Genomic DNA, 72,089 nt, shown 5'->3' with positions numbered 1-72,089 from the left:
CTAGCATTAGGACTGCCCTCATATACTTTTTGACTGGCAGAGTCTGATCTGAAAGGGGTAACCAAGTCACATTTAGTATGGCCAGAATGGTAATAGGAAATCCTGTTTATTAGTGAGGTTGGATTTAATATTACTATTTTAGAGATGCGCTTTTAGAAAGTGAGCATTTCTCTGCACTTAAACCCATCTGTGCCTTACAGACAGTCTACAATCAACATCTGGTCTGTGCTGGTTGACCGCTCCCTTGTTCATTTCACCCAGACAACCACAAACACAGGATACTCAGTCGCATCTACATTCACCTGCATACTGAATGGGTCTTCCTGGGCTGGAAGGGTGGAGGGCCTGACACTTACATTTCAAAGGCCAGTGGCCTGCCCTCACACAATGGACTGATAACCCCCCACTGGGACCCTGGTTGACAGGACTGGGCTGAAAAGGGAACTTGTGCACTTCAAACCCACTCTTTGAAGTACTCCCCACTTCAAAGCCATTTTTGGGTATATAAACTGGGCCGCTGGTCCTACCAACTCAGACACTTCTGGACCTACACCTGCACCCTGTCAGAGGAGCTGTCCAAATGTCTCATCTGGACTGCTTTGCTGAGAAGGACTGCTGCAATGCTGTTGCCTTGCTGCCCTGCTGGCCTCTGTCTTTGCTGGAAGGACATTGCCTTCCCCCAAAAGTGCTCTCCAAGGGCTTGGATTGAGCTTGCCTCCTGTTTCTGAAGTCTCAGGGCCAACAAAGACTTTACCTCTTCAAGAAATTACTTGTGTGTCGCAAATCGACACAATGCCTGCAGAAATCAACGCAAAGCCTGCATTGCCACTGAGAAATCACCGCACACCCTACCAGAACGACACAGCCTGACTTCCTGACTGGAAATTTGATGCAGGGCCTAGCTTGCGACAGGAAATTTTGACACATCGCCTACCGATTGATGCAGTTTCTGTGCCTTCTTCCAGAGCATCAAGAATTTTCACGCATTGTCCCTGGGTGTCAAAATATCCCCACATCGCAGTGAGGAACCAGGAGTGCATGCCGAAAATTTAGGCAAACCCCTCGCAGTGTGGAAAGAAACAACGCATTGTCTGTGCCGTGTTGGAAAATCCAACTTAACACCTTATTTTCATAGGCATCTCCTCCTCTACGGTCTCTGTGCATCGTTATTTTTGACGCATACTAGGTAATGTGTGTAACAAAGAGACAACTCTTTATTTGTAAGGATTGAGACTCTTCTAAACCTTTTAAAAGTGATATTTCAACTTATGCTTATTAGATCTTTGTCGTTTTGACCTTATTTTATTCAAATAAATATTATCTATTTTTCTAAATCTGTGTGATTTTTTTTGTAGTGTTTTCACTGTGTTACTGTATGATTTATTGCACAAATACTTTACATATTGCCTTCTAAGTTAAGCCTGACTGTCCAGTGCTGAGCTACCAGAGGGTGGGCACAGGATCATTTGGATTGTGTTGTGACTTATCCTGACGAGGAGTCTGGTCCCTACTTGGACAAGGGTGTATATCTCTGCCAACTATTTCTAACATATAGCCTATTATATGTATACTGTAAAGGTTACTGAAATTAATAAGTCCAACATACATGCAAAATTGGAAATGTTTGGAGATAAGGGAACACTTCTACAATGTTACACCTGACTGAAGGAGGAGTAATTGTTTACACAAATCCCAGTCTAAGTTACAGTTACCTTAGGGCATGAGTTACAGTTACTTGAAATAACTATAACTGCTGATTTTCAATGGCTTTGTCTGAGTAAATTCAGAATCTAACTTGTTTTAAGTGAATTTTTATGTTTTAAAAAAATTCTATTTCCTAACTATAACGTTCCTGTAAGCCTTGTGCTGTAGTTATTTCTTCTTGAAGAAACACATGCGTCCAAGTGTAGGTAAAATTTTGTTTATTGGAGAAAGAGAAACTCCAACCACAGTAATCACACCAGCATCTTCAACTGTTTCTTCACAGATCTCTCTCCCTATTGAATCCTAAACATTCTACATAAAACTCACCCAATGAATGAGCTCACCATGGTAACTTATGAACAATGAAGTAAATAAATGCATAATAGCTTTAACAACTATATTCACATTACCACACTTTGTTTTTCAAAACAATTATTTATATACTTTCTACCTATTACTTCTCACTACAGCACATTGATATACTCACACTGGGTTCAGGGTACCTCTACCTTCGCCCCCTCATCTTCATTCCCATGCACATTTCAACCCCAGAGACTGTTCTCTAAACAAAATGCTGGTTGCAGTGGTCCCTGGGGCAGAAACTGGGGTGGCAATGAAGATGATGGGGTCAGGGTAGAGGTTCCCTGCCCCAGTATGAGTATAACAATGTGCAGCAGTGAGAAGTAATTAGTACAAAGTGTATAAATAATATTTTGTTTTATGTTTTCCGAAATCTGTGGATCCGTTCACTGGGCTCAGCATGGCCCCCAGTGTAAATCCACAGGTGGATCCGCGGACTTCACAAAACATGTCATGAGTGATGTAATATTTGACATTATAATCAGTCGTCTGAGGTTGCTGAAATGCTGTCCAAGTCTTTACAGGTCACCGTACTACTACACATGTACACAAGTGCATCCCAGGTGAGCTTGCCAGCTTGTTGGCTCAAGGGAACCTTTTAAACACAAGGTGGGAGGGAGCACACTGCCTCTCATCCCATCACAGTTCACTCCATTGCATTCTGGTAAATCCAGTATGCTTACTTCAAAGTTGCTCTAGTTTTTCACCAAAGTTAATGCAGGTAGTGATGATTATCGCTAGACACATTTTTCTGGGTTTAGCCCTTCGTTAGTAGAGAGCAGAGGTAGCAGCGAGAAGAGAAAAGTCATATGGGGTTGCTGGAATGCTGCCTGAGTCTTCCCAGGTCACCATACTACTCCACAGGCACACAGGTGCATCCTAGGTGAGCTCATCAGCTTGTTGGCGCAAGGGAGCATTTTAAACACAAGAGGGAAGGAGCTCACTGCCTCTAATCCAAGCACAGTTTACTCCATGGTATCCCAGTAAATGCAGCATGCTTACTTCAAAGTTGCTGTCGTTTTTCACAAACATTGGTGCAGGTAATCATGATGGGGGCTATGTGAAATTCTGCAGACAAGATACAAAAATCTGTGATAACTCTTCCTCACTCTGCAAATGGGCAGAGTTGTGCTCAGCGGCCTGTTCATGCTGTAAAGTGAGCGTGAACCGCACCACACAGTCACATGCACCCATTTTGTTTCACACGCTCTGTGCATGTTGCTGGGCCCATAGTTAAATCTACCATTAATCTCTGCAATCCTTCCCCTATCCCACTTACCCACCCCTGTTTTACTTTTACTATAATAGTGCATGTATTTGTGTTTGTGTATTTCATGTTTTTGTCTTTTTTTCTGTGACTTTATGTTCTTTTTTTTTTTGCCTTTACTTCCTCATTTTTTTCCTTTATATTCCTTCATTTTTCTTCGTTGTTTTTTTCCCCAAACCAGCGCCATGGCAGAGCATGGGCGGGGTGGCACCAATGCAGGTACTAACTGCACACCTAACAGTCGCAGGGGACACCAAGGGGTGCAGCCCTGCAACATTTTTTCGTAGGCGCGGTGGCCATACTATTTTTTTAATGTAGTGCCATCTACCCTCTATACTGACAGCAGGCAGCAGGCCGAGGAGTGGGTATGGCCTGCAGGGGATTAGGCTGCTGTGGAAGAAGGTGTGCTGGTGTGTGTGGAGGTTAACTGGAGTTCGGCACACCGGGCAGCAGTTGACGAACCGCTGGGCCAACATCCTTGACCGGGAGAAGGACCTGCTGGGTCTCCATGTTGTGGGGCTTGGTGAGGTGAGTAATTATGTTTTGGTTTTATCCTACAAAGCTAAATTGTTTTTTCAAATGGCATGCTCCTCACACTCTACTATTGCTGGCTGCAGCTGCTGTCCACTTTGCTCTGTTTCCTGAAACGATTGGGTCCTACTTTGCGTCACCATGATTGTAGTGGCTGCCTCCCTGACATAAATTAGATTGGGCTTAGGTTAGGTTGGAGGTGGTGCGTTGATGCAGGAGTGCTGCTCACGGGTTCCTCCCCGAAGCCAGTGCGGCAGGCACACATCTCCAGAAATAGGTTGTGGTTGGCACACCAGTGGTGCAAAGCTGCTTCTTCTCACTGGCCACTTTCTTGGCAGCACCTTTCTTTGGGGCCATCTTAAAGCTGTCAGATGGCAGTGGCATTGAACTGCACAAGTGGAGGCGATTAGACGACTGACATCACGTGTTGTGTGGTCAAGTGTTTTGGACACGCCTTTTGTTTGGCAGTTCTGTGGGTGATGTCTCCTCTTGTGCACACTAAAGCAAACAAGCAAGAAAAACATTTAGTTAAATGTGGCATTGTTGCAGTTTGAATTAGTACAGACAAAGACAATGTAATTTAATGTGGTTGGTTACATAAGTTATTATCCTAAATAATTAACAAAATATACAACCATTTAAAAGTCATATCACAATATCATAAAATAAAATTGCATTTCTTATCATAAGAATGACACAACATACAGATATAACTCTTTGCTTTATGTGCATCTATTCTAAAGGAAACACATGTGGCAGTCGGAGAGGTGCATAGGAAAATTCAATAATCTTTAAAAAATGAAGGCTAGTGGGCCCCTATGGCTGGCATAGGGGTACAGGGAGAAATGGAATAACCATTTAAAAATGAATGATGCTGGTGTATTTGCTGTGCACCTACTATGACAGGCAGGGGGGGTCAGTGGGGAAATGGAATAATACCTAAAACAATGAATGCTGTTGTGCAGCTGTACATCTATGGCAGTCAGGGGGGAGATGGATCATGGATGGAGGCAAAATGCAAAAAAAATAAAAAAGAAATAAAAAACAATACAAAAGTTAAATTACAAAGATTAAAAAATAAATTTTTAATTGAAATAAAAAAATAAAATTATAAAAAAGTAAAATAAAAATAAATAAAATAAAAAAATAAAAAACAAAAATTAATTGGCAATGTTCATACTACGGAAGTATGAGAGACCCGTTGGGAGGCAAGGAGATGCAGGTGAAAAATGAAAAGAAATGCATGTAATATAAAGCACTGTTCATCATACTCATATTCATAATATACATATAATACAATGATCCTCAAGCATATTATTAAAGTGATATCACATGCATGCCTATGGCAAAAGCGCACTGGCTGGCTGCTCAAAATGGCCGTTTGACACTTGGAGAAGATGATGGAGTAGTACCGTTCCTTTTTCTTGCTGGAGAACTGGGAGCCCTTGATTCTAAAAGAGAAAGTTCTTGCTCAACAGAAAGCTCCACCTCCTTTTCTGCTCCAACTTTGGAAGATCTGGCTGCAGCTGCTGTCCACTTTGGCCTGTTTCCTGAACCATTTGGATATAACTTTGTGAAAAGGACAAATCCAATTCAATATCACTGCTTGTTGGGGTCACCATGATTGTAGTGGCTGCCTCACTGACAGACATCGTCTTAGGCTTGGGTTGGGGTGGTGCTGTTGTTGATGCAGGAGTGCTCCCAGGTTCCTCCATAGAGGACGGAGTGGCAGCAGGCACTTGTCTCCCGAAAAAAGTTGCAGTTGGCACGCCACTGGCGGAAAGCTGCTTCTTCTCACTGGCCACTTTCTTGGGAGAAACTTTCTTTGGGACCATCTTAACTTGCTCTAGGTTGGCAGTAGCACTAAGATGCACAAGCGAAAGAGTTTGGTGGCTGTGCTCCAAAGTAACAGGAGGGCCTTCTGTTTGGTAGTACTGCAGGTGATGTGGGGCTTCTTCTCTTGTACACCTGAAAACAACCAAGAAAGAAAACATGTAGTTAATGAAACGGGGCATGCATTGTTGCAGCAGGCTGAAAATAGTACAGAGAAATTCACTCTTCGTGTGGTTGATTACTTATGTAAAATACCTTGTTGTTATTGTAAAGGCAAACCACACCACCACACCATAAAAAATGACATTGCAAACCAGGCAGCACAACGGGCAGATCTAGCACTTTACTTTATTTACATCTGTTTTAGGAGACACCTAGCGTAGTCAGAGAGAGGTGCATGGGTAGATGGAATAATCCTTTAAATAAAATAACCTATGGCAGCAAGGTGGTCCACAAGAAATGCTTTGGTGGATGGATGGAAGGAGGAATAGAATGGATCTGATGAACAGATCAAGGCAAAATGCAGAATTCAATAATAATAAAAATAAAAAATTATCAAAAATTGTTAAGATATATATTTAAACAAATTAAAAATAAAAGTAAACAAGCATTTGCAATGTAACGGGTCTCGCGTTTGCTCATGTTAGAGCTGATCGCGTTGTAAACTCCTAACCTGAAATTTCATCTATCGGCAGAAGTGCTTTTATGTACGTAACCTGAGAAAGTGCAATTAACTGTGTAAAGCGCTCGACTTCTGCCAAGCGAAATCGCGCTAGGAAAATATATAAAAAAAGTAGTCCATGAGACGGACAGAAAATAGCGAGCCTCGCATGTTTTCTGTACTTGGTCGATGCGCTCGAGGAGGGCTAGCCACCGGAAAAGGCATGACGTATGCATGCCTTCGACTAATGAAAGCAAGCAGATTTTAATAGGCAAGCCCACGAACCAATAAAAAACACTGATGTGACGTCGACAGGGCTCCGAGCCCTTTTCTAATACCTAAAGCATCTCACTGCGATACGCATGCGCGAGCGCATGCAACGCAGGCTCGACCCTAAAAAGTAAGAAAATAAAAAAATAAAAACTTAAATATAAAAATAAAAAAGATATTAAAAAATAAAATTAAAAAAAGGAAGAAAAATAATAAAAAATAAGACTAAAATATCAACATTAAAAGAAAAAAGTAAATTAAAAATAAATTAAAAATGCATAAAAATTACATTAAAATTAAAAATAAAAATGTAAAAAATAAACTAAAAAAATAAAAATAGAAACTTCAAAAACAAATGATCAATAACTAATGTTGTTTCTATGTAAGCCTATGTCATCTCAAAGACACACTGGATGCACAGTGTATGCACAGTGTATGCACAAAATGGCTGCCAGCCAGCCACATAGTCAAACAACAACAACAAGGAGCTTGGAGGAAGCATGGAGAACAAGGAAAACATGCAAGACTATGGGAAGGGACACGGGCTGCATGAACAAAATGGCTGCCAGCCAGCCACATGGTCAAACAACAACAACATGGAGCAAGGAGGCATGGCAAACAAAGATCACATGCATGCCTATGGCAAAGGACACTGGCTGGATGGACCAAATGGCTGTCAGCCAGCCACATAGTCAAGCTACAACAACGAGCAAAATGGAAACATGGAGAACAAAGAACACATGCAAGCTTATGGCAAGGGACACTGGCTGCATGGACAAAATAGCTGCCGGGAGGTCACATGGTCAAACAACAAGGAGCAAGGAGGCATAGCAAACAAAGAACACATGCAAGCCTATGGCAAAGGACACTAACTGGATGGACAAAATGGCTGCCAGCCAGCCACGTGGTCAAACTACACCCTCCTATGCCTTCAAATAGTATTACTCCACAGAATATAAACTTTTTGCAAAAAAAGCACACAATAGCCAACAATTTATATTTAAATTAATCCAATGCCATCCCTGCCCTAAACGAAGTTTTAAAAACATATACCACTGAATGGTCCTTTGGAAATCTAGGGCACATACTAAAAAAATTATTGCAAAGGAAACATGTAGAAAAGGTACTGAGCTGTGCAACACTTTTCCTTTACAAAAGTTGAAAAATAAATGAAATGCAAAATAAATAACAATTAGGCCAATACTTAAACTCCAGGCCACCCACCACCACTATACATTTTTAAATCAAATTAAAGTGCAAAGAAATGCTGGTTCATGCCCAAGCAAAGAAACAACACCACCCTCATTCAATATAGTTTTAGAAATTGTGTGATGATTTCATGAAAACAAAATCCTTAAATCGAAAAGTTGATCCAGGAGACAAAGAGAGTGATCCTTCCACCTCGCAATCCAAGTGAAAAGTGACCAGGGGATGGACAAAGCACTGGGAGGAGCCTGCTGGGCAGGAACAAGAAATTGGAGTCTCTGACACACTTCCTGTTTGAAAAAAAAGGCTTCTTAATCTGAAAAACAAATTGCAGGGTCCATTGGAGAAGAAAATCTAGTCAAAAAGCTCTTTTGACTAGATTTAGTGTCTCTGGAGTAGAAAATCTACTCCAGAAGTGAGTTTGTGTTTGCGAGCAGCTCATTTTGGCCGCTGGCGCGGCTGGAAGCAACACGAGAGAATGAGAGGTCTCATGCGTGCTCGCTAGCAGCCCAGGAGAATTGTCACAAATGCAAGAGAGCGCTAAAAACCAATCTCTTGAGCGCGAATTAGCTCCTCTCCGTTCCGGGGAAGGAATTTGGGAGCCCTTCACTACTTCACATAGTGCTGAGTACCCGAATTCCGCAAACTCTGCCGGCGGAGTGCAGTTCTATGCCCAGGCCTATTCAGAAGCACAAACATCCTGGACTGAGAAAGAAATGCCCACCCGAGGCTAATATTGAATTGAGCCCCTATGAAGTCTTTTGGGGGGTCATTCCGACCCCGGCGGTCAAGGACCGCCGGGGCCGGGGATGCGGGAGCACCGCCAACAGGCTGGCGGTGCCCCGCCAGGCATTCTGACCGCGGCGGTTTGGCCGCGGTCAGACAAGGAAAACCGGCGGTCTCCCGCCGGTTTTCCGCTGCCCTTGGAATCCCCCATGGCGGCGCAGCTTGGGGATTCTGACACCCCCTACCGCCATCCTGTTCCTGGCGGTTCGCCCGCCAGGAACAGGATGGCGGTAGGGGGTGCCGCGGGGCCCCTGGGGGCCAATGGCATGGGCACTGCAGGGGCCCCCGTAAGAGGGCCCCACTGTGTATTTCAGTGTCTGCAATGCAGACACTGAAATACGCGACGGGTGCAAACTGCACCCGTCGCACATACCCACTCCCCCGGCTCCATTCGGAGCCGGCTTCCTCGTGGGATGGGGTTTCCCGCTGGGCTGGCGGGCGGCCTCCTGGCGGTCACCCGCCAGCCCAGCGGGAAAGCCTGAATGGCCTCCGCGGTCTTTGCCAGGAACAGGATGGCGGTAGGGGGTGCCGCGGGGCCCCTGGGGGCCCCTGCAGTGCCCATGCCAATGGCATGGGCACTGCAGGGGCCCCCGTAAGAGGGCCCCACTGTGTATTTCAGTGTCTGCAATGCAGACACTGAAATACGCGACGGGTGCAAACTGCACCCGTCGCACATACCCACTCCCCCGGCTCCATTCGGAGCCGGCTTCCTCGTGGGATGGGGTTTCCCGCTGGGCTGGCGGGCGGCCTCCTGGCGGTCACCCGCCAGCCCAGCGGGAAAGCCTGAATGGCCTCCGCGGTCTTTCGACCGCGGAGCGGCCATATGGGGGTTCCCGGTAGCCGCCCGCCTCACTCAGAATCAGGCCCTTGGTCTGTTATAGATGTAGGTGAGACATCTCAAAATTGGTAATAAAACCAAACTGCATTTCCGTCACTTTTTTCACTGCCTCCTGAGCCTTAAGGAAAGAAGAAGACAATAACCATTCATAAAGGTATGAATTTCACTCATCTCCAATTGAAGACGTGCCTCCACTGGAGATGGTACCTTTGTGAAAACCCTGGGAGAGGTTGCGAAACCGAAAGGTAGAACTTGAAAAAGCAAATTTTGCCCTCCTCCACCGTGAAATTAAGGAACTTCTGACTTTCCTTGTGAATGAGCACATGGAAGTAGGCATCTTGTAAATTTAACCTGGACAGGAAATCGACTGCCTTCAGCAAGGGATTTATCATTTGCAACTAAACCCTCTGAAAAGTCTCCACTAGGACATATTTGTTGAAAGCCTTCATATTAAAGCATTAACAGAACTTACCTCCTGGTTTTAAAGCCAGAAATAGTGTAGAGTAAAATCATTTTCACCTTTCATGGAACGGCACCAGCATCACTGCTCCCTTGTTCAACACTGCTTAAACCCACTGGATTATGGACTGGTACTTCAACCTGTCATTCAGTGAATATGTGCAAAGAAAACAGTCTGTTGAAGGAGCAAGATAAAAGGGTACTCAATACCCTTCTTGTCCTTGACTGTCCTTGAACTTGAGTATCCCCTGGTCAGATTGTTGTAGCGAGCCCGGTGCCACAACAAAGGGCTCGGCCTCAAAAGGAGTGCTTGCCTTGGGCTTTCTGTTGCCAACAACTTTTTTTTTGTTCCCGAAAATTTTGAAGGGCTTAAGGATCATCTTTTCCTGAGCCGCCATTTGGTGCATATCATCCAGTTCCGGACCAAATACCTTGGTACTGTACAAGGCAACATCTGAATAAGAGTGCATTGTGCAGCATTCGGCTTCCAAGATTTCATCCATAGCAGGCGACGTCTCACCGCTGCTGCACCTGAAGTAGAGGCAGCTGCCCATAAACCATCAAAAGACAAGTCAGAAAGGAACTTTTGTAAGACGTGCCATTCTCACCAGCAGTGTTGTTGGATCTTTCCCTGTAAAGTGTCAAACAATTTCTGGAAGTATTTAAGGAGAACCTGGGTCGTATAAGCTACATTTGTGTTCACACTAATAGAGAAATTTGCAGCCGCAAAAATTCTTTTACGAGTAACTTCCACCTTTTTATCAACAATATCAGGCAAGGTGGAGTCTTCCGAGGCAAGTGAATAAGTGGAATTCACAGGTCCCAAAACCGAATAGACCCTAGGAACATTCAGGAAGTCCATTTCAAAGTTCTGTAGGGGAAACCCGGTGTTGAGGAAGTGAGCGAGGGAGGGCTTATCAAATTCCTTCCCCTTTTTTCAACTGCTTAATTACCTCATGGCTAGGCATATTCTCCACTTGGGTTGCACAAAACTTGGAATAGAATCCTTCCTCTAGTTGCTGCTGTTCAAAATCCAGGGACTTGAGGATATGGGTTTGAAGGTCTCACATTTGTGAGGGCTGTACATACCAGCCCTTCTGGTCTCCTTCATCATCTTCCTCCTGACCCACGCTGCCTCCCTAATCTGGCTCTGCAAATCTGCCCGGGAGATCTGCAGCAAGAAAGAATGAATGAATTTGGGCAGCATTACTGAAAATAAAATAAAATAAAATAAAATGATTGAAAACACCCTTCAATCGTGCACTTTTTAAACACTATGGCCCTCATTCTGACCCTGGCGGTCAGTGTTAAAGCGTCGGGCCAAAAATATGAATTCTGACCCTGGCGGGAACCGCCAACACAGGCCGCCGCTTTAACACTCCGACCGCCACGGCGGTACAAACAAACAGCGCGGCGGTCACCGCCAACAGGCAGGCGGCAGACAATGTACCGCCCACCCTATCACGACCCACCAATCCACCACCTTTTCCGGGGCGGGAGCCCCGCCGATAAAAACACGGCGGAAACAGACATCTCCAATGGAAAACGCTTACCTCGACACACTCCACGCGGAATCGGAACAGCATGGAACCCGAACTCCACATCCTCCCAGCCATTGCCATCCTGCTCTTCTTCCAGGATCACGAACCTCGCCGCAGACGACAACGGTGAGTACTGCACCTACGACACAGGGGAGGGGGGAGGAGGAAAGGTTACGGGCACACACATACGCCACACCCCCACCCTCACCCCCACCGAAATACCTACACACCTATGCAGATAAAAAAGTCAGAGTGACACCCCCAACCCCCCCCAAACAAAGACAAAAGCCAATGCATGTAAAAGTAGAACCATATTATTGCAACAATAAAGTATAGCGACCTTAGCAATATATGAAGAATGAATACACATCTAGAACTCTATCCATACAAGCAGCAAAAGTCCGGCCCAGTCAATCAAAGTCCAAAGGTCCGTGGGCCAATGTGCAGCAACACATGGGCAAAGCCCACACATGAGATCCAGTCCATTGGAGAGAACACTGCTGGGGCATCACTAAAATAAAAAGACAGGCACCTCAGGGGGAAGGGAAGGGGGGGCACCTCAGCCACATGAGTCCACGACGCCAGATCCACGAAGGGCCTCCATGCCCACTGTGCCATCCTGGGGAGTGCAAAGCCACAGTCTCACAAGTCTCTACAGTGGGTGGATTGCCCACTGTGCCATCCTGGGGAGTGCAAAGCCACAGTCTCACAAGTCTCTACAGTGGGTGGATTGCCCACTGTGCCATCCTGGGGAGTGCAAAGCCACAGTCTCACCAGTCTCTACAGTGGGTGGGTTGCCCACTGTGCCATCCTGGGGAGTGCAAAGCCACAGTCTCACAAGTCTCTACAGTGGGTGGATTGCCCACTGTGCCATCCTGGGGAGTGCAAAGCCACAGTCTCACAAGTCTCTACAGTGGGTGGGTTGCCCACTGTGCCATCCTGGGGAGTGCAAAGCCACAGTCTCACAAGTCTCTACAGTGGGTGGATTGCCCACTGTTACGTCCTGGGGAGTGCAAAGCCACAGTCTCACAAGTCTCTACAGTGGGTGGGTTGCCCACTGTGCCATCCTGGGGAGTGCAAAGCCACAGTCTCACAAGTCTCTACAGTGGGTGGATTGCCCACTGTTACATCCTGGGGAGTGCAAAGCCACAGTCCATCAGGTGGATTACAGAGACCACTGGGCATGGTGGGCAGAGTGCGTCGTGAAGGCCTGCCCGACACAGAACCGGGACTGCCAATGGGCCAGCGGTGCTTGACAGGAAGGGCCCAGCGGAGCGGTGCTTGAGATGAAGGGCCCAGCGGAGCGGTGCTTGAGATGAAGGGCCCAGCGGAGCGGTGCTTGACAGGAAGGGCCCAGCGGAGCGGTGCTTGACAGGAAGGGCCCAGCGGAGCGGTGCTTGAGATGAAGGGCCCAGCGGAGCGGTGCTTGACAGGAAGGGCCCAGCGGAGCGGTGCTTGAGATGAAGGGCCCAGCGGAGCGGTGCTTGACAGGAAGGGCCCAGCGGAGCGGTGCTTGAGATGAGGGGCCCAGCGGAGCGGTGCTTGAGATGAAGGGCCCAGCGGAGCGGTGCTTGACAGGAAGGGCCCAGCGGAGCGGTGCTTGACAGGAAGGACCCAGCGGAGCGGTGCTTGAGATGAAGGGCCCAGCGGAGCGGTGCTTGAGATGAAGGGCCCAGCGGAGCGGTGCTTGACAGGAAGGGCCCAGCGGAGCGGTGCTTGACAGGAAGGGCCCAGCAGAGCGGTGCTTGAGATGAAGGGCCCAGCGGAGCGGTGCTTGACAGGAAGGGCCCTGTTCAGCGGTTCTGCTCACGGCGGGGCCCTGTTCAGCGGTTCTGCTCACGGCGGGGCCCTGTTCAGCGGTGCTCCTCACGGCGGGGCCCTGTTCAGCGGTTCTGCTCACGGCGGGGCCCTGTTCAGCGGTTCTGCTCACGCCGGGGCCCTGTTCAGCGGTTCTGCTCGCGGCGGGGCTCTGTTCAGCGGTGCTCCTCACGGCGGGGCCCTGTTCAGCGGTTCTGCTCACGGCGGGGCCCTGTTCAGCGGTGCTCCTCACGGCGGGGCCTTGTTCAGCGGTGCCTGTCTTGTGTTTCCAGTGAACCACACCTGGCCAATATTTGCCGCTCACTCTGCATCGGACCTTTCCGTTGCGGGCCCTCCTGTGATGGAGTCCTGGGGCCCTGGCTCTCCTTCGATACCCCCGGAATGGGGCTGGTGGGGCCCTCATGGCCAGGTCGGCTGCTCCCTGCCCTTTGCTCCTTGCTGCCCTTGCCCTCCTTGGCAGATTGTCCGTGGCCCTTGGCTCCCTTACCCGATGTGGCAGGTGACGGTGCAAGGCTACCCTCCTTGGGGGCAGGCGTATCAGGCCTGTCACGCCTGCCCTTCAGTTTCTTGGTCCTCTTCCCAGGGGGGGGGGCTGGCTGTGCCTTTGCTGCTGGACGATGTCCCAGCCCAAGGAAAGGGCGGACTCCAAAAACCAGGCACGACGTTCTTTGGAGTTGCTGGGCTGGTGGTGGCTGAGGTGTTTGTGGAACTCTTACGGGATGGAGGGGGTGGGTCAGGTGAGGAAAAGAGGTCCACTTTGGAGAGGAAAATTTTCTTTGGAGCCATGGGAAGGGTGGCTGGAGTGGGTATGGGAGTGGAGGAAGAGGATGTGGTTGTAGGAGAGTCAAGTGTGCTGTCTTTGGGTGCAGGTGCTTGGTCAGGAGGCTGCCGTGAGGTGGATGGCTGTTGTTTGGGTGCCTGCCTGCGTTTGTGTGGTTGGGAAGCGGGGGTAACAGACACACTGGGAGAGGACACAGGGGACGTGTACATGGCAGTGGGGGTGGTGACTGCACGTGTGCGGACTAGTGTGGAGGGTGTGCTGGTGATGGGTGCAATGGCTGATGGTGGTGTGCTTGCAGGTGTGTGTGGAGACGTCACAGGGAGGGAGGAGGGAGATGAGGAGGTGGGGGACACAGAGGAGGTAGTGGCTGTTGGCATGTCTGCATCTGGATATTGCTTGGGTGAATGCTTGTGTGTCCTGTGGTGCTTATGTCTGGATGAGCTGCCCTTGGGTGTTGAGGTGTGTGCAGGCTGGTCTGTAGGTGTGGATGGGATAGGCAGAGGAATAGGGGAGTGGGACTGGGTGGAGGGAGTCAGAAGAGGGAGACTGGAGACAGGGACAATGGCTGCCGTCAGTGCTGAGGCCAGAGCGTTGAACGATCGTTGATGGGCAGCCTGACCCGAATGAAGGCCCTCCAGGTATGCATTGCTTTGATGCACCTCCCTCTCCACACCCTGGATGGCATTCAAAAGGGTAGACTGCCCAACAATGATGGTCCTCAGGAGGTCAATGACCTCCTCACTGAGGGCAGCAGGGGTGACTGGGGCAGGGCCTGAGGTGCCTGGGGCAAAGGAGATGGCCGGCTTCCTGGCCTTGCGGGCACGGGCCGAGGGCTGAGGGGCTGCTGGGAGGGCGGAGCTGGTGCGCTGGGTGGCGGCTGTACCTGTTTCTGCGGTGGGCACGGATGTTGCCGCCACCGCAAGGGAGCTCCCTTCCGAGGACGTGTCGGTGTCGCTGCCGTCTCCACGGGTCCCCGTGGTGGAGCCCCCCTCGCCCTCCGTCTCACTGGTCATGTCAGAGTCCGTTGCATGGCCCTCCGTGGCCATGTGAGATGCAGCTCCCTCTTGCGCCGATGCCACTTCTCCTCCGCCTGATGATGCTAATGCACACATTCACAGAAAAACAAAGAAAATGGGGGGGGGGGTGGAAAACATAAAGACAAGTTGAGTGCATGCATTGGGGACACCGTTGGCGGAGAGGACAGACAAAGAAGCCCCCTGCACTACGCTGCACACTTGGGGTACACTACTCATTCACTGGGACATGCCCTACAAGCCTATGGGCGACAACTGCCCACACAGTATACACTGGTCCATGAATCGCGTTACTAGGCACCCTACAGAGGTGGGGGGCGGGGGCACAGGACCATACTTCACGGACGGGCCTATCCTACAGAAATCACCTTGGCCTAGGGATACCCACAGCCCTCCTCCCCCACCCAGGCACCTCCACTGCGCGCAAAATAGCTGAATGTGCTGGTACTCACCCCCTTGTGTCTGCTGTGATGTCCTCAAGCGCCCATCTAAATCGGGGTAGGCCACCGCCAGGATCCGGGGCATCAGGGGGGTCAAGGTACGACTGGCACCCCTCCTAGGTTGGGAGGCCAGCAGAGCCTCCGCGGTCTTCCTGCTCCCGCGGCAGATGTCCTCCCACCTCTTGCGGCAGTGGGTGCCCCTTCTGGTGTGGACCCCCAGGGCCCGGACGTCCTTGGCGATGGCACGCCAAATGTCAATCTTCTGATGGGCGCTGACCTATGTGACATGTACAGGGGGGGAAGAGAAACATCATCACTTTTCTGCATGCTCGATGTGAGTGGCCCCCCCTCCCCAACCTTGCCATGTGGCACATGCTCTCATCTGTCGTGCCATGCATTCGTCATTCGCTGCCCTCCCCTCCATCGTACATCCTCCCCACTCAGGCCAGGCATTGGGCACTATGCATTGCCCCCCGTGTACTCACCTGTTGGTCTGGAGGCCCGTAGAGTAGCGCATACTGGGGGAGGACCCCGTCCACGAGCTTCTCCAACTCCTCGGAACTGAAGGCGGGGGCCCTTTCCCCAGTCGCAGCAGCCATTGTCACTTCCAGACCGAGGTCAGAGCAGCACTTGCAGTATAGGTCCTCTCCTGTGGATGCTCAGGTCTCGTGTGGTCAAGCAGAGAGAAAATGGCGGTTACGGCCGCAGCGGTGCGTGCCGCGACGGCTGGCGCTCACCGCCATTGGCTCCTGAAACCCATAGGGTTCAATGTTGTCCAATGCGGCTTTGGGCCGCGGACTGCGACCGCCTACCGCCACGGTGTGCCACGCTTGCGCAATTACCTCACTTCACATTGTCACACTTCACAGGTCAGGCAGCCGCCATTTCAAGGGCCCACATGGCTTCATTCCTACTGTGTCACACATGGCTAGGCCTTGCACCGACAATCATACTAGCCATTCAATCCAGAGAGATACGTGTACTGGGCATGCTGTGGGCACTTACCTGTGGGTTGCTTGACTCTGTGCTCCATGTTGTCCTTCCTAGGCATCGTCCGCTGGGACTTGCGAGGAGACGGAGGAATCTTCCCGTGTACAGACCGCTGGTGGACCTGTCGACAATGGAAGAAAGACACGTCATACTCACCTACAGACTCAACCGTGCCACTATACAGGAACTGTGTGCCCAGCTGGAGCCAGACCTGATGTCACCCATCCGCCAACCCACAGGGATTCCGCCTCTAGTGCAGGTGCTGTCAGTACTGCATTTTTTGGCAAGTGGATCATTTCAAACTACCGTGGCCATTTCATCTGGGATGTCTCAGCCTATGTTTTCAAAGGTGTTGTCCAGAGTGTTGTCTGCCCTGATGAAATACATGCGGAGCTCCATCATTTTCCCTGAGGTGGGTGACTTGCCTACAGTGAAGGGTGATTTCTATGCCCTTGGACACATTCCCAATATCATTAGTGCCATTGATGGGACCCATGTGGCTTTGGTTCCCCCAAAAGACAATGAGCAGGTGTACAGGAACCGTAAAAATTATCATTCGATGAATGTCCAGGTGGTCTGTTTTGCTGACCAGTACATCTCCCATTTAAATGCCAAGTTCCCAGGGTCAGTGCATGACGCGTACATCATGCGAAATAGCAGCATCCCTTATGTGATGGAACAGCTACAGAGACAGCGTGTGTGGTTAATTGGTGACTCTGGTTACCCAAACCTGCCTTGGCTATTGACCCCAGTGAGGAATCCCAGGACCAGGGCAGAGGAACGGTACAATGAGGCCCATGGGCGGACTAGGAGGGTGATTGAGCGGACCTTCGGCCTCCTGAAGGCCAGGTTTAGGTGCCTGCATATGACTGGTGGATCCCTAATGTACTCACCAAGGAAGGTGTGTCATATCATCGTGGCCTGCTGCATGCTTCACAACCTGGCTTTGCGACGCCAGATGCCTTTCCTGCAGGAGGATGGTCCAGATGGTGGTGTTGTGGCCGCTGTGGAGCCTGCGGAGAGTGAAGAGGAGGAAGACCAAGAGGACGACACAGACAACAGGGACAGAGTGATACTGCAGTATTTCCAGTGACACACAGGTAATAATCTACTCCAGCATTGTATTATATCTGTAACTGTAGTGCCTTTTACCGCCAGGGTCAGAATGACCCCCTATCTCTGTAATTCACACCACCCAGACTGCCTGCATTGCTGTCCTGCTTTATTTGTCCATTTGTTTTGTCCATTGTCTTTGGAAGATGCATACATTCCCTACGAGGAATGGCAGATCCGCCTGCTAGAAGTATTCTTGCAGTTGCCACTTGTCGATGCAGTGCCTCTCCTCTGAGAGATAAGAGCAGCTGCTTATGAGTTGTACAGCCAACATCAATGTTTTACCAGGAAGTAGAGAACTTTGTCTTGTTTTATTGCTTCAGCAGAGAACATACAGTACAGTACTGATACAAGGCCAAAGCACACAACTTTGCTTTACTCTTGCTGTAATCGTTTATTGGGGCATATATAATGCACATACACAGCTATATGTTGGCAAAAGGTGTTCAGGACAGATCCTGTTGAGGAAAACAATAGCAATTCTTCGAAACACTCGTTTAATAGTCATTCTTATAATCTTTTTATATCATCAACTCAGAGGAAACACCCATGTATTCACTATATCACAAAATAAATGCAGCATAATTGTTTCCGCCTGTGTACTTGTACTTGTATAATATTTATAAAGTGCGAACCGATCTACAGACCAACAGAGCTATCTTAAAGTGGTAGGTTGGCATAACAGAGCGAGACGGTTTGTTAAGCCTTGTTTTGCAGAACTCGTAGTTACAGGGGTACCTTTGAACTATTAAAGAAAGCTCAGGCTCTTTGGCAACCGGTGCTAATAATTCCAACCTGTACTAGAAAGTCAGCCTCCTCCAAGTAGTCTTGACTCTCGAGGTAGACATGGTAAATAATTCAAAGACCTGGTTTAGATCTTGGCAGAATGGGATCTCTGTCGCAATAGAGTTCCCTCCCTGATAAGTCTGTGGTCCAGCCACATGATATAAATGCGGGCACATCATGGTTTGATGACGGCAGAGACTACTCTGTCAGTTTAGGTTAAATTTTGGATGAACCGCTGATATAGTGATTTGAACCGTGAAAAGATAGGATCAAAGATGCAGTTTGTCTTTGGCTTAAAACACTTCAAGCTATATCGTGATGGATTCAGCTTGTTGGTTTTTGGCAGCACTCCCAGAGCCTACACATAAAGGATGGATGATGGGAATGAATGCTGAGCAAGGCTGGACCGACCGTTCCGGACATCGGGCGTTTCCCCAGGGGGCTGGAATGGGTAGGGGATCACTTTTGTTACTAGGGGCCAGTTTTGTAGCAGTGCAGCAGTTTTAAAAGCACTGAAGAGTTCCTTGTATATCCAACAGTTTTCAGGAAACATTAAAAGTGCCAAGATGACTCTGGTGGTTAATGCACCTGTGAAGAGATCAGAATCTATTGGCAGTTTTGAGTCATATAAGGTAATGCAGAGCCTTAGTATGCCTGCTGCAAAGAAAGGGGTACTATGCAGATTACAGAACAGTATTTTACATGCATCGCTGAGTGGGATCCTGCTTTTGTCACAGGGATCCTTTTGTTACTGTGCAGTTCATAAGTTACAATCATAACCTAGCACAATGAGCTATGAACTGCCATCAAAAAGCTGTATGCAAACTGCATGGTAGAGGTTAGAAAGTTACATGTTTCCCCAGTCTTTCATTATCCTAATTTTGCTTCAAAGGGTTTGTCCGGGTAGAAATAAGTTATTATTAGTTACGTCAACCCTAACCACTTTGTTATGGTCTGCATCCTGAGTTTACGCTGACCAAGCACTCTTAAAAAATGCCTACCAGTATGGATGACATGTTAATCCTGCACTTTGTAGTCCCCTTTGTTTTATGTAACATTTTCTATACACTGATTTACACATGCATGATTCATTGTTTCTCTATTGGTATGCAATGTAAAGTGCTGCAGCACCCTACGCTGGTATGAGAGGCACTATAAAACAAATAAAATACATGAGAGAGAGGGGCTAAGGAGAGATGAGAGTCACTGTTAGACAGTGATGGTGAGGGAATCGCTGAAGATCCCCAATAAAGATTGCTGTATCCTGGGGCACTGTAAGGTAAACATTTACTATGCTTTAAAAACGAATACAATTGAATATATAATGAAAAACATAGATTTTCCTAGTAACTTATGACAGAAAGTCTTAATTTTATTAAAGACACGGAGGCGAGTATTATGCTTCTTTAACTTGCTTTATCAGCAGCAGTCAAGAAAAACTACAATTCCCATGAGGCTAAGGGAGACAGAAGCCAATGGGAAGAAGAAACGTTTCGGGAGATGTACCAAAGGGGATAGAGAACATAGTATATTCACTACACTTGACTGCGACCAGCCCTCTTTCTTGGTGCGAGAAGGCTAGTCTGTGTGAGAGAACAAAGGAAATATAGCACAAACAATGGCAACTGCCAACAGTAGAGAACAAAGTTCTTGAAAAGAGTTCATCCAAGACTGGTAGAGAGGGGAAATCCAAGGCGCAGGAAGAGGATCATGTTGACAAAAGAATAGTCTATGTTTAGGACAAGTAAGTCCTTGTGGACATTGAAGGCAACGAGTGACATGACTGGTGCCCCGGAAAAACTCTTTGCTTGTTGAGGAGATCCTTTGGCCCTGATTTATACTTTTTTTGCGCCACATTTGCGTAATTTTTTGATGCAAAAGCGGTGTAAACACAAAAAACAATTGTGTTTTGTAAGTTTAATGCAAATGCGGCGCAAAGAAAGAATAAATCAGTGACTTTCTGTTTTGGATGTAAGAAGGTATTTGGTAAAATGGGCATCCAAACATTGGGAGATTTTTTTAATTGGCACTCCTTTGCCTGAGGCAATAAAATGTCCAGGGTGGGAATTAACACAAGAAGTAAATGTGCAGTAATTTTGTGCCACGTGAATCTGTATTCATGATCAGTTAATAGGCCTCTCTGCTTCCAATCAAAACATTTTGTTTAAGAGTAGAAACAAGGAGTCTAATGGGGTTTAGCTGGAATGATTACCTACATGTGAATACATTTCCTTGTTACAGTCACTATGATTCTTGAAAACTAGGTTACCCACCTTAGTATCTTCTTTGATGACCAAATAAGCATCCAATACCAGTTCCCGAACTACCTTCCTTTCAACGTAATGAAATGTTGTGTTGTGCTAGGCAATATAGTTCCAATGTTAAACAAGATAAAAATAATTAAAGGGACAAAGGTAGAGAGAGACAGGGATAAATGGCACAATGGTGCCCCCAAAAAAGTAATTACATTGAATAATCTTGGGAGTGGGAAACATATTATTTGTAAAAGTGAATGAAGGAGGGTGTTGGTAGATCCACCTCAAGAAAGCAAGAGTGACAGGAAGGAGGAATAGAAAGGAAGAAGGGAAGGAATCTTGAAGGGAAAATAATAATAAATATTATTGTTATTTTTACTATTATTATTAGTGTAACGGCTAACCCCCGGAGCAGCATTCTTTAAACAAGTGAGAAATAAATCCAATGACAAGACATTGGAAGTGAATGGATGGTGAAGGGAAAAAATTATCTACGCAAACATTGTACAAAAAACAACAGAAACACAATTTTCAAGAGTACGGGCCTCATTTAGAGTTTGGCGGATTGGTTACTCCGTCACAACTACGATGGATATCTGCTGTACTGCATGTGCATTATATCCAAAGGCATTTATAATATAGAAGGAAGGATATCGGTCATGGTTGAGACAGATAACTCCATCTGCTGAACTCTAATCAGGCCCTAATTCTTTAAAAAACAAAGCATGTAAAAAGCAATTTTGAAAAAAAAGATATTCTAGAAAAACCAAGTAACAAATGGCGTTCATTTTGAGAATTTCTATAAAACAGTTTCAGTGAAATGGTTTCTCAGAATTTGTATTCTATTAATTTGTTTTCTACAAAATCACATGCATCACTTTTCATACAGTACAAAGATGCAGCGAAAGGCTGCTTCAGGACAAATGACTGTAGTGTAAATATATGTGCGTAAACTTTCTATACTCTGAAATGGTCTATTGTGGAATGTTGTAGATGACATCAAGGAACAAGAGAGAAGAGGTGAAGAGGTGAAGACGTTGGCCAGTCCAAAATCAACAAGTTGCACTTCATGACAGAGATAGGCAGACTGCCACTATTGGACAAATTGTGAGGTGATTGAGTCCACTGTCTGGGAGGTGGCCACTAAGAAGAGTATAAATATAGGGTTTCTGTTCTTTCCCCAGCTATTGGCTGTTGAGAACACAAGGTAGAACCTTGAGCTAAAAGTCCATTGTGTGGTGCATCAGTACAGTGTCATACCCAGCATTCCTTAAAGGGCACGTTCTATGCACTCAAGACAAACCCACAAAAGATCACAAGCTGTGTCCTGCTCATCGCCATTTTGCAGCCACATGGGCATGTGTGCAGCTGCTGACAGGTCACCCCTTGGCACACTGATTGACACGAAGGCAAATGATGGACAACAAATGTGGCATAACAGTCTGCATCAGCAGTATTAACAGGTAGTGAAAGGAAATTATAAGTACTAACAGAGGTGAGTTTGTGAAGCTAATGTCGGACTGAATTACGAGATCGTTGGGTAAAATAGCTCCACTCAAGACTATTAAATCACAGAGAGCCAAGTAATTGGCTCCCTGCTACTTGGATGAGTGTAGAAATGCAAAATTCACTGTGAAGCCTTGGAATGACAATGGAGAAAGGACTATCATGCACCATCCAAAACCTGTTATCGCATGGCTATCAAAACATATCAGTTACTCCTAAGTTCTTCCAGAGCTGCCTTTTTTTATGCTCGTAGAACTTTGAGCTGCAAAACTTTGACCGTAGAAGGCTTCAAAATCCTTGAAAGTTTCCTTTCCCAGACAGCCAGTGCCAGTACTCTTAACCTCTCTCAGTCCCTTTGCACTGAATTGGCATAATTATTTTTTTGTTTTAACGCTCTTTATTGAGAAAATGCAATAACGATACAGAAAAGGAACACAGGGAATCTCCGTGCCAGAAAGTATGTCCAAAGCAAATACTCCACAATCCACAGCAAAACAATATCATGGACATGGAGTCACAGGGCAGGGGTAGTGGGTATCTGTCTTCAATGTGCCTCCTCACAGTGAAGAAGGGGACAAGATCAGGTAAGAACCCGGGAGGAGCCTGCCAGGCCTGGGGATACCAGTCGAAAGGAGTGGTCAGCTACACCAGGGTTCTGAAGAAGGGGGGAGGAAAGGAAGCAAGATAACAAGCCTTCTAGAGGGAGGATATAAAAGGGGAGGTTTGAGGGGAGGGAGATCAGCAAAACAAGGTGCAGCAAGGGGGAGGGAGATGGAGGAGGGAGGCCAAACAGGCATGGAATAGAAGGGGGTGTCAAGTTAGGTAGCCTGAAGAAAGGGCACCCAAGTGCCCAGGAAATTATAATGATATCCAGAACGTCTGGCAATAAGCCACTCTTAACTGGCCACGGATATAACTTGCGTAGCCAGTCTGCATGGGCTGGGCAGGTTGGCGTTTGTAGAGCATCAGAATACAGATGACGGAAGACTAGTGTGTTGCCAGGGTAGGGCATTCCCACAACAGATGAACAATGCCCCTTGTTGTGAAGTCACACCTCCAGCACACTGCAGATGGGAGGAGAGATGACATCTGGAGCCATAGAGGTGTCCAGTGCCAACAATGTAAAATCTTAGAATTAGCTAAATTTGAGACGGGCTTTCCTAAGATTTGTTATGATCCGCTAGCATGTCACCCCAATCTGTATCAGAGTATTAAAGTTGCAGTTTTTCCATTCACCAATCCCAAAGGGAATTGGACAATGGAGCAGAATAGAGATTGTCCACCAGAATGTGATACAACCCCGATAGAGCCCTGTAGCCGGGCGCTCCTGGCGAAGAGCGACCCGGATGACGTATCGGACAGGGCCGATACGTCATTTCCGCGTCTTCCCGTTGCCGGGGAGACGCGGCGAGAGCGAGGCAGGCAGGACGGCGTTACCACGGAAACTGAGTCAGTTTCCCGGGCGGGGAACAGAAAAGGGACAGACGCGCTGCAAGGAGAAGAAGGAGAGACGAACACGGAGACGGAGACCGGGAGGATAGAGGAACGCAAAGAACAGAGGGTCCGGAGGAAAGAAGAAGACGAGGAGGAGGGAGAGAGGAAAGAGGAGCAGCAGAGCCTGGAGAAAGGGGACCACCAGGAGGACCACTACAACGCCAGCCACGACCCTGGAGGGTCGTGGCTAAACAAGGTACGGTCCTTGTGGACAAAAAGAAGAGAAATAAGGGAAAAGGGGACTGGGGAGGGGTTATAGAGGAGGGTTGGGAAGGGAGGTAAAAAGAAGGGCACTACGCCTAAGACATCAGTGACACGTACTTTTTTTTATCACTAAAAAAATAGAGGTGTTCACGTCATTCCCTAAAACTCCTCACTGGCACCAATCCCCTCCTTTGTGTGTTTACCCATTTCCCCAGTCCAGAGATAACAGAGAGAGAAGAACCCCAATATTAAACCCAATACTTACCTTAGCGTTTTCCTTTCTGTTTTCGGTATCTCCCTGGATACATACGAGCCAACAAGGCAGAAGTGTCACCTGTAAAGACAAGAAGATCAACAAAAATCATAAATCTGGGAAAAGATACGAAAAGAAGAACAGAACGAAAGAGAAAGACAATCGCCCTTGGGTTTTGTTTAAGCACCTTTATTTCCCTGTATAATAACTATAAATAAACCACTTATCGCTAACGATACAACGCCTTAGTGGTATTCATACTGTTCGACCTGCCACAAGCCCCTTTGTAGGTGCTCCATTTCCACAAGTAGTCCATCAGGGACAAAGAGAGCAAGTCTAGGGCTGTAGGGGCCAAGACCTGGTGAAGGCAGCGCAACAAGCATTAGTAATTCTAGAAATGCTGTGTCATGAGGTTGTACTGGTCTTGGGCTTCAGCAAATGGTTTGTAGCTACCATTCTGTACCAGGGGAGAAACCTGGTGTAACCCCTTCGATACAAACTCTGGCCAGTAGGGTTCTGATCCCTCGATCAGGAGGGAGGCATTACACCAAAGGAGGGGCCTGTGTGTAGACTGTAGGGTGGACCTTCAGCAACCAGTCTGCCTTAGACCAAGGATGAAGTGTGATTGCCAAAACCGGATGGTAAGCAAGCATTCTGGGTTTGGCCTATGAGTGGATTAGGTACAATCCTCAGAAGTGGCCCAAAAGGGCGTATTCAAGGTGTCCCCAGTTGGGGGTGTCCAGGGTAGTGTGGAGGACATATCAGAGGGGGTCCAGTTGAGACCCCAGCCAATAGATGTTAGGCAAGCGGAGGCCACCATGGTCAGTGGAAGCATAGAGTTTGTCTAGTTTCATCTGTAGTTTCCGGCAACCTCACAAAAGGGTCTTCAGGGTTTTCACCATTGTGTTTATTAGGGGGGTCGGAATACAGAGTGAAAGCATGTAAAACATGTAGTTCAGCCAAGGCACCACATACATTTTCAGGACCTGGTAGCCCCCAGAGTGAGAGGCCTATATGTGATCAATGAGCTATATCGGCATGGATACTCATATGGAGAGGATTGATGTTATGGTCATTTGTGGAGTTCTGGCATGACCTCTACGCAGAGATAGCAAATGTATGTCCGTGACTGTTTGAAAGGCAGTGTATGTTGTGTTAGGGGTAGGGCTTCACTTTTTTTCCAGTTAATCTTATATGCTGAAATGGAAGAGAAATGTGATATCAAAGCCATGCGAACCTGCAAGGATGCAGTCGGATGAGAAAGAGTGACCAGGATGTCATCAGCATAGAGGTTCAGTTTGTGCTCCCCGTTGAGGAGAGTGATGCTGTAAATATCAGGGGTGGAGCGGATAGCTATCATCAGGGGTTCAAGGGCTAGGATGAAGAGGACAGGGGAAAGAGGGCAACCCTGTCTGGTGCCCCAATGGATTGCGAAGGGGAGGAGGTATGGCCATTACAAGTGAGAACAGCAGAGAGGCAGTCATACAGTCTCTGAAGGTGGGCTAGGAACACCAAGCCTAGGCCACAGTGCTACAGCACCCTGAAAAGGTATTCCCATTCAATCCTTTTTAAGGTCTTCTTGGCATCAAAAGACACTGGCAGTTTGTCATCCTTGTCCAATCAAACTGACCAAACAATGTGTGAGAAGAGACAGAGGAGGGATGATGAGATGCGCTGGTAGACAAACCCAACCTGATCTCTATGAACCAAGGAAGGGATCATCTTCAGTCTGTTAGCCAGCACTTTGGCAGATAGTTTCATGTCTACATTTAACAGGGAGATCAGCTGGTAGCTGGAATCCAGAGGCTCCTTGACTGGTTTGGGAAGGAGGGTAATAGGCCCATATTAGCCTCCAGGAGGAAGGATCAAGGTGGAGCCTCCTCCGAGGATACCTTGCATAACAGGGGGTTGCACTTCCTTATTGATTCCATAACTGTCAAGACTAAGGACCTTGCCATAGTGTAGGCCATCAATTGCCTCCAAGATTTCCTCAGTGGTGATGTCTACCTCAAGAGTCTGGCTCTGGTCTGCCTTAAGGTGAGGAAGGCCTCAATTTTATCCGGGGTGCAAACAGTGTCAGAGGAATACAGGATATCATAATAAGACTGGAATGACTCCAAGATATTGAGGGGATGAGTAAGAAGTCCCTCATCCTCCTGGCAAATGGCTGGTATGGTGCATTGTGCATCCTCTTGGCACAACTGTAAAGCCAGGAGATGGCCAGACTCATCTCTGTGGTCATAGTGTTTCTGTTTAATGCAAAACAATGTAGTTTTACCTTGAGAGGTATAAAGGAAGTTGTGGTCATATTTAGCCAGCAGCAGAGCCTGCAGTGTGGCTGGGGAAGGTGAACAGGATTACTGGGCCTAAAGGGAGGTCAGGGCATATTCCAGTTGAAGCAGTCTGTGTGAGGCTTTGCGTAGGTGGCATGCATGATATACCCTCATTTTATCTGCTTCCCCACCACCCTAAAGATTCCCACAGAAGTGATTGAGGTGATGAGGAAGTTATGGAGTAATGAGCGCAATCTCTCTTTGTCAGCAGGGGATTTATAGTACACTAGGTTTGGGTGCCAGTTTAAGTGGATGGCCGGATAGCATTTAGATAAGGGAACAGGTATATCTCAAGATTTTCTGAAATTTTGTGTAATGGGAGAGGCCATTTACATTTAGGGAAATCACTGTCAGGTGGTGAGGGGTTGACATAGGTCCCTCACGGAGTGTCAAACAATGGGTAGGAAAATAATAAGCTACGATCCTGTGAGGGGGTGGGGAACAAGGAGGGGAGGGTGGGAAGTTGACTATGGGGAAACTACGGGTGGGTGTGAGACAATCTGCTCTTGGGAAGCAGCAAAACTACTTTGGACGGGACAAGAGGGAAGCCAGGGGCTGGCCAGAATGTAACTATCAGGGCCTCCCTTATGTGTGTAGCATAGTGTATAAGATAGTAAAGGAGTAAAAATGAAAAAGGAAGGGTGCACGGAACCGCCATATTATCAGACTCATATGGACGTGTGCCCAAATGGGGAGAGTCAGGGATCAAAGATCAAAAGGTTACCAGCTGGGGTCACAGGAAACCGTGGAACTTGTTGGACTGGGCATGAAATGAAGGGGAGCTGACTGACCTGACCCGTTGAGACTCAAGAATATGCGGTCGCAGCTGGAGGAGGTGTCAGTTTCAGAGGAGATTGAGATTTGTCCCTAGGGGGAGCAACCTTGTGGGGTAGACGTGATTTCTGCCCTCCCAACTAATGATGTGTGACTTCCTCCAGACATTGATGTTCCCTGAAGGGAGACCTCAAATGACTTCCTTGATAAAGAGAGAGAGGGCCATAAGAGGGAGTCACTGAAGGGCCTTGGCCAATGACAGTTAGCTCAGTTGTTTCTAGATAGCCCTCCAGCTGACTGGAGTCACGAAAATCTGAGGTCTCATTATTGGGTGTAACTAATATGACTGCAAGGTCAAGGGGGCTGTACTGAATGCTGAGGTGGTGAAGACGAGGGCAAAGCTGATTGAAGGTTTGGCGGACAGCCTGTGTCTCCGGAGAGAAGTCCTCTTTGGACAGGAAGAGTTTCGGCCCATTGTGCTGAAAAGGACCAAGGGCCATGTTTCCTTGCCACTTTATCACTTGGCAGGCTTGTTGGTATTGCAGAGAGCATGCAGTGATCTACCTTGGACCATCATTTCACAGGCAAGGGTGTTGATGAATCCTATGGGCCCTCTGGAACTCAGAGGGAGGGCTGAAGGACAAGTCCATCACGGCAGGAAGGAGGCCAGGTAGCCCATGATGTCATAACCCTTGAGTTGCTCCAGCAGCCCAGAGATCCGAATGTTGTCCCCACAGGAGCAGCTTGTATAGCACCTAGGACAGACTCGGTTGGAGGTGTTTCTGCATTCTTCTCTGTCTTTGATTGCTTCCATGCCACAGCCTCTATGAAGAGCAGTTGCCTATAAGTCTTTGACATGGTGTGGGAGCAGGTGAAGGAAGCCCTGGCTGGTGAAGAGTCGCCCCTCACAGGGGACAGAGGGGAGCGGTCAAGGTCTGACCTCTGGGCCCCAGCAGGGCAATATTCAGAGGAATAAAACTTGAAGCAAAGCAGACCAGTTAAAGGAGGGAGGGTGGTGAGTCGAGGGACTTTAGTGTTAGCACAGGAAGAGTTCAGGTAAAAGAGACTGTTAGTCCCATTGCAAAAAGGAAGAACACCCAGCATGGAGAATGGAAAGCGTCTCGCCTGGCCTTTGCCTTAAACAGCACAAAAAAGTATCTCAGAGTCTTCAGGAGGCTGTGTGTCCTGTGATCCAGCTCACAATGAGAAGAAGATGCCGGTCGGGCCAATCCATCAGGAAGGCCTGAGAAGGAGTAGAGAGGTAGGGGTGAGGGCACCGAGCGGCCTGTTGTCATCTGAAGGAGGCCCCTCAAGCACAAAGGAAAAAGACCTGGGCCGCTGAGGTAGAGAGGTGCACCAGGAGTTGTGGGGAGCTGGACAGGCAGGGTGAGGCATGGCAAGGCAGGGTGAGGCATGGATCAATGGCAGTGTAGCCCCCCTCAGATTCCAGGCATAGGCTTCAAGGTGCTGGCAATGTGAGTCCAGGTCCAGCATGGTTAGGCCTTCCAACAGTCTGATGTCTGCAGTGTACATCAGTAGGTGGGGGCTTCCAGATGTGGAGGAACCAGGAGCTGGGACCCCAGACAGATAACAACCATGGTGTGCTCACCAGAGGCAGTGGGCGGGCCAAGAGGAGACTGTGTCGAGGGCCATATGCAGGTTGTGGGGTCTCTGCAGCGGCAGTGTAAATGCTATGGAGTGGGTGCTGCTCTGCAGGAGATGTTGTAGGTAGGGGCCCTGATGTGTAGAAGAATCTGACTATTTAGCCACTAAGATACCTTTAGCCTTTAGCTAAGGCCCCCGGTGAGCCGCATTGCAGTTACTGACTCCTGTCTTACAGCCCCAGCAGAGGCCCTGCCCCCATCCGGAGTGAAGTAGCAAGCCCCCAGTAATCTATAGTTTTCAGCTCCAGGCAGCATGGCACTCAGGACTGTGTGGTATCTCCCCCTGTAATAGTGATAGAATATATTCTTCTCTTGTGACATTAACATTTCATCAGTCTTGATAAAGTACCAGAACAGGACGAAACACGTGTCGGCAAAAACATTATATGGGCTGAAACTCACCTCGAGTGGTTGAGGACTCACAAAGATCGAAGACCAGGGCTCAACTGTGAAATGGACTCTCGGTCACAACATTGCATGGTCTGAAATTTACCTCAAATGGTTTAAGATTTACAAAGATTGAACTCTTGGGCTCAGTTATTAAGTGGATTTTCATAGTAATGGACATTAATCTTTTTGCAGTATCGAAAGAATATATATTTTGATATGGCTTTTTATGTGTCTTTATACAATCATGTATATGATGAGTCAGATACTGTATTCTCAATATATTTTTTATAATTTACTATTAAAGTTGTTAACGATTTAAAAAATGTTAACACCCATTTGGTTCTGTTTTCTAGTTATGCATGTCATTTTTTCTGTTTATATTTTGATCTAATTCCTCTTTCCAGATAATCCCATTGATTATTATATGAATGACTTATAGAGATTTTGAGTGCTCCACTATTATTTCTTATTTTGAATAGACAAAAGAAAGCACGTTGCCCTGCACCAACAGAAATTCCCACAGAGTGCTGCCATCTTGCCCGGGCACTTGGCTCTAACGTCAGCATCATTTTTGAAGGTTTGCTTATGGATAAAATCAAATCTGGTTACCCTGCAGACTCTTGCCCTCCTCAGTTTATGGCCTTAGCTAAAGACATCTTAGTGCCTGAACTGTTGGAAATCTGTAACAAATCCATGATAGCTGCAGTACTTCCATTAAGCTGGAAGCATGCATTTGTTGTACCTCTTCTGAAGAAGTCATCTGCAAACAAGGCTGTACTGTCAATATTTGGCAAATTTCACTCTTACTCTTCTCTAAAATTATTGAAAGTTGCCCAATTAACATCTTATTTGCAAACTAGCCTTTCTACTTGATTAAATGCAGTCTGTTTTTAGAACGTCTCACATTGCTGAGACAGTTCTCCTTGCAATTCTGGACCATGGTGGTTGTGAAGTTGTGGTTCTTCTGGACCACTTTGCAGCTTGTAACACTGTAACTCATTCTGTACTCAAGGGATGCCTCATGAACACTGGAGCTGCTGGCTGTGCCCTAAAGTGGATCAAATCCTTTTCACTGGATAGTCCCAGCAATGTTTCTAGGGCTCGCTTTAAATATGATTTTATGGCAAGACCGGAGGCTCCTATTATGCGTTTCTTTTCTTATTTTATTGAATAGCAGCAGTCAAGAAAAAACTACAGTTCCCATAAGGCAAAGTGAAAAGAGCCAATGGGAACAAAAACGTGTACACCATGTATGAACCAATAAGCATGCACATAGGGTATTATGACATCACTTGACTGCGAACAGCCCTCTTTTCTTGCTGCTCGCAGTCAAGTTAAGTACTTCAAACATTTCTCTACTTATTATTCTGTGTATTTTATTGTTAATGGCTTTTACTATGCTTCATTATTCTTAATTTGTCCCACAATATTGCGTGTTGCCTTCTTTCCCCCTGTTCAGCCGGCAGGTTGCCGCACGCTCTTCACAAGCGCTGTCCCTCGTGCTCGTTGGAATCCTTGTAATCTCGCCCTTTCATTTCGACAGAAGCTTCCCAATACTTATAGCAATCCTGGGCTCCCGGCATCAAGAAAGCATACAAATCAGCATGGTCTTTATGGCATAGCTGGTGTCTGGGAAACCACATTGATTCCTCTTCAGCAGATGTGATTTTTATTGCAAATTTCTTGGCTGCCGAAGCCAGCAAAGGCAAGGCTTTTCGTACCATCAATTTATATAGGTCCGCGATTTCTTCCAATCATACCTATGTGAATGGAAAGCCAGTGGGAGAACATCCACTTGTTTGTTGTCTTTTGAAGGGAGTAAAATTTTCCAATCCACCAATGCCAAGATACAGACAGTTATGGGATGTTAATATTGTTTTAAAGTTTCTTTTGTCACGGCCTGATAATAACATGCTTATTTTAAAAATGTTATCTGCTAACTTAACAATGCTTTTATGTCTTGTTTCTATCAAACAAATTTCCAATGTTAAAGCCTTAGATATTTCTAATCGTCAATTTACTCAAACTGGCGTTTTGTTTACAGTTTCTCATCGAACCAAGACCAATTTATCTTCTGTTTTCTATCCTTACTTTCCAGATCACCCCAAATTATGTGTTGCACAATGTTTAAAAGTTTACGAACAGAAAACTACAGATTTCAGAACATCCTCTTCTCCCAACTTCTAATTTCCTTTAGAAAACCTTTCAATCCGGTATCTGCAGCTACTTTAGCACGTTGGGTCAAATGGATTATGTCTCTGGCAGGCATTGATACTTCCATGTTTGGTGCTCATTCCTCTAGAGGAGCCATGGCTTCTAAAGCCTTTTGGGCAGGGTCTCGTTTGGAGGATATTCTTAAATCTGCAGATTGGTCTAATGATGATGTATTTAGAGTTTTTTATTGTAAACCTGTTGATGACGTCTCATTGAATGTAATTAACCTGCTTTGAACTCACATAATAGGAGCCTCCGGTCTTGCCATAAAATGTAGATTTTCCTAGTCTCTTGACGGAAAGTCTTAATTTTGTTAAAGACACAAAGGCGAGTATTATCTCTCCACTTTGGTGTAATACTTGTTTATCTTTCCCCTCCCTTGTTGTAGCCTCAACGCTGGCTATTCAACCATCATCATAAGACATCATCTTTGTCCTGGTGGTCCAGTCTCCAATCTTCGTTTTCTCCTACCAGAGTTCATCGATTTACAGATCCTCCTTTCTCCAATCATTCTCCATTTTCTGGAGTGTTGAACTTTTGTTCTGAATTGTTATCCTTTATCTTGGCTATTCTGATTATTTTTGCCATATTTCCTTTGTTTAATTCTGACTGACCTCTTGCAAGAAAAGAGGGCTGTTCTCAGTCAAGTGATGTCATAATACCCTATGTGCATGCTTATTGGTTTATACATGGTGTACACGTTTTTGTTCCCATTGGCTCTTTTCACTTTGCCTTATGGGGACTGTAGTTTTTTCTTGACTGCTGCTATTCAATAAAGTAAGAAAAGAAACGCATAATACTCGCCTCCGTGTCTTTAATAAAATTAAGATGTTCCGTCAAGAGACTAGGAAAATCTTCATTAATTCAGGTACTCTTGCAGTGTTACACAGGAATCTATGGTTAGGCCAATACTTTTTAATGTTTATATGGTGCCTCTGGGGGTACTGATTAGATCCTTCCCATTTTCATGCATGTCATATGCTGATGACAAGCAGCTCATCATTTTCATCTAGGACAAGGTGTGTAAAACCCATATTCCCTTTCCAGTGTGCATGAGACCACTAGAAAACTGGATGAATACCAACATCCTGAAGCTGATCACAGGTTAAACTGAGGTTCTGTTGTCTGGCTTTAAGGGGGTCATTCCGACCCTGGCGGTAGACTACCGCCAGGGCCGGGGACCGCGGATGCACCGCCTACAGGCTGGCGGTGCATCCATGGGCATTCTGACCGCGGCGGTACAGCCGCGGTCAGAAACGGGAAACCGGCGGTGTCCCGCCGGTTTCCCGCTGCCCTAGGGAATCCTCCATGGCGGCGCTGCCATGGGGATTCCGACCCCCTTACCGCCAGCCTGGTTCTGGCGGTTTTGGCCGCCAGAACCTGGCTGGCGGTAACAGGTGTCGTGGGGCCCCTGGGGGCCCCTGCAGTGCCCATGCCAATGGCATGGGCACTGCAGGGCCCCCCTAACAGGGCCCCACCAAGATTTTCAGTGTCTGCCAAGCAGACACTGAAAATCGCGACGGGTGCAACTGCACCCGTCGCACCCCTTCCACTCCGCCGGCTCCATTCGGAGCCGGCATCCTCATGGAAGGGGGTTTCCCGCTGGGCTGGCGGGCGGCCTTCTGGCGGTCGCCCGCCAGCCCAGCGGGAAACTCAGAATTACCGCGGCGGTCTTTTGACCGCGCAGCGGTATTCTGGCAGCGGAACTTTGGCGGGCGGCCTCCGCCGCCCACCAAAGTCAGAATGACCCCCTAAGTGTCCTTAATTGGGCTTGAAGTCGTGGCCTCTCAAACTGGGTCTTGTACCTTCTACCACACTCTGTGCTGCAAATCTGGGGGTACTATTTGATTCTGACCTCTCTATCACCCCACAAATCACAATGGTAGCAGCTGCAAGCTTTGCTTTACTTTGCCGTGTTGGAGATTACCTATCCTCATGCTTTTGCACATAAAACATTGTGCAGGCTTCTCTTGTCTGGATTACACCATCTCCCTCTATGAAGATCTTCCTTTTTACCTGTTCAACAGACACCAGACTGTTCAGAACGTGGTTAGTTCTCAATGTCTTTCATAGAACTTCTATTAGACATCTCCTGCTCACTCTCCATTGGTTGCTGTTAGAAATGGGGTTTTTGGTTGGCAATCAGGTTACCCTCTGTCCAAGCAAGAACCCTCACTCTAGTCAGGGTAAGTCACACACAATCCAAATTATCCTGTGCCCACCCTCTGGTAGGTTGGCACGAGCAGTCAGGCTTAGCTTAGGAGGCAATGTGTAAAGCATTTGTGAAATAAATCATACAATAACACAATATAGCACCACAAAAATACACCAGTGTTTAGAAAAATATATAATATTTATCTGGGTATTTGCAGGTCAAAACGATCAAAGATGCAATATGAATTTGTAAAGATATCACTAAAAAGTGATATGAAGTGTCTTAAGTCTTTAAAATGTAAAAAAAAGTCTCTTTCAAGCACAAAGTACCTGGTTTGGAGTGGAAAATCTCTGCAGAGGGCTGCAGAAGAGGAGATGCGTGGAAAAATGGTGTGTGCGTCGGTTACGCCCCTTCACACACACACTTGCGTCGTTATTCTTCACGCGGGGAGACGTGCGTCGTTCTACGGGAGGAAAAATGGTGCATGCGTCGGTTTCGCCCCTTCACACATGAACTTGCGTCGTTATTTTTCACTCGGGGAAGATGTGCGTCGTTTTCTGGCATGTGGACCGTCTCCTTCTGTGGATCGCGGGATTACCAGATGTCCCAGGGTCTGTGCGTGGATTCCTCTGCTTGTTATCCGGCTGCGCGTCGTTCCGGGGGGCTGTGCGTGGAATTTTCTTTCTCACGGCAGGCGTCGCGTTGATTTCCTCTCTGGAAGTCGGGCGGCGCTGTCCATGCAAGGCCGTGCGTCGAAGTTCCGGTTGCACCACAGGCGCGCGCCGAGCGGCGTCTTTCTGGATTGGCGTGCGGTGAATTTCTCACCGCGGAGCACGCTGTGCGTCGAAATTTTCTGCGCACAAGGAGTCCAGTTGAAAAAGAGAAGTCTTTTTGGTCCTGAGAATTCAGGGAACAGGAGGCAAGCTCTATCCAAGCCCTTGGAGAGCACTTTTGCAGCCATACAAGAGTTCAGCAAGGCAGCAGGCCAACATCAAGGCAGCAGTCCTTTGTAGAAAGCAGTCAGGTGAGTCTTTTGAACAGCCAGGCAGTTCTTCTTTGCAGTATGCAGGTTCTGGTTCAGGTTTCTTCTCCAGCAAGTGTCTGAGGTGATAGGGCAGAGGCCCTGTTTTATACTAAATTCCTTTGAAGTGGGGGTGACTTCAAAGAGTGGCTAAGAAGTGCACCAGGTCCCCTTTCCGTTCAATCCTGTCTGCCAGGGTCCCAGTATGGGGTGTGGCAGTCCTTTGTGTGAGGGCAGGCCCTCCACCCTCCCAGCCCAGGAAGACCCATTCAAAATGCAGATGTATGAAAGTGAGGCTGAGTACCCTGTGTTTGGGGTGTGTCTGAGTGAATGCACAAGGAGCTGTCAACAAAACCTAGCCAGACGTAGATTGTAAGGCACAGAAAGATTTAAGTGCAAAGAAATGCTCACTTTCTAAAAGTGGCATTTCTAGAATAGTAATTTTAAATCCGACTTCACCAGTCAGCAGGATTTTGTATTACCATTCTGGCCATACTAATTATGACTGTCCTGCTCCTTTCAGATCAGCAGCTGCCACTTCAACCATGTATGAGGGCAGCCCCAATGTTAGCCTATGAAAGGAGAAGGCCTCACAGAAGTGTAAAAACGAATTTAGGAGCTTTACACTACCAGGACATATAAACTACACAGGTACATGTCCTGCCTTTTACCCACACAGCACCCTGCTCTAGGGGTTGCCTAGGGCACACATTAGGGGTGACTTATATGTAGAAAAAGGGGAGTTTTAGGCTTGGCAAGTACTTTTAAATGCCAAGTTGAAGTGGCAGTGAAACTGCACACACAGGCCTTGCAATGGCAGGCTTGAGACAAGATTAAGGTGCTTCTGAAGTGGGTGGCACAACCAGTGCTGCAGGCCCACTAGTAGCATTTAATCTGCAGGCCCTAGGCTCATATAGTGCACTCTACTAGGGTCTTACAAGTAAATCAAATAGCCAATCATGGATAAACCAGTCAACAGTACAATTTACACAGAGAGCATATGCACTTTAGCATTGGTTAGCAGTGGTAAAGTGCAAAAAATAGGAGGAGGGAGGCAAAAAGTTTGGGGATGACCCTGACAAAAAGCCAGGTCCAACAGTTGCCCATTCAGCAGAGATTTTTTTTAAACTCTCTATCGGATGTACAAAGCTATCAAGAGAACCAGACCTATATATCCTGTCTGTGAATCTATGTGTCTTTATAACCCTTTGCCAGCTATCCGCTCCTCAGGGCTATTTTCTTGCAGATTTTAAAAGTACAGAGAAGTTGGACAGCAGTCTGCTCTTTCTCCTATTTCAGATTTATGCTATGACATTTCCTGTTTCTCTCTCTCTTAGGCTTGCATCAGATTACTTAGATTTTAGGAAGGGTCTGGAAACGTGGCTGTTCAACAAATATAACTGTCTGGGTCAATTCACATCAGTCACTGCCACAACACCTCTTTCTGGGGTAGCATTCATTCAACTGAGATTTTCCAGTACTGGCAAATTGCTTTCACAGGCATTTTCTCTGTTGGATTATTACTTTCATCCAAGCCAAGCTTATTTGTTCGGAATCATCTATTGTCTATTAATCGATATTTCACACACCCAGGACCCCATTTACGAGGAAATGACGAAGCATGGCGCTGCAAGCCAGCTTGCATAGTCATGCTGCGTCATTTTAAAAGTGCAGGGATGCATCATATTTACAGAAGTACAACTCATCCCTGTACTTTCCTCAGCACTGGCGCACAAGCCGCAAACTACTGCCTAGTGCTAACACAGGCACACTTGCACCATGGTGCAAGGGTACCTTCTTTGCAGGGATGATTGTTTATGTGCAGTAAGGGACTCCTTTCGGCACATTAACAATCATTAATGGGGGTTTCCTCTTTCTATGTGTGCTGCATGATGCAGCACACATAGAAAGAGGAAGAAATGGGAAGATAAAATGTTATTTCTCCCCATTGTGCCATTTTAACACCACCCTTGAGGTGGTCTAGGATTCTGTCACATTCCCAAGCTTACAGATCTGGAAAGCATCAGATTCCATTTAATTCCATGGGTGTTGCGTGGGAACACTCACAGCAACATCCAAGGAGTGCCCCTTTTACACAGAGTTATGCGTGAAAGGGGGCCATATTTACAAGGCCACAAAAAGCCACACAAGGTACACAGCGCCACTGGAGCATCCCAAAATATTATGCTCTGGTGGTGCAGTGTGCCGGTACACACAGGGATGTTTGTATAAGTGGTGAAGAAGGGACTAGGGGAATCTTCATTTCATACCATAACTTTAGTACTAGTCCACTTCTTAGTCCTGGCTCATGCATCCATTATCATCAGGTCCCCCAAATGAGTTTACATGTGTTCTAAGTGATCATTCATTACATTGGCTGCAGTGGAAGGAATACTTTTTAATTTATATTGAAACAATAGACTACACTGTAAGTCTTACCCCAGAAAGAAACAAAAATTGTACACCATTCTATAGGTCCATAGTGCTTAAGTATTTATAAACAATTACCTAAAGAGGATGGAGTTGAGGATGGGTATGCTTTCAATGATACTATTGTACACCAAGATGCATATTTGTCTCCCTAAGTATGTATATGAATGTAAAAGAGAAAACTGAATATGTTAGACAGAAAAGACTTAAAAACAAACCCATATGCTTTATGAAAACAAGTGAGTGTGAATGGAATAAATGTTTCGAAAAATAATAGTCCCTAAAGTCAGAGAGTTGAACATTTCACTTGACAGGTGTAGCGGCAAAACTATTGAAATGTTGGGATACAAGAATCTCTTCTTCAGATCTAAAAGCAGGAAATCTATTGCCAAGTTACACACTGCAAAGAAATTACCCTCAGTTTTAGGTTGGTTAGAACATAGAAGTGCATGGGTTTGTGGGACTATTGGAATGCTAAAAGGTGGCAGGCATATGATTAGTTTTTTGTTTTTTAAAAAGCAATAAAATAAAATCATAAGATCAGGAAAGTATCACTTTTATGTAGGGGAGCGGTCTCAAAGGAATTACCATGATTGGTAGATGCAGGAGTGACAGAACCAAGCGAATCATCTGAGTGACTGACCCATTTGGCTGTGGTGTGTCATGCCAATAGCAAAATCAGGCTTTGTCTAGATTTTTGAGACTTGACTAACATCACTTTAATTGCCCACTTTTCTCTTCCTAGAATAAAGGAAATGCTGGCAATGGTCAAGGGCATAAAGACATTCAGCACAATTGATTTATCAGCTGCTTACCGTCAAATTCTATTACATGAAGATAGTAAACAAGATATTGCTTTTATTAGTCAGGATGACTCATTCCAGTCCAAAAAGGATGCCATTCATCTTAGCTTCGGCAACTGAAATCTTTTAACATTTAAAGACTTATTTTTTCTTTTTTAGCGAAAAAAAAGAAATTCATGACAATATTTTAGTCACAGGTGGAAGCAAAGATGATCATGATCATATGATAGAGAAGGTGCTGTGCATTTTAAATGATCATGGATTGACAGTTGCATATTCTTAAATGCAGATTATCACAAGAGGAAGTCACATGTTTGTGACACAAGATTCAATTGTTAAGTGGTATCAGAGATGCAACATGTCCATGATACCGCCATATAAGAACTCATTTGCAGAACTGAAAAAAATAGGGAAGACTTATAAGCTGCCATGTTTTAATTATGCCTGGCCATAGTTCTATAAGTTGGGCATGCATGATGTCTGGAACAGTCATGAGTCTATTTCTAAGGGATAGAAGGATGTACTGACAACAAGATATTGGATTCATATTCATGAAAGGTTGCTCTAAGAGCTATCTTTTGGTAGCCTATTAGAGTGATTTCTGGATGTTAAAAGTGTATTACACCTCAAACAGTTCATTGACCAGATTGAGCTTCCTGAAGCGAGAACACTATTCTTGAAAATCAGCTATAGAGTTCTTCCAGTCAAGTCCGTTTGTAGCAAGTGGAATACATTTGCAGGAATTTCAAGCATTGTCAATCTTGTAAATCTTTTCCAGAAACAGTTGCTCATTTAATGCTCTTCTGGCCTGCAGACTGCTACATCAGGAAGACATGATTAATCCCGATATGTAAGAATTTGGTCATAAGGCCGCATGAAGTAGCATTCAAAATCTTAACATTGGACGTAGTGAATTGATTATTGCCATGATACGGTCTGCGGCGGTCTACCGGCGTGGCGCTGCTGTTAGCAGCAGTGCCACCTTACCGCCATCCGCCACCATGGCCGCAGCTGGAATTCCGCCATCCTTCTGGCCGAATTCCAGCTACGGTCATAATTTGGTGTATGGCTGGTAGCCACGGCAACAGTCTTTTGGCAGCAGTTGCCACGGCGGTAGGTGGTATATACCACTAATGTTGTAAAGAGGGCCTAAGTGTTGCACTGCATGGGTAGTGGCACTTTGTAAACATGGCACTGTGATTATTTTCCAAGTTGGCCCACAATAGTATCTACAAAAATGAGGCTAATGTGGTGGAAAGAGGTTCTAGGGCTTTGTAAATTTGGTCCCCTGCTTCAAATGTAGAGAACAGTGCACACATTTGGCATGGGTGAACTGTCAGACAAAATTTCAAATTACAATCATCATGTACCTAAGCCACAACCCATGATCGGTAAGTGCACCACCACAGACCAATGCAACCATACATCCAAACAGGAACACACACAATGGCAGATGTAAGTCTAATACACCACTCCACTCAAAACTAAAATGGGCTATGGCACTTAGCAATTAACTAATGTGCATGACTGACACATGTTCTCACATTTCTTCGCAGTTGACCAAGGTTACGGCATCCAGCCATGGGTCATGACACCTTTTGGTAATCCTACAATGGATGCAGAGCAGGCCTACAAGGAAGCCCACATAAGGACCAGAACTGTTGTGGAGCGGACATTTGGCTTCCCTAAATCAAGGTTCAGGTTTCTACATCTTACAGGAGGAGGACAGTTATATGCACCTCCCCATGTCTTCAAAATTATCCCTATGTGTGTCATGTTGAACAATATTTGTCTACACACACCTGCCCCTTGGGATGACCAAGTAGATGTCCCCAAGGAGGAGGATGACAACAATGGTGTTCAGTTGAAGGAGGGGGAACAACAAAACGCTGCTGCTGAAGTACGCAGAAGAGAACTAATTGTGAAAAACTTTTTCACATAGAACTGTACTCCAAGAATCACCATTTAAATAATTTACTAAAATCACATAAATTCAGAATGTACATGGCATACTCTTTTACACCATTACATACCAATTGTAACTTGCCCATATCTCAGAAAGCATGACTACACCACAACAGTTGTAAACAACTTTGGGACATAGCCCCCAATTTAAGAGGGCCTGCTGCATCCTTGTGCAACATTAGTGTTAAATATCTTACGCTAATGTGGCACAACTAGGCAAATATCTAAGCAGCAGAAACTCATAGTGGCGCAAGTCTGCATTGTGCCACTTTGTAACAGCTTGTGACACAAAGGGCCTGATTCAGACCCTGGCGGCCGGTGACCGCCAGGGTCACCGGCCACGGGAGCACCGCCGACAGACCGGCGGTGCTCCAAAGGGCATTCTGACCGCGGCGGTTCTGCCGCGGCCAGAAAGGGTAAACCGGCGGTCTCCCGCCGGTTTACCGCTGCCCTTGGAATCCCCCATGGCGGCGCAGCTTGCTGCGCCGCCATGGGGGATTCTGACACCCCCTACCGCCATCCTGTTCCTGGCGGTTCGCCCGCCAGGAACAGGATGGCGGTAGGGGGTGCCGCGGGGCCCCTGGGGGCCCCTGCCGTGCCCATGCCAATGGCATGGGCACGGCAGGGGCCCCCGTAAGAGGGCCCCACTGTGTATTTCAGTGTCTGCCTAGCAGACACTGAAATACGCGACGGGTGCAAACTGCACCCGTCGCACATGCCCACTCCGCCGGCTCCATTCGGAGCCGGCTTCCTCGTGGGGAGGGGTTTCCCGCTGGGCTGGCGGGCAGCCTTCTGGCGGTCGCCCGCCAGCCCAGCGGGAAAGCCAGAATGGCCTCCGCGGTCTTTCGACCGCGGAGCGGCCATATGGCGGTTCCCTCCAGGCGGGCGGCGACCGCCGCCCGCCGGGGTCAAAATGACCCCCAAAGTGCCTGCAACAGGCATTAAGTACGCAAGAGGGGATTACAGCTGGTAGTGGAGAGTCAAAATGGTGCAGAGGAATCCAACAAAAACAACTGTGCCACATATTTCTGCTACTTTTGACACCTGCTCAGAGCAGCTGTTTAAAAGGGGTACACCATTGGTACCAATGGGACCCTGAGTACTGTTCATGGTAATGGCCTAAATCGTATATCGGACCCTCAACAGTACATCATTTGCATCAAATACCTCATACGCTACTGCCCCCTACCCTGTCCCATGGTGTGGAGTCTGTGAAATACGGTGCACACATGGTTGTGGTAGGGGGATGCTAAGAGGGGAAAGAAAAGTGGCCCTGCATTAACTTCTGCACCACTTTATTTTAGTCTTCCACATAGTCAGCAACAATAAACATCTCCTAAATAATTCACTACCATGTGAATGTGTTGGTGGAATGTAGGCATTGCCTGTAGCTAATACATTTTATATTGTCACACACATATCACATAAGTGTGTTGGCTTGACATATACGTGAAGACTGCTGCACAGATGTATGGGCTAGGTCGGAAAAGGCTAGGAAGTACCTAAACTGCGGGTTTGTGTCTGCTAAGTAATCTAACTAAGTCTGAATGACAATATCACACATGAGTACTGAGAATATACTTCTCAGTGCCACTTACCTGTATTAGCAAGTAATACACACAAACATCTCGGTGTATCATACCCAATCAACTCAAAATGTGCATGTAAGCCAAACAATGTACTAACAAGTCACTGACCCTTGCCAAATTGTATGTGTGAAGAATAACATAGAAAGCTTGATTATGCCATTCCCTTTACTCATAGCTCAATCAATCAATCAATCAATCAATTTGTAAAGCGCGCTACATACCCGTGAGGGTTTCAAGGCGCTGGGGGGGGAGGGTGCTGCTACTGCTCGAAGAGCAAAGTCTTGAGGAGTTTTCTGAAGGGAAGAAGGTCCTGGGTCTGTCGTAGATCCGACGGGAGGGTGTTCCAGGTCTTGGCGGCGAGGTACGAGAATGATCTGCCGCTGGAAGATTTGCGCCGGATGCGGGGGATTGAGGCGAGGGTGAGGTTTGCAGATCGGAGTTGCCGGGTGGGGGTGTAGAAGCTGAGTCTGTTGTTCAGGTATGTTGGTCCGGTGTTGTGGAGTGCCTTGGTGTGTGGGTGAGGAGCTTGAAGGTGATCCTCTTGTTGACGTGGAGCCAGTGAAGGTCTCTTAGGTGGGGGGTGATGTGGCAGTGGTGAGGGATGTTGAGGATGAGTCGGGCAGAGGCGTTTTGGATGCGTTGGAGGCGTTGTAGGAGTTTGGATGAGATACCGGTGTAGAGGGCGTTGCCGTAGTCGAGTCTGCTGCTGACTAGGGCCTGGGTTACTGTCTTTCTTGTTTCTGTTGGGATCCATTTGTAAACTCTGCGGAGCATGCGGAGGGTGTTGTAGCAGGAGGAGGAGATGGCGCTGACCTGCTTTGACATGGAGAGTGAGGAGTCGAGGGTGAAGCCGAGGTTTCATGCGCTGTCAGTGGGTGTCGGTGGGGGACCCAGTGTGGTCGGCCACCATGAGTTGTCCCAGGTGGAGGGGGTGCGCCCAAGGATGAGGACCTCTGTTTTGTCTGAGTTCAGTTTTAGCCGGCTGTCTCTCATCCAGTCGGCGATGGCTTTTAGTCCCTCGTGGAGGTTGGTTTTGGCGGTGTGCAGGTCATTGGTGAGGGAGAGGATGAGTTGTGTGTCGTCGGCGTAGGAGATGATGTTGAGGTTGTGCTGACGGGCCACTTGTGCGAGGGGGGCCATGTAGATGTTGAACAGCGTCGGGCTGAGGGATGAGCCCTGGGGTACACCGCAGATGATGTTGAAGGCTTTGGATTGGTACGGGGGAGGCGGACTCCTTGGGTTCTGCCGGCGAGGAAGGATGCGGTCCATTCGAGGGCCTGGTCCTGGATTCATGCTGCGTGGAGGCGGGATTTTAGGGTGTGGTGACAGACGGTGTCAAAGGCGGCAGATAGGTCTAGGAGGATGAGGGCTGCGTGATGGGGCACTGCATAGGGGCCCCTGCAATGCCCATGCCCCGGGGCACCCCCTCCTCCAGCCTTTACCTGGTGGGTTTCCCGCCAGGGAAAGGCTGGAGGATTAGGGATCATTGTCCAAGGGCCAGCACTGCTGCCCTGTCGGATAATGATTCCGACCACCGCCAGGCTGCCTGACGGAGCAGCGGCTAGCAGCGCCGCCATGGGGATTCCGACCCCCTTCCCGCCAGCCTGTTCCTGGCGGTAAAACCCCTGGGGGCCCCTGCACTGCCCATGCCACTGGGCAGTGCAGGGGCCCCCTAACAGGGCCCCACCATGATTTTCACTGTCTGCTATGCAGACAGTGAAAATCGCGACAGTCGCACCCCTGCAACTCCGCCGGCTCCATTTGGAGCCAGCTTCCTCGTTGCAGGGGCTTTCCCGCTGGGCCGGCGGGCGATCTTCTGGAGATCGCACGCCGGCCCAGCGGGAAAGTCAAAATGACCCCTGCGGTCATTTGACCGCGGTGCGGTCTTTGGGCGGTTTCCGCCCAGCGGGCGGCGCCCGCCGCCCGCCGGACTCGGAATGAGCCCCATAATGCCTAGCCCGGGGAATCGTCCTGTTCACCCAAACTGATATTGGGACCCATGGGGAGAAAAGATGGGCTTGCGGGATCGTAAATGTGGCACTGGATATGCACCCAATGCATCTTGTGAGTGGGCTGGAAGCAGGCTGTGATGGTCCTAAATTGGAAATTGTGACCAAGATTGAGACAGAGGATATGAGACACCAACCTGCTAAAGACATCCCAGTAAGGGGCTGGGTGGGGGCCAGAAAGCAGTAGCAATGCATTCTAGTTAGCAGTATGTTTGGTTGGGGCAACAGGCACAGTTGTGTAGATGGGCAGTTTAGAATCTGCAGCGCAGTGTAGCAGGGAGGGGGGAGTCATGATTGTAGTAGTTAATGTTCAGGCAAGATACATACCGCCAGTAGCATAGCTTAGTCACACACAGGATATTTCACTCTCATAGTCTGAACCTCAACCAGCTTAGGACTGGCACCCACTCTGTGAAGCCTTTAACCATACAGTGAGATGTCCAAAGTTAGTATGTCAACCCTAAGGATAGTATCCTGGAATGTCTGGGGAAATAAAAAGGCTACTAATGTGCGCCATGCCACCTCCTCAAGAGGAGTAGTAATGTTTGTGAAGGGAACATTGCCCCTGGTCATTTAGCAAATATGGCCCGATCTGCTTGATCCCTATGTGGTGCTCTCTGGGACCTGGGAGGGAGGACATCTAAAACATACCTTCAGAAGATATAACAACATGACTTCATGACTCTGTACTACCAGCCCTGATCACTCTGCTACACAGTGTTCCAGATGGGGAAGTGATCATGTGAGGGGACCTAAATGCAACGCCGAGTGACAGCATTCACCGACATCCCCCCAGGACTCTCGACTCAGTCAGACAACCCTTAGCAGACTTCCTCACTGCCCAGGGACTGGCAGATGTATGGTGTACCCTTAAAACAGCAAGCCAGCAATTCATCCTTTTATTTGGGGGTGCATGATAGTGTCTCCTGAATTGATCAGTTTCTCATGTCGACTCCTCAGTTGGAAAAGTCAGTGAGGCCACTAACTTCACCAGGGATATTTCAGATGATTCTCCCCTGTGGCTGGTGTATGATCGGGCCAAGAGACCAATCACTATCTGCATCATATTGAGCCCTTGGTACCTTAGAGAGACAAAAATTAGAAAATGAATGTTAGCCACAAAAGACCATTATTTTCAGGGAAACTGCACATCAATCGAGTCTCCACTTTCGTTGTGGGTGGCCTTTGAGGGGGTGGTTCTCACCAAGGTGGTGCAAGGGAAGCAACTAAAAAGGGAGGAGTTGAAGGCTCTTGAATGTGAGAATTTGTCCCTTGAGGCCAGCTTACCTGATAAGGAGGGATCAGAGGGAGTCCACATCCTAGCCCTAAAGCCAAATTAATACTGAGACATGGCCCAGGCAGGTGCCAATATGCACCATAGAGCAACATAGCACAGCATCAATGTAATGCGGGACACAACACGACACATATTGGCCTGGATGGACAGGTTTGAGGCAGTGGATAGATGGATTCATGGGTACAGAAGGAGTCAGGGGAACTTGCTAGTAGTGGACAAACCATAGCCCAAATGTTTGCCCACTACTGTGGGAAAATCGATTTTGCAAGGTATTCTGCCACAAACATCAAAGAAGGTGAGATCCTGTGTGACATCCCAAACCCAAGCCTCACCACAGAGGATAGGGAAGCCTTAGAGGAAATTGTAAGAGCCATCAGGGATGTGAGGCCCATCAAAGCATCAGGCACTGTGCATCTTGGTGCTGATGATCCATCATGAAGATGGCAGATGACCACCCAACGCCCCCTCAAGCCGCTCAGTAGGCTACGTTGACCCCTGACACAGTCAGTGGCCTGCTGATTGTGCACAGTGAACTGAATGGAGGTGACCACAGTCAACTGGTGTTCATACATGCAACAATAGCCCTGTATGCCCATTCAAATTGCAAAAGGAGCACTAATGACTAGGGTGCCATCACTGCATGAGAGCACACCTGCCGCACAGTTTGTATTCAGTTTCATCAATCTGTCAATAACATCTATGTTTGAGTAATTGAAATGTGAAAATGTATGTTAACACAACCTACCTAAATGTATCCACACATGTCCCAGCTAGGTGGACCAGGCTTGCTACTTGTTGTTGAATAAAATGTGTACGTGTCACATGATAACTTACAACTTATCATGACCAGTAGAAATGTCCCCCCATTGTGAAACATGTTTTAAACAAATATGAGTACACAGCTTAGGAACATGGCCTACATACAAGATAGATAGAATAGAGATTTGGTATGTGTCCAATCCATAAACACACCACTGTATCATGCAGCACTTTTCAGACACAATACATATCTTTTCACACAATACAGAAACACACACAAGTCCACCAGCCCAAAGGTCAGTGATAAACTGGTGGTACCAAAACCCACACCGTTACGCCAACATAAATACACCCACAGTATCAGGACCATTGGCGATACACACCGCCGCGCTCAAAATACACACACACTAACAAAACTCCACCACATTGGACAATTCAAACTACACACACCTGACACACATACACACACCACACCCACAACACTATAAAACACACACCCACAATACCCACAACCCTTTACGACCTAAACATTTTGGCAAGTGAGAGAAGCCCGGAGCACCCACTCAATCAGAGCCACAAAACATCATCACCCATACACCACCCAAGCACCTCACACCACACACCCCAACACAGCACCCCACACACCCGCACACATATCACTCACACCACATCCATGGCACCCCAAAGACACCCAAGGTTTTCAGAGGAGGAGCTAAGGGTCATGGTGGAGGAAATCATCAGGGTGGAGCCACAGCTATTCGGATCACAGGTGCAGCAGACGTCCATTGCTAGGAAGATGGCGCTATTGTGGATAATCGTGGACGGGGTCAACGCTGTGGGACAGCACCCCAGAACAAGGGATGACAACAGGAAGAGGTGGAACGACATACGGGGGAAGGTGCGTTCCGTGGAAGCAAGACACGAGGTAGCAGTACAGAGGACTGGCGGTGGACCCCCACCTCCTCCCCCACAACTAACAACATGAGAGGAGCAAGTCTTGGCAATCATGCATCCTGAGGGCCTCGCAGGAGTAGCAGGAAGACTGGACTCTGGTAAGTCAAATATTTACTACTACATCCCCCACCCTACCTACATGCCAACATAAACAACACCCCCTACCCTCACCCCATCACTCCACCACCTCACATATACCCCACTATCACAACCCACCCGTCCCAATACCAAGCCCTGCATGCAACACCAATGCATGGACACTCATCACTGACCTGTATGGACACCCATCACCACAGCATCCACACTAGTGACAATCACTTAGCCAAACCAAGCACAACTCACAAAAGCCAAAGCTGCCTTGGGAATAACAACCATAGTGGGGAACATACCCATGCACAAGATGGCACACGCCGAAAAAATAACACTGAATTTGCATGCCCACAGGACCACTACTCAACGTCACCGGAGAGGAGTTGCCAGCAACATCCAGTCCCCCCCCAGAAGAGGCCTATAGTGATGACAGCAGCTCTGCACGCCTGGATCATGATGACCAACCTGGCCAATCAGGGACCTCTGGACAATCAGTTACCCTGCCACAGTCTCATACCACCACAGAGCCTCCCCCCTCAGGAAACACCAGCACAGCACCCACCCAGTGGGCCCATGCCACTGTCCCCAGGACACGTCATTCAGCAGTGTGTCGACCACTACAGGGACCCCAGGCTACCCCACAAACCCAGGATGATCAGGGACCTGGGGTCAGTGGCAGTGGGCACATGGTTCAGGGGATGGAGGCACAGGACAACAGGGAAGCTGAGAGGACTGCTGTGCGACAGTGGGAGGGCAGGCCCAGGGAACCCACTCTCCACAAGGCACTCACAAACATCCTGGGAGCATACCACCATTCCCAGGAGACCATGGGTCAGATACTGGCCAAGTTGCAGGAGACCCAGCAGCTGCAGGAGGGACAGTACCTAGGGATTAGGGAGGACCTCAAACTTATCTACACCACCCTGGTCACCACTGCAGGGGTGCTGGGTGACATGGCCAACACCATGAGGGAGGTAGTGGCACAACAACAGCCCCCTGACACTAACCACACCAAAGAACAGCCATCCACCCCTGCTGGGAAGGAGGCCCCGCCACTGGAACAACAGGCCACCAGCACCCCATCCCCTGCAGAAGGAGAACCACCCCGCAAATGGTCCCTGGATCCAGGCAGAAGCCAGAGAACATTGCCAAGACCCCCACCAGGAAATAAGACTCTTCTGATTGTCACCCTTCTGTCCCACTCCGTCACCCTGTCCACCTTGAACTGCCATTGCTCCACTTCCTATGCCCCCTTGGACAATGCACCTGTGATACCAAGAGACTGGACTCTGCCCTTGACTTTGCTCCACACTCACCCCAGCCCATTGCACATCCCACTCTACTTATGAGCACTTAAATAAACACCCTTGGAACAAATACAAATCTTAAGTCTGTCAAATGATTCAAAAAAGTATTAGTACAACATTATCAAAGCATAGCAAGTCATATGTACAGTTACATTTTCATTGGAATGACCTTTAGTGGGCAGCAGTAAGCACACCAGGAGCCAGAGTGGGCCACAGAGATCTAAAAATAGAGATGTCAAAGGGTACAGTAAGTGGCCATAGACATAGGGAAATGAGGCTGCCAAGTACAATGTCCAACAGAAAAATGACAAGTAAAGTGAAGTTACAGTGTCTTACCTGTGTGTCACTGGAAGTACTGCTGTATTATATCACTTCTGTTGTCTACATCTTTTTCCTCTGCCTCCTCTTCCTCACTGTCCACAGGCTCCACCGCTGCCACAAGACCATCTCCAAGCTCATCCCCCTGCAGAAAAGGCACTTGGCATCCCAAAGCCAGGTTGTGCAACATGCAACATGCAACGATGATCTGGCACACCTTCTTGGGTGAGTAGTACAGGGATCCACCAGTCAGATGGAGGCACCTGAACCTGCCCTTCAGGAGGCCGAAGGTTCTTTCAATTATCTGCCTTGTTTGCCCATGTGCCTCATTGTAACATTCCTCTGCCCTTGTCCAGGCATTCCTCACTGGGGTCAGTAGCCAGGATAGGTTGGGGTAACCAGAGTCACCTGCAAATATCAAGGGACAACTGTTAGACACACACTAACCCTTAGGGAAAACCCCATTCTTAGACACCTACTTATACTGGGTGGGGACCTTGGGCTCACCTATTAGCCACACCCGGGGCCTCTGTAATTGGCCCATCACATATATGATGCTGCTATTCCTCAAGATAAAGGTGTCATGCACAGACCCAGGATACTTGGCATTTACATGGGAGATGTACTGGTCCGCCAAGCACACCATCTAAACATTCATAGAGTGATAGCTTTTTCTATTCCTGAAAACTTGATCATTTCTCCGGGGGGGGGGGGACAAATGCCACCAATGGCACCAATGATGTTGGGGATATGTCCCATGGCATAAAAGTCTGCTTTCACTGTGGCCAAATCCCCCACCTGGGGGAATACGATGTAGCTGTGCATGTGTTTCAGCAGGGCTGACAACACTTTGGTCAACACGTTGGAGAACATTGGCTGAGACATCCCTGATGACATGGCCACTGTAGTTTGGAAGGAACCACTTGCCAGGAAATGGAGCACTGACAGGACCTGAACTAGGGGGGGGATACCTGTGGGTTGGCCAATAGCTGACATCAGGTCTGGCTCCAATTCTTGGATTGTGGCCCGATCAAGTCTTTATGTTGTGAGTATGTGTCTGTCCTCCATTGTCGCAAGGTCCACCAGGGTTCTGTACACCGGAGGATGTCGCCATCTCATATTCAGCCTCAGCGGTTGAAGCCTATGGAAGAAAACGTGATCAGAGGGTCATATTCAGACATCAATTGCACTAATGATGCATTTTTTCCTTTACAGAAACATTATGTGAACCCGAAAATCAGTTGCTGTGCCAATGTCTGCTGTGACGCAGTTAGATGCCATGCCTTGTGCCCCCCTGAAATGGCAGCTGCCTGACCTGTGAGGAGGGACAAGTGCAAATGAGGTAATTCCGCTGACGTTGTGTGCCGCTGCAGTAGGCGGTCAAAGACCGCCGCGCAACTTCGCATTAGTTATCATAAGGCCCTATGGATTCCAGGAACCAATGGCGATGTTCGCCGGCGGTCACAGTATGCACCACCACGGACGTGACTGACGTTTTCTATCTGTTCACTCACTTGCTACCTGACCTTCAACAGGAGAGGACCTACACTGCAAGTGCTGCTGTGACCTGTGTCTGGAAGCGACAATGTCTCATGTGTCTGGGGAAAGGGCCCCTGCCTTTACTGAGGAGGAGTTGGAGAAACTGGTGGATGGGGTCCTACCCCAGTACACGTTACTCTATGGTCCTCCAGAATAAGAGGTAAGTACACTGTGAGCATGATGTGTGGGCCATGAATGTATGGATTGCTGTGTGTGTAAGCCACATGTAGGGGGGCAGAAGCATCCTGGCCAGAGTGCTGCATGTAAGGTGGTCAGTGTATGTGCGTCAGGGGATGGGAGGGATCTGGTGGCCATAAGTGTGATGGTCCGGACGGATGGCTAATTCCCTTTTCTCCTGTCTTTTCCATGCAGGTCAGCGCCAACCAGAAAAAGGATATTTAGCGTGCCATCGCCAAGGAGTTGCGGACCCTGGGGGTCTTTGACAGGCGGAGCACCCACTGCCGCAAACGGTGGGAGGATCTGCGCTGCTGGGCAAAGAAGATGGCAGAGGCCAAGCTGAGGCTGGCCTCCCAACGAGGAAGGGGTGCCCGCCGCACCATGACACCACTGATGTTCCGCATCCTGGCGCTGGCCTATCCGGAGTTGAATGGGCGCTTGAAGGCATCACAGCAGCTACAAGGGGGTGAGTACAGATTCTGAATCCTGACTTTCTTTATGCATGTTTGGGTTACCTGGGTGGGGGATGTGGGCTGTGGGTGCCCCTAGGCCAGGGCGAAGATGGCAGGGTAGGTCCCTTGTTGGGCAGGCTCTGAAGCACTCCTACCCCAAAGGTGTTAATGGGCATCTACTACTGGGCAGGGTCCTGTGGGTTTCAGGTGTGCAACTTATGGCGGTAGGCATTGAACCCTATGGGCTGGTGACTATCTTAGTAACTGATGTGCATGGCCTAGTGCATAGGACTGCTCCCTGTGTGTTGTGTACGCCAACGGTGGTGGTGTTGCTGGCATTGACCAAGTGTGTCCTCTGTCTCTCCCCCCCTTTTTCTTTTGTCACCCTGTCCTTGTGTGCATTAGCATCATCTGGCGGAGGAGCAGAGGCACCGGTGATGGAGGGAGTTGCATCCCACATGGGCCTGGAGGCCGAATCCACCGGAGCACCACATTAGGAACAGGAGGGGACACCACAAACAGTGACTCCTCCTCTGATGGAAGCTCCCTGGTGGTGGCAGACTCCTCTGTGTCCAACCCAATGACAGGTACATCCACCACCCCCCCTAACAGCACCACCCTCCAAGCAGCCCCTCAGCGTGTTTCCCGTGCCCGCTCACCCAGGAGGATGGGCATCTCCTTCACCCCAGGCACTTCATACCCTGCCCCAGTCAGCCCTGTTGCCCTCAGTGAGGACTCTATTGACCTCCTGCGATCCATCTCTGTTGGGCAGTCAACCATTCTGAATGCCATCCAGGGTGTCGAGAGGCATTTGCAACAAACAAATGCATACCTGGAGGGCATTCTCTCTGCGTGGCGGCCCAACAGAGAGCATTTCAGGATCTGGCCTCCTCCCTGATGGCAGCCCTTGTCCCTGTCTCTAGTCTCCCCCCTCCATCTTCCTCTACCCAGTCCCAATCCCCTTAACCCCAGCCTATCCCAAGCACATCTTCAGACCAGCATTCACCCAAATCAACACGCAAAGTGGCTCAGGCAAACACAAGCACCACACTTCATCTCACAGGCACTCACACAAGTACCATCCCCATGCAGACACACCAAGATCCACTGCCTCCACTGTGTCCCCCTCCTCCTTGTCATCCACCTCCCTCCCAGTAGCGTCTCCACACACACCTGTATGCACTACATCCTCATCCACTACCTCCATCACCAGCACGACCCTCACAATACACTCCTCACTGACAGTCACCACCCCCACATCCATGCACACGTCCTGTGTCCTCTCCCAGTGTGTCTGTGACCCCTCCTCCCAAAGCATACAAACGCAAGCACCCACCCACCCAACAGCCATTCACCTCACAACAGCACCCAGCCCATGCACCTGCATCCAAACACAGAAGACAGACCTCCTACAACCACTCCCTCTTCCTCTACTCCCAAACTCTCTCCCGCTTCCCGCCCCTGTGTCTCTAAGAAGATTTAGCTGGAAAACACTGACCTCTTCCCTATCCCTTTCCCCCCCTGTCCTTCCCCTCCAGTCAGGGTGTCCAGAACCCAGCCCAGCACCTTAGCCACCAAGTCGATGTCCGGTGTGGTTCCTGCAGCTAACAGAAGCTCAAAGCACCCGTCAGCCCATCCAGTGTACTACCAACACCTGCCAAGGGCAAAACCATTCCGCCACCTGCCCAGGTGAAGAGGGGGACAGCATGCAGCAAGGGGTAGGAGCACCAACCACCCAGCAAGGCCACCTCAAGGACTCCAGCTGCCAGACCCAAGGTGACACCACCATCTGCCAAGCTGAGGAAGGGGCAGAAAACACCAGGCAAGGCACTTCAGCCGTCAGAGATTGCAGGTGAAATCCTGGTGGCTCCCAGCACAACCGCCAGCACCACCATCAGCACCGCAGCCAGCAGCGCCAGCTGCCCCGCCACTAGCACCGCCACCTGCACCGCCACAAGCACCACTACTGTCAGCAGCAGCCCCAGTGGTCAGCCATCCGAGGCTGCTGGAGAAGGACTGGGGCCTCCACCTACCACTGGCAGCACCGGCACCTGCACCACGGCCAGCATCGCCACCTGCACCGCAGCTAGCCCCGCCGCAGGCACCGCCACAAGCACCACCACCTGCACCACTGACATTAGCACCACTACCACCAGCAGCAGCCCTAGTGGGCAGCCATCTGAGGCTGCAGGAGAAGGGCTGGAGCCTTCCACCACCACTGGAAGCGCCCCCACCAGCACCAGCACTACCACCAGTTTGCAGCCTTAGCCACCGCAGGATGGAGTCTAGCCCTGCCTCCATGGACTATCATGCAACCTGGTCCCTGCAAATATCGTGCCTCAGACACCCAGGTGAGGGACTGTGAACTGCCATACCCCAAGTGTTGCATCACTGGGCACAAGGCCCCCTCCAGAACCAGTGGGGAAAGGCATCCACTCACCCTATCCTTGGCAGGATGAAGCACACTGGGCACAAAGCCCCCTCCAGAACCAGTGGAGATATGCATCTACTCATCCAATCCTTGGCAGGATAAAGCACACTGGGCACCAAGCCCCCTCCAGAACCAGTGGAGATATGCATCCACACACCCAATCCTTGGCAGGATGAAGCACACTGGGCACAAAGCCCCCTCCAGAACCAGTGGAGAAAGGCACCAACTAGAGAGACTGTGGCGTTGCATTCCCCAGGACCAAGCAGTGGGCAAAGCACCCACCTGAGAGACTTGAGAGACCGTGGCTTTGCACTCCCCAGGACCAAGCAGTGGGCAAACCACCCACTTGAGAGACTTGTGAGACTGTGGCTTTGCACTCACCAGGAGCAAGCAGTGGGCAACCCACCCACTTGAGAGACTTGAGAGACTGTGGCTTTGCACTCGTCAGGACCAGGCAGTTTGCAAAGCACCCACTTTAGAGACTTGAGAGACTGTGGCTTTGCACTCCCCAGTACCAAGCAGTGGGCATGGAGCCCCCTCGAGGAGCAGTGGTGTTATTCCATCTTCCGGCTGAGGTGCCCCCCTTCCCCATCCCCCCCCAGATGTCCATGATTTTTGGCCCAGTGGCCCACGGACATTTTGAATGGACAATGTACTGCCTTGTGTACATATTGTATATTTTTTAAAATACTTTTTTTCTATTTACTACGTATATCTACCTATTTCTAAAAAAATCACTGATTTAACTCTATTCCTTTTGTCCTTGCATTCTTCCAGGGTTTTACGTGGTGTAAATGTAATGTTAATGCATGTGTTTGTGTGTATGGTGTTGTGGGTGATGGTGGGGGTGTTCCGTGTTGCGCGTTGCATGTGTGTGTCACTCTCTTTTTCCTCCCTCCCTCCTGGTGTACTAGGTGCAGTACTCACCGTGGTCGTCCCCGCCGCCTTTCGTATTTCTGGTAGATGAGGAGGTAGACCAGCATGGGCAGGACCTGCAGCTCGGGCTCCATGGCGTCCTGGTTCTTCGTTTGTGTCAAGTGGTGAGTGGTTTCCCTTCCAAGTCCTGTTTCCGCTGTGGTTTGGATGGCATAGGTACCGCCCCAGAAAAGCTGGCGGATAGGCGGGTTGTGATGTGGTAGGCGGTACATTGTCTTCCGCCTGTCTGTTGGCGGTTACCGTCGCAGTGTTTGTTGCTACCACCATGGCTGTTGGAGTGTTAAAGTGGCTGTCTGTGTTGGCGGTTTCCGCCGTGGTCGTGATCCTATTTTTTTTACCGCTGCTTGAACACCAACTGCCAGGGTTGTAATGAGGGCCAAAGCCTGCTCCTTACAACACAGCAGAGTGTGCACATGTGTGCACTCACACTTAAATGGCTTACAGGATCATATCCTGGCCTTAGTCAACAGCATCCTTTGCTAAAAATTTGTTAAGGGTATGATATGCCTGAATATGTATTGCACATGGTCCTTCCCATCTTATGTTGTGTATACTAACGTACAGTCGGAATTCTGACATGACAATGTGGTAGACCCACAACATGAGGAGCATCCCACATGTACACCCAGCACACATGTGCAAACATGTATGTGGCTAAGAGTCTTCATACACAGGCACATTTGCAAACAGTATCAGTCCTCACATGCATCACACACACACATACACACGGTAACATATTCCTATGTTACCAGTACACAATTAAATGCACATGCACACATGTAGCCATACCATACAAACTACATAGATGCATATCCCCTGTAACAAGGAATGTGAATGTGGGTGCACTGTCAGCCTTTCCACCAAAATCCACATATGGCCGTTATGCGTCCAAAATTTTGACGCATTTGGTACATCTCCATACAGTGCATATCACTAAAATGATGCCTGGCACCATGCATGTCTGAACTGTCTTCCTGTCTCAGCCTTCCTTCAAAATTTCTCGTATGCCCGGTATGCGTAAAATGTTTTGACACATACCATTGTCCTACAAACATCGCAAATTCCAAAAATGATGCCTGGCCTCTGCACGTCAATTGAAAGTTGACAGGCCTTGTCAGCCTTCATCGAAAGAATTCCATGCATGGCCGTCATGCGTCAAAAAAAAAACCACATATCAGAAAATGTGACGCATATACCCGTGAAATGATGCAACAGGACTTCCTTGCTGCACACATGGTAAAGTGAATTTACTTTCACTTTTACTTTACAGTCTATTCTGTCTGTGGTTGAGAGAGGTGGTGTAGAGCTGGTGCTGTTTGAGGAGTGGTGGTTGCTGTGAGTTTTGTGCTGTGTCCTATTGCGGTTCAGTCTATTTTGTTGTATTTGTACGTTTTGTGTAGTGTTATTGTCCTGTCATTGTATTTGTACTGTCATGTGTTAGTCTTGGGGTAGTGTAGTTTATTGGGGTATTTGGGGTTAGGTGGGCTTATTCTATACTTTTGTGGGGGTCATTGTTTGCTGTGGAGGGAGAAAGCAGGATGTCTGTCAAGGGAAGGGCAGAGCGCATAAGTCCAGATGAACTGAGGGGGGGGGGAGTTCATTTGGTTAATGTGTCATTACCTCCCCAATATGTTGAAAATGGATGGCTGTGTAATCATGGGCTTCCCTACAGAGGCCAGGAAGCTGCTCCAGGGGAAGGTGCTGTTCCAGCTGTGCAAGAGCTTCAAGATGGAGCGCACAGACCACCAAATCAAGCACTGGTGGGCAGACCTCATTGCCAGAGAAGGAGTTTACCTGGATCACCTGTTTTTTTGGGTGGGCGGGCCATTTGGGAAGTAAACCTGTAACATCGCACCATTCTCCTTTGCATGTGCATGACAGTAGGGCATAAGGATTACTTTAGCATGTCAAGAGAAAGGTGAGGACATCAAGGTGCAGATTTAAGAAAAGTGATGCTGCACCCTGTGCAGCACCACTTTTGTTGCACCCCTTAGCACTCCCCTACTGCCACCATGTGTGCACTGTATCTAAGATACGGAGCACCATGACACAGGTTAGTGCGCAATAGCGTCATAATTTTGTATGCTATTGTTGTATTGTTCAGGGTTATTCCCATCACTTTGCCAAAAACCCTGACCATCAAAATATAATGGTGTGCCCCCTTTCTAACACATGCTCTGAGCAGGCATTAAAATGTTCAGTGCAAGATGAAGCAAAATGTTTCTTTAGGTTTCAATGTGCCATTTCTTCAACCCCCTAACGGACAAACGCCCATTTTGCAAACATAATGTTGGGCGCAGACATAATGTAGCGGAAAGGGTGACAAACTTTTGAGCCTATGGGCAACATTATGCCTAAGCCATGCATGATGTATGCAAGGGGGGCATTCCCCTGTTAGGGGGGCAAAAATGAAAGGCACAAAGAAAACATAGAGAAATCTTTGTGTAAATCATTCTGGCATTTTCTTCGCCTGCTCAGACCATGCATCAAAAGGGGGCACACCATTAATTATGATGGGCCCCTATGTACTGTTCAGGGTTGGAGCAATATCTTGGCATTAACCCTGCACTGTACATCAGTAGCTTCAAAAATTAAAACACCATAGCCCCCTACCATGCGCCATGGTGCGCCTTATCTTAGATACTGCGCACACATGGTGGTGGTAGGGGGCTGCTAACGGGTGCAAGAAAAGTGGAGCTACACTGGGTGCAGCAACACTTTCTTATTATCTGCCCCTATACTTTGCACAATTAACAGTGTCCTGTCCCCCAGTAAGTGTGATGTATGATTCAGAGACATGTATGTATGGGTGAGTCACATTGTTATATATGTTTTTGGGTGCTACCTTTGTCTTGCTGAGTAACATGTTGTTAATACCAGTGACTCATTGCTAACACTAAGTTGACAAGGTCACTCAGCTAAACAAGTGCAATGTGCAACAGATGTCCATGCTAATCTTTGCTCACAAATCATGAAGCTATGTTTTTCTGTCATATCTTGCAGGTGGACCTCCACGCTACACCATAGGCAAGGTTTCCACTTTCAAAGACCCTGATGCAACCAATGTCACCTTGTAAGTCACATGTGTACATACAGTGTTGTGCCTGATAGGGTTTGATGTGTATTAAGCCATGTACAAATGGCATGTGTGTCGATTTAGACACCATCGTCTATCATTGGGTATCAACACAATGTCTGATGGTATGCTGAACATGTGGAATACATTGAACGTTGCACAGGTGCCAACATGTGCCAACATGGATTAGATGGTCTTAGGAAATGTTTTGTATGGCCACAAAGATACTGATGTCTGTCACAATATGGGTCAGATGAGCTGGCTTTCTGCAATGCATGGATGTTACAAACATATGTTTTCACAGCACCCGTTCCTGCACTGTTTAGTCAGGACATGGTACAATATATGAACCAGGGTAGAAAAGGGTGAAAAGGGCCTTTTGGAAGGAGACGCTTGCAGCACCTGTGCTTCACTGCTCTTCAATAATGAATTTAAGCACCAGACGTGCAAGGAGTTCTTGTGAGAAGGACAACAGTCAGTTGAGTACACATTGAAATTTGCGCTCTTCTTCAGATGGATCTGGGACAAGTCCATGAATTGTAGCAATTAAGATGTGTGCAGATGAAACAACAGGTTTAGCCATCATAATAGTTGTGAGCAAGCATGACCATATCACTTGTGCATGAAATGTGCATGGTGAGTGTGTACCTGATAGCTAGGAGGTGTATCAAATTTGTGCACAGATAGGGGCAGATGCATGTAAATAGGTGCTGCATCCAGTTCTGCACCACTTCTCTTGCGGTCCTTAGGTCCCTCCATCCACCACTATGTGTGTGTCGTATATGATGTACGGCTCACCATGGCGCTGGGTATGTGCAAATTGTGGTTAACATCTTGATGAAAATGATGTACTATTCATTGTTAGTACAAGAGAATCTAATGCTAACCCTGGACTGTACATTGGAGCCCATTTTGACCAATGGTGTGCCCCTTTTTAATTCCAGTTCTGAGCTGGCATTAAAAGTAGGAAAAACTAAATAAGTCAGCTGAATCTCTTAGATTGCAGTGTGCTATTTTGGCACTCACCCTACCGGATTAAGGCCAACCTTGCATACATCATGCCTGGCACAAGTCTAATTTAGGGCAAGGTGGTGACAAAATGGCCCAATAGAGGGTGACAAAGCAGCACAATACAGGTATTGCACCACTTTGTGAATATTCTGCTGACCATTTGGCCTTGTTGTGTCTCATTAGTGTCACATTGCTTACAATGCTAATGTGGTGCAAGGGAGGCCCTAGACCCTCTCACATCTTGGCCCTAGTGTGCAACTTTGGAGAGCCATTATCCTGTGACATGTACAAAATACTGTAGGTGCTTGCTAGACAGATATATATGGACTTGGGTCTTGCCCTTGTTATTGGCTTACTGGTTGATAACGTGCGTCATCAGAAAATGCTGTTTACAATGCATACTTTTTCTTCCTCTACCCAGCACAGTTACTGATGACATGGTCTCCTCATGTTTTAGCTGCCAGAATGACTCCAGCCCAGAAACAGATATTCACAAAATGCGTAAAACGTTTCCAGCATATTTGCAAGGTCCTGGTTGGTTACAGGAAGATGGCAAGGAGGTACTGCATGGAAAAGTTGTAGAGGTCATGCAAGGCCTTTCCTAATGGTTGACCAGCTCAACAGCCTGCAGCAACCTCAACTAAAGGAGTGTCCTCAGTATCCAGAGTCTGTGGTGCTTCATCAGGTCCGGCACCCTCAACATCTGCAGTACATTTGACAGCACCAACACCACAACAGCCACCACCACCTGCCACTGGGTCCAGCTTTGAGGAGGTAATGAGTAAAGACCTGGCCGAGGTCAATGTAAGGTTGGCCAGACTTGAGGCAGACAATGCCAGAAATTTCAAAATACTAAAATATATCTAGTTTTGGGGCTGAGATTTAAGCATGTACACAAAAAATAAGAATACCAAAACACATTTTTTTTAAATTACAAAAAAAGATACATTTGTTTAGAACATAGGATTTGTTAGTATGTGTGTAGCTTTGGTTCATGTTGTCCTACACATCTATTGTCTGATAAGGAGGGTGGGGGACAATGTTTATTGAGTGGCGTTATGTGTATACGTTAAGTTTAGAATAGGATAGAAAGCTTTAGGGTTAAGTTAAGATAAATTATTACAGATTAGCATAGTAGAGGTTAGGGAGTAGGTTAGATTTTTTAATAGGTTGTGTTTTTAGTTACCAATAATCCCAGTTACTTTTTGACAATTAGGTGTCCATAATGATTGACTGTCTGGGTGTTCTCATGTCTGCACCTGACAAGTTGGGGAAATGCCTTAGGGTATGCATTCAGTGGTGATTTACATGTATGACTATGTGTATCCCAATGACCAAGGAGCAGTCTGATTGGCCGCTCTATGACATCAGCTACACAAGATCAAGGCCGGCTTTAGGGCGGTGAGAGTGGTGTGGCCACACCGGGTGCTGGCCGGGATTCTGGGGTGCTGACCTCAGGGGGGCGCTGTGTTTAGCAATAACTTACAAAACTTGCAATTTAAAAGCACCTGCTGAAAGGTTCCTTGTGCATCCAGCCTTCAGGAAGCAATTCAAATGTCAAGATACCTCTTGTGATTAATGTTCCTGCTAGGGAGAGAGATGGGAGTTTTGTCTAGCGGCAGCTTTGACTCGCCATAAAGTAGCATACAGGGTTAATATGCCTGCTGCAAAGAACAGAACAATATTTTATGGGGATAGCTGAGTGGGTTAGCAAAGCCAGCCTTTACAAGTGCTTTAAAACAAATGAATGTATGTGAAAGGGTGCTATGGAGAAATGAGGGGCACATTTTCCGGGTGGTAGTGAGGGAATCTGAGAAATTGGTAATGGGGTGGAGAGTGTCAAAAAAGACTAAAGCTGGCCCAGTTTATGACAGTTTTCAGCGCAGTTCCTGACACTCAGACTGTGTATGGATACAATATCTTTGACAGGTAATGATGCAACATAAATTGTCATTGCTAAAGTCTGTCACAATCATTTTAGAAAAGCTTTGCACATTATAATCCACCTTATTTGGGGCATGGATACTGGCACACTGACTGCTGCATGTCACATTCTTAAATTTACTTTTCAGTTCCTCACAGATTTGTACTATTGGATATTCGTCAGGGAAATTTCCTGGCACTTGAGTCCTTAACCATTCATGCCATATGTCAACTTGCATGGATATATGTTCAATACATGATTGGGAGGCTCAGTATGTTTTCTGTGGTCTATTGTTAGACATGGCATCCTTGGCGTAGTCTCCCCTGTTTTTTTTTTGCCTCTGCTTCCTATGTTTTGATTGTGTGTTGAACTTTGTTTTTGCTGGTTTTGGTACTCTGGGCACTTTACCACTGCTGACCAGTGCTAAAGTGCAAGTGCTCCCTGTGTAAATTGTAAGTGTAATTGGCTTTTCCATGATTGGCATATTTGATTTACTAGTAAGTCCCTGGTAAAGTGCACAACAGATGCCCAGGGCCTGTAAATCAAATGCTACTAGTGGGCCTGCAACACTGGATGTGCCATCCACATGAATAGCCCTGTAAACATTGCTCAGACCTGCCACTGCATTGTCCGTGTGTGCAGCTTTAAACTGCCAATTCGACCTGGCAAGTGTACCCACTTGCCAAACCAAAACCTTCCCTCTTTATACATGAAAGGCACCCCTAAGTAGCCCTAGGTAGTCCCATGGGCAGGGTGCAGTGTATGTTAAAGGTGGGGCATATACTGATGTGTTTTACATGTCCTAACAGTGAAAAACTGCCAAATTCGGTTTTCACTGTTGTAAGTCCTATCTCTGTCATAGGTTAACATGGGGGCTGCCTTTAAATATCTTTTAAGAGCAATTTACCTTTGAGAGCAGATAGAGAATTGGAGTTTGGGATCTCTGAACTCACAATTTAAAAATACGCCTTTTGGTAAAGTTGGTTTTTAAATTGTTTGTTTGAAAATGCCACTTTTACAAAGTGGGCGTGTTCTTGCTTAAACCATTATGTGAGTCTGCCTGCTTGTTTATTCCCTGTCTGGGTCAGGCTGGCAGTTGGGCTGTGAATCTCCACCAGACAGTGAACCAAAGGGAGCTGGGGTGTAGCCTGCATATCCCAATGGGCCATCTGGGCTAGAGTGGAGGGAGGAGTGGTCACTTACACCTGAAAGGGCTGTGCCTGCCCTCACACAATGCAGTCTCCAACCCCCTTGTGTGAGTGTTTAGCCAGGCCAGGGCAAGGCAAGATCTTGTGAACAGAAGAGACTTTCCTTTGAAGTTTTCCTACTTCAAAGGCAGAAAGGGGTATAAGTAGTGGACCCAAAACCCCAGATTTTTAGATTACTTATGGGCTCCTTTGGCTGTAATTGTACTTTGCTGGGTTGGTGTGTAGTTGCTGCTTCTGCCTGAAAGAGGACAAAAACTGGGCTATGTGGTGTATTCCTGCTTGTGAAGTGTCTTCAAGGGTTTGGATAGAGCTTGCCCTCTGTAGTGAGGGCCATCAAATACCTCCTCTACCAGCATCTAGACTTTCTGCTGAGACTCCTAACCTGCCAAGAAGTGCCTAATCCAGTCCCTGGGCCCTGGAAAGGAGAAGCTGGTGAAAAACCAAGAAGAGCCAAGTGCACCGACTTCAGACGACCCCGGACTGACCCTGCTACCAAATCCATGAAGCCACCTGCAACAAAAGCTGTGGTCCACGCTGGAGTACGATGACCCCGCAAGGACCCCGCAGGCCAAACGCTGCCACAGTCTCACCGAAGTCCACGACTCCTTGAGCCCCAAAGTGCCATGTAACCGAAGTCCGTGACACCTGACTTCGCTGTACCATGAAGTGACTTCTGGATATCGACCCTGCCGGAAGTGTGCGGATCCAACGCTTTACACTGGCGCCATCTCACCTCCACAGCTCCACAGCAAGGACCTGATGACTCAAACCGATGCCTCTGCTCTGCAGCAGTGGAACCGACGCCGTACTGGATGCAGCGACGCCTTGATCCCCAACTCCGTGCACCAGCTTGTTTCTTCATTTACACAAGGTACTGTACCTGGGGTTTCATGTGACTCTGTGACCGGTGCCATTACCGTTGGATCGTTGGGAACGACTCCATCATGACGTCGTGATATCACCAATGCGAAGCACTGGTGTTTCTAAGCACTATATTGAAGTTTAATCTTTAAAAATGCATACCTGTGCTTGTGTATTTTTGATTTTTGTCGTTTTTGTCTTGTTTCACTTCAATAAATATTGGCTATTTTTCTAAACTGGTGTTGAGTCCTTTTGTGGTGTTTTCACTGTATTACTGTGTTTGATGGTACAAATACTTTACACATTGCATTTGGGATAAGCCTGACTGCTTGTGCCAAGCTACCAAGGAGATGAGCAGGGGATATCCAAGTGTGTATCTCCATTGCCCTGACTAGAGTGAGGGTCCCTGCTTGGACAGAGTGCAAACTGACTGCCAACCAGAAACCAAATTTCTAACATCTACAATGCTATCGGTCACATTATCATGTTTGAGTCATAGTGTATGCCTCTGTGTCTGACAGGAAGCCACACATGTAATTTGGTTTTGTTCTCATTGACATTGCTTCACACAATGGAGACATTTATATGAGTCGAGTAAACACTGAACAAAGTGCATGAAACATGTGATTATGGGGCCAGATGTATCAAGCGAATTTGAATTCGCAAACGGTGCGAATGGCCATTTGCAAATGCAAAAATGCCTTTCATTATGTATGAAAGGCATTTGCTATGCAATTTTAAGGAATCGCTAAAATAGCGATTCCTCAAAATTGCAAGGCCATTTAGAGAATCGCAAATTGCGATTCTCTAAATAAGAAATCGCAAATAAGGAATCCTTATTTGCGTTTTCTTTAGCACATGTATCAAGCTTTTTCTTAATGCGAATTGGGCATTAAGGAATCGCAATAACCACCAAGTAAAACTTGGTGGTAACCATGTGCACATTTTAAAAATGCATTAAAAATGCATTTTAAAATTGACATGTAATGCACACATGCCCCATTGGCATGTGTGCGCCTTACATGTTGTCAAATATTTTTGGGGGTGCAGCAGAGTGGGCCTTAGGCCCCCAGCACTGTGGGGTTTTGCATTTCCTAAATTGCAAATTTCAGTTCGGGATTCGTAATTTGGGAAATGCAAAAAAATTCGCAGTTATAGGCCTACAGGCCCATAGGTGTTCATGGGGTCAGAATCGCTATTTGCGATTCGGTAATAGCATTTGCGATTTTTAAGAAATCGCTATTACTGAATCGCAAATATGATACATACAATTTTGCGAATCAGAAATAGCGATTTCTTAAAAATCGCTATTAGAGATTCGCAAAGTGGTTTCTTCATACATCTGGCCCAAGGTGATTTCTTTACATTTGAAAGTTTAGTTTCCAATGCAGTACAATGTCCAGTTCACTGACCCCATGAGAAATCCTGAGCCATTTGATATACATTCAGAGTCCAAGGATGAGGGACATGTCATGAGACATGTGTAGGAGAAATGTGCATTAGTGAGGAGGTGTCCAAATTGACAATAGGTAGGAATAGAGACAATGACAGTCCATAGAAGATAAGTCAACAGTGGTTGAGTGAAAAGGGCACATTGCCAGCTGTCTCAACACTGGCATGATCTTAAGCACAGAGTGAAGGAGATCTTGTCCATGTGGCACAGACTGTGCTACCGGGTGGTTTTACATGTGAATGTTGTTCCTTCCAAATCTTCATCCTCTGATGTGTGTGGTGCCTCCTGTGCCATGGGTGGTATTGAAGCTGAGGGGGCATACACACATCAGGGGATAGAGATGTGGACTCCACACTGCAGCTACAACACTGTGGTAGACAGACATGTTTTCCCTGAGGGGGGTCACTTCCCACTCTATGGACTCCAGGGCATTTTGTATAGCCCCCAGCCTGATATCCCTGATATCAATAATGCTGCTGCCACTTTGGGAGGGCAATTTTTCAAGCCTCTGCCTCACGACGGCCAGGGACTGCTGGAGTCCACGTAGCGGGAAGTGGGTGCCTCTGATGACAGCTGAGGTGTCCTTATTTGGACTGAGGCACCTCTGTACTCCCTCTAGGCTGCCTGCTGTGGTCTCCATCCTGACCTTCACCTGCTGTGCCAGCTCCCATTGGGCTCCTACCACTGTCCTCTGAAAGGTGATGTCTGGGTTCTCAGAGTCCAGGGCTGTGGCAGGGCTCGTTGGTGCAGTGTGTTGGTAGTTGGGTACCTAATGTGGAGCCCTAGCAACACTGTGGCCCTCATTATGACATTGTCGGTAAGTGCCGCTTACCGCCATGCTGACTGCTGCCAACATACTGCAACCGCAGTGGTATACTGCTACCCATATTATGACACACACATAGAAATCCGCCACTATACAGACACACACAAAAGTCAGCCACACCAAAAGTCAGTGATAAAATGGCAGTACCAAAACCCACACCATTACGCCAACAGAAGTGCGCCCACAGCATTATGACCCACGAATCACCGAAGCGGACATTCAACCGCGGTAAACCATTGGCAGTACATACAGCTGTACTCAAAATACACACACACATACAAAACAACACTACATTGGTCAATACAAACTACACACACCTGACACACATACACACACCACGCCCACATGCCCACACCACTATAAAACTCACACCCACATTACCCACAACCCTTTACCACTACAAACAATTTACAACAGAGAGAGAGAGACACACCAGGAGCACCCACAGAACGGGAGCCACAGAATACCATCACTCATACACCATCCACACACCTCACAGCACACACCCCAACACATCACCCAACACACCCTCACACACACCACACATACTACACCCATGGCACCACAAAGACACCCCAGGTTCTCTGAGGAGGAGCTAAGGATCATGGTGGAGGAAATCATCCGGGTAGAGCCACAACTACTTGGACCACAGATGCAGCAGACATCCATCACAAGGAAGATGGAGCTATGGCGGAGAGTCGTGGACAGGGTCAGCCCCGTGGGACAGCACCCAAGAATCAGGGATGACATCAGGAAGAGGTGGAACGACCTACGGGGAAGGTGCATTTCGTGGTAGCAAGACACCAGATAGCGGTACAGAGGACTGGCAGTGGACCCCTCCCCCACAACTAACAACATGGGAGGAGCAAGTTTTGGCAATAATGCATCCTGAGGGCCTGGCAGGAGTAGCAGGAGGACTGGAATCTGGTAGGACAAATCTTAACTACTTGCACCCCCCTACCTGCATGCCATCACATACCACCACCCCTACCCTCACCCCCATCACCCCACCACCTCACATACACCCCACCATCACAACCCACCCATCCCAGTACCCAGCACTGCATGCACCACCAATGCATGGACATCATTGACAGCCCTGCATGGACACCCATCACCACAGCATGCACAATAGTGACAATCACTTAGCCAACCAAATTACAACTCAAATTACAACTCACAAGCCAAAGCTGCCTTGGTAATAACAACCATAGAGGGAAACATACCCATGCACAAGATGTCACACGCAGTAACAATAACACTGCATTTACATCCTCACAGGACCCCCACAGAACGTCACCAGAGAGGAGGTGCCAGCAACATCCAGTCCCCCCACCCAAAGAGGCCCACAGTGATGACAGCAACTCTGCACGCCTGGATATGGATGACCAACCTGGCCCATCTGGGACCTCTGGATAGTAGGTTACCCAGGCCAGTCCCATCCCACCACAGAGCCTCCCCACTCAGGAAACACCAGCACAGCACCCACCCAGTGGGCCCATACCCCTGTCCCCAGGACACATCAATTAGCAGTGTGTCCACCACTACAGGGACCCAAGGCAACCCCACAAACACAGGACGATCAGGGACTTGGGGTCAGTGGCAGTGGGAACACGGTTCAGGGGACAGAGGCACAGGACAATAGGGAAGATGGGAGGACTGCTGTGTGACAGGGGGAGGACACACCCAGGGAACCAACTCTCCATCAGGCACTCAGCACCATCCTGGGAGCATACCACCATTCCCAGGAGACCATGGGCCAGATACTGTACCTGGGGATCAGGGAGGACCGAAAGGACATCCACACCACCCTGGTAACCATTGCAGGGGTGCTGGCAGACAAGGCCAACACCATGAGGTAGGCAGTGGCACACCAACGGGCCCCTGACACTAGCCACACCAATGAACAGCTTTCCACCTTCGCTGATGATAGTGGACAGGAGGCCACCCCACAGGAACAACAGGCCACCAACACCCTAAACCCTGCAGAAGGAGAACCACCCTGCAAACGGTCCCTGCGATCCAGGCAGAAGCAAGAGAACATTGCTAAGACCCCGCCATGAAATAAGACTCCCCTGATTGTCACCCTTGTGTTCCACTCTGTCACCCTGTCCACCTTGAACTAACATTGCTCACCTTCCTATGCCCCCTTGGACAATGCACCTGGGATACCAATAGACTGGACCCTATCCTGGGCTTTCCTCCACCATCGCCCAAGCCCATTGCACATCGCCACAAGTATGGAGTATGTCAAATGCTTTAAGATGTAGTTGTTTAACAATCAGTAGACATTGCAAATAGACTTTACAGTGTTGTATACATAGTTATGACCTGTAATGTGCTGCAGTCAGTACACCTGGAGCCACAGGAGGGCACACAAATCTGCAAATAGACATGTTATAGGGTACAATAAGTGGCCTTTGTAGTGGGAACAGCAGCCAGTCAGAGAAAATACACTTCAGAAAACTGCAATGGAAGGTAAGGTTACAGTGTCTTACCTGTGTGTCACTGGAAGTACTGTTGTATTGTAGTTGTTCTGTTGTCCACATCCTCTTCCTCTGCCACCTCTTCGTCACTGTCCACAGGATCCCCTGCTTCCACACGACCATCTCCAGCCTCATCCTCCCGCAGAAAAGGCACTTGACGTCTCAAGGCCAGGTTGTGCAACATGCAACATGCAACGATGATCTAGCAGACCTTCTTGGGTGAGTAACACAGGGATCCACCTGTCAGATAAAGGCACCTAAACCTGGCCTTCAGGAGGCCAAAGGTGCACTCAATGATCCTCCTTGTTCGCCCATGTGCCTCATTGTAACGTTCCTCTGCCCTTGTCCTGGGATTCCTCACTGGGGTCAGTAACCATGAGAGGTTGGGGTAACCAGAGTCACCTGTAAATATTGAGGGATACCTGTTAGCCAGACACTCACCCTTAGGGCCAACCCCACACCCATATACCAACAGACACTGGGTGGGGACCATGGGCTCACCTATTAGCCACACCCTGTGCCTCTGGAGTTGAGCCATCACATATGGGATGCTGCTATTCCTCAGGCATCATGCACAGACCCAGGATACTTTGCGTTCACATGGGAGATGTAGTGGTCCGCCAGGCACACTATCTGCACATTCATAGAGTGAAAGCTCTTTCGGTTTCTGTACACCTGTTCATTTCTCCGGGGGGGGGGAATAAAGGCAATATGTGTACCATCAATAGCACCAATGATGTTGGGGGATGTGTCCCAGTGCATAGAAGTCAGCCTTCACTGTGGCCAAATTCTCCACCTGGGGGAAAACAATGTAGCTGCGCATGTGCTTCATCAGGGCAGACAGCACTCTGGTCAGCACGTTTGAGAACATAGGCTGTGACATCCCTGCTGCCATGGCCACTGTCTCTTGGAAGGAGCAACTTGCCAAGAAATGGAGCACTGATAGGACCTGCACAAGAAGGGGGATCCCAGTGGGGTGACAGATAGCTGAGATCAGTTCTGGCTCCAATTGGGCACACAGCTCTTGGATTGTGGCCCCATCAAGTTCGTAGGTGAGGATAATATGCCTGTCCTCCATTGTTGCACCACCAGCTGGCAGAAGCAAGGGGGCACCACCAGCAGGCAAACGCAAGGAGGCACCACCAGCTGGCAGAAGAAAGGAGGCACCACCAGTTAGCAGAAACAAGGAGGCACCACCAGCTAGCAGAAGCAAGGAGGCACCACCAGCCGCCAAGGGCAGGAAGGGAACACCAGCTGCAAAGGGCAATTACAAAGGCACAGACACCGCAGGCAGGTTGGATATGGAGCCTGGTGCTGGAGCAGCATCTGGGCAGACAACACCAGCCATGGCACTTCAGTCATCCAAGGCTGCGGGGGAAGTTCTGGAGCTTCCCCCCACCACTGGCAGCATCGCCACCAGCACCGCCGCCAGCGCCGCCATCTGCACCACCACCAGCACCAGTGCCAGCACCAGTGCCAGAAGCAGCAGCCCCAGTGGGCAGCCGTCAGAGGCTGCGGGGGGAAGGGCTGGAGCCTCCCCCTCACCACTGGCAGCACAGCCGCCAGCCCCTCCACTGCCACCTCTGAGCAGCCGTCACCGCCGGCGGGCAGTGTGTATTCGTGCCTCCATGGGCAAAAACTGTAGGTGTGACACCCAGGTGAGAGACTGTGACTTGCACACTCCATGATCTGCATCACAGGGCACAAAGCCCCCTCCAGAACCAATGGAAGAAGGCATCCACTCACCCCCTCCTTGCCAGGATGAAGCACACTTGGCACAAAGCCCCCTCCAGAACCAGTGGAAGCAGCCATCTGCTTGAGAGACTGTGGCCTTGCACTTCCCGGGACCATGCAGTGGGCAACCCACGCACTAGAGAGACTGTGGATTTGCACTCCCCAGGACCAAGCATTTGGCAAACCACCCACTACAGAGACAGTGGCTTTGCGCTCCCCAGGACCAAGCTGTAAGCAAAACACCCACTTGAGAGACTGTGGCTTTGCACTTCCAAGGCCCAAGCAGTGGGCAAACTACCCACTAGAGAGACTGTGGCTCTGCACTTCCCAGGACCAAGCAGTGGGCTGTGCTGAAGGGGTGATGGATTTTGGGCAGGAAGCACCTTTGTGCTGAAAATACAATGTTTTCTGGGCATTTTCAGTTTCTATGTGTGCTGCAGGATGCAGCACACATAAGAAAGGCAATGACATGAGGAGGAAGGAAAGCATTTAGCCTTGTTGCACCATCCTAATACCACTCCTAGGGTGGTGTTGGGTTTAGTTGCAGCCTCTGGTTCACATGTAATCTTCAATCTGGGGCAACAACAATATGCAATGGGTGTTGATGTGGCACAACCACAGCCACACTGATTGCACGCACCTTCCAGGCAAAGTGCTGCATGTGTAGGGGCCATATTTGCAAGGTGCTGTTAAGCCGCAGTAAGTGGCTTAACACCACGTTGTGCATAGCGCCACCAGAGCATCACTAAAAGTGAGGCTCCTGTGGCGATGGGGCTTTTTGATCCTGTCGTTATGTGTCCCGATGCAACCCTTTTGCATGCATTCAGTGTGTCCTATGTGCCTCCCCCTTCTGCTATTTGTAAAATTCCAGAAGGTCCACCTCTGCAACTTACCGTGCATTTGTGGTAGGTCTTGGTAGTCTGCGCTGTCCTGTGATTCTAGTGACAAGTTCCTCTGAGATGACCGCTGCCACTATCTCCTCCAGCTCATCCAGGTCCTCCTGGGGTGTGGGACTTCCACCTCCAGGCTGCAGTGCTGCCTTTCAGTTATGGGCCAGTTTCACTTTAGTTCTGCGCTTGCAATCATGCCAGCGCTTCCTACAATTGGTGACAGTCCTCTTCACCTTTGTCACGCTGTTGACTTTATCTACTATTGCTTGATTTATAGTCTCTCTCCTACCTAATGGCAATTTGGAGGTGACGAAGAGCTGGGGTTGGTGCTCTGTCACCTCTCTGATCAACATGTCATTCTCCTCCTCACTAAAGTGACAGTACTGCTTCCTCCTCTCCTTCTCCTGGGACTTTGCTGGTCCCTCCTAGCTCGTACTGGGCTCATTGGGATCTCTCTGGGGTCTCTCCTGGCCTGCATTCTACATCTTGTCTCCAAAAATTTTCTCTTGATTGCGTGTTTTTTTTTTTTTTACACTAATGCTGTTAAATATGGCGCTAATGAGTTTTGCTTCAAAAACATGCCACAAAATGTTCTAACGCCACTTTTACAACATTAGTGCCATTTTTCTTTCTGGCATGTTGCAATGGTTAGTGTCATTTTTCTTTTATGCTAACTTTTCCTTAGCGCCATAGTGCTTTGTTTTTTAAATATGGTGCATGGATGGTACTAAGGAATGGCATTAGGCGGCGGTAATTTTGTGGGTGCACAACTGCGCTAGAGCAGTTGTGCGTCACTTTTCTTAAATCAGGGCTTAAGAGCTTTTGAAGATTTGGATGAGGTAGATGAAGGTGCCAACAGTATGCAAGAGGAATCCCCCATCACAAGTTTGACAGGTGATAACGAGAATGACCTGACAAATGTTTGTGCCACCTAGGAATTCCTGTATGCATAGGGGCAAAAACATATTATTTACATCTGAAGTAATACTACCTAAATGTGAATGTGGCAAAAAAGAAATTAATGATTCACTTTCCTCTTATGGTCTACATGATATTGTGGAAAGTGATTTGGAGTTGGAAAGATAGTAACTAAACATCCCACAGCATTGGAGGACTATGAATACGAATAAAAGTGTAATCTAGTTCTTTATGGTTTGAAATGGGCGAACCTACAGAAAACAAGGTTACCTTAGATTATTGCTCTAAACGTCATTTTATGTTTTTTTCAATTCTTTTATTAATTTAATTCAGGTAAGTAAATTTACTTCTTTTACTCCGTACATGTTAGACGCACGTATTGTGTAAGGAGTTTAACTATAACAACATCTACAAGGAGGGAGAAGTGTAGTTTAGTTATTTGCATGAGAATATTCTTTACTCTGGAATGTTCCGTTGTGGTTGAGGTCAAGTGACAGGGGAGAGGAGGCAAAGAGGTGACCCAGTAATAAATAAAGTTGCGCTTTTTAACTCGAATCGTGTATGTACTACACATAAAGGACCAATAAAAGTTAACACAGAAAACAGAGTGGAAGTAAACTATAAAATAGATTTAAAAAATATTCATTTTGTTTTCCGACAAACATTTCATGGTACATAACATAAATTGACCTTCTTTAGCACAAAGGTACCCCACGTAAAGTGGTCTTTGGGAGCTGCAAACATGAAAAAATAGTGTGGGAATGTGAATTTTAGGAATTGCAGACAGACAGATATCATCCCAGTGTTGGGACACTGCCACAGTCTTACACCTAGCACTGAAATGCCCAACTTCCTTTACATTACCTGTAGAAACCAGAAGCCAACACTAATCGAAGGGCATGCATATTATATTGTATTCTCGTTTTTCAATCACGAAAGTAGTCCCTTGACAATGGAAGATTTTATGAACTAGGTATGCACTTGTATTAAAGTTCACACACTTGGCAATTGAAACTGCCACTTACACCTTTAGTTTAGGTTTTATACAGCGGTTGAAAATATGGTAAGGTTCTAAACAATTCTAACCACTTGAGGACATTTCCCTAGCGATGGTGACCACTGACCTGTGTCTTTACTGGGCTCTTTTTAAGAAAGTTAAAACACATCTTACCAATTAAATATATTTAACTAAGGTACAATATGAGCTTTAGAAATCATAAATTTAAACAAAATCTCATTAACACTCCACAAAGCCCTCAATTTAAAGGTATGCAAGAAAATGTGTCTGAAGATTAAAGATTGTAGTCATTAAATTACATTATACATTTACAGTATACTTATCTTTAACATGATGTATACAACTAGCCCAAAACTTATTGAACATCTTTCCGAGATGAGATTGCAGCAGTTAAATTGCACCTTCATCCCCCACACAACCTTTGGCACTAATTGCATCTCTGGAAGGAACATCATTGTTTTGCAGATGACACCATAACCACCAAACAAAATCAGCATTAAAACAAAGTTAAGGTCAAGAATAATGCAAATATACTAAAACAGAGGGTTTGTTTAGATAGAAATTGCAGAACAGCAACGTTATGTTATGTTATGCATATTTGTATAGCTCGCTAATCACTTGTGAAGGTATCCAGGGCTTTGCAAGTAGTTTGGGGGCTGTCTCCTTTTTAAGGCTAATTAAAGAGCCAGGTCTTTCGCTTCTTGTAGTACTTCAGAAGCAATGAAGATGCTCTGATGTGGTGTGGGAGATCACACTTTGGAGATGTAGGAGAAAGTGCGGCCAATGGCTGTATCTTTGAGCATGCAGGAACGGATGCTAGTGAGAGTCCGGCTGAGTGGAGCTGCCTCAGGAGTAAATGGTATTGTATGCGGCTGCTCAGGTAGGCAGGGGCAGCGTTGTGCAGTGCCTCATATGTGTGCTTGAGCAGTTTGAACTGGGTGCATTTG

This window comes from Pleurodeles waltl, chromosome 1_1 (assembly GCF_031143425.1).
Source record: "Pleurodeles waltl isolate 20211129_DDA chromosome 1_1, aPleWal1.hap1.20221129, whole genome shotgun sequence".
Classification (NCBI taxonomy): Eukaryota; Metazoa; Chordata; class Amphibia; order Caudata; family Salamandridae; genus Pleurodeles; species Pleurodeles waltl.
The sequence above is the reverse complement of the archived record's forward strand: the minus strand, read 5'-3'. Positions refer to the sequence as shown.